General features: G+C 36.8%; 5 protein-coding genes across 5 annotated transcripts in view; 3 read left to right on the top strand and 2 right to left on the bottom strand.

Annotated features, from left to right (window-relative positions):
* Window positions 1-2,017, top strand: part of LOC149002234 (UPF0481 protein At3g47200-like) — a 3,643-nt gene extending 1,626 nt beyond the window's left edge. Inside the window, exon 2 of the mRNA XM_089138670.1 lies at window positions 552-2,017. Coding sequence (XP_088994796.1) covers window positions 552-2,017 — 1,466 coding nt within the window. The remainder of the gene's footprint in view (window positions 1-551) is intronic.
* Window positions 2,018-14,092: 12,075 nt separating this feature from the next.
* LOC149002233 (cytochrome P450 71B37-like) lies at window positions 14,093-16,378 on the bottom strand. Its single transcript, XM_089138012.1, has 2 exons — window positions 15,422-16,378; window positions 14,093-14,847 (listed from the first exon to the last, which is right to left on the bottom strand). The coding sequence occupies exons 1-2, from the start codon at window positions 16,304-16,306 to the stop codon at window positions 14,227-14,229; spliced, it is 1,506 nt and encodes a 501-aa protein (XP_088994138.1). The 5' UTR covers window positions 16,307-16,378; the 3' UTR covers window positions 14,093-14,226.
* Window positions 16,379-31,332: 14,954 nt separating this feature from the next.
* On the top strand, window positions 31,333-33,092 carry LOC149002232 (UPF0481 protein At3g47200-like). Its single transcript, XM_089138315.1, has one exon. It carries the CDS (start codon window positions 31,505-31,507, stop codon window positions 32,795-32,797), a length of 1,293 nt encoding a protein of 430 aa, XP_088994441.1. The 5' UTR covers window positions 31,333-31,504; the 3' UTR covers window positions 32,798-33,092.
* Window positions 33,093-46,656: 13,564 nt separating this feature from the next.
* Window positions 46,657-47,943, top strand: LOC149002231 (putative UPF0481 protein At3g02645). Its single transcript, XM_089138669.1, has one exon. It carries the CDS (start codon window positions 46,657-46,659, stop codon window positions 47,941-47,943), a length of 1,287 nt encoding a protein of 428 aa, XP_088994795.1.
* Window positions 47,594-52,009, bottom strand: OTP85 (Pentatricopeptide repeat (PPR) superfamily protein). The gene is made up of 2 exons (XM_089138496.1): window positions 49,737-52,009; window positions 47,594-47,664 (listed from the first exon to the last, which is right to left on the bottom strand). Exon 1 carries the CDS (start codon window positions 51,763-51,765, stop codon window positions 49,972-49,974), a length of 1,794 nt encoding a protein of 597 aa, XP_088994622.1. The 5' UTR covers window positions 51,766-52,009; the 3' UTR covers window positions 47,594-47,664; window positions 49,737-49,971.
* Between the last annotated feature and the right edge of the window lie 20,080 nt (window positions 52,010-72,089).

The following is a 72,089-nucleotide window of genomic DNA, read 5'->3' as shown; positions in this document are numbered from 1 at the left end:
CAAATATTGAAGTCCAAGCATCGGAAACATACCTTGGCTGAGGGAATCACTGTTTTACTGGTTGGAAGGGACTGAAGAACAGTGTAAGATCGACCCAACAATCTGTATAATTGACAGGATTCTTTATGGAGTCATCATGAAAAAAGCAGAACCAATAGAAGAAGCTTCAGAACAATGGAGAAGCAGAGAAAAGGATTCCACCATTGTAGCTCAAGTCCCAAAGGAAGAGTAATTCTGATTCTTCGTGAACCAGGCCAGGTGCATTTAGTTTGTGGAGCCATGAACACTATAGACCCTGATGCTAGAGCGACTCTTTATACTTTCCTTCAAGCTATATTCCTCTAAAATCCAGCATGGATAGGATCATGTTAATGAATACAACAAAGAGAATCACCAGTGTCACCCAACCAGAGGAATTCCTTTACAATACCAAGCTTGATGAGTGAGCAAAGCCAAAAAGCTTTCCACATTCAATCATATAAATGCAAATGCAAATGCAAATGTACGATTGCAGTTAAAATAATAACAGCATTTCCAGTTTTCTGTTTCAGTGATGGCATCCGCCGATGAAAGGAATGTTTCTGTTTCAATTGAAAGATCAGAGGAAAGGAATCTGGTCATAGAACGACAAAATCAACAGAGCAGAGGCAGCACTGAGCCTGAAATTGTTGGCGATCAGTCTACAGTGACCACAAAAACATCAGTGTCCTATCCAAAGTGGTTCCTGCCCATATTATGCGACACAGTTCCAACTTCTGAAACAAAATCAATAGATAAGGTTCCAATCACAATTCTGAAGAGCACTGAAGAACGCAAGGATTGCTTTCATCCCATGGTGGTCTCCATTGGTCCTTATCACAATCAAGACGAAGATGAAGACAAGAACCCAAAGTTTGCACAAGTGGAGAAGCTCAAGGCTTCCATAGCAAAGGAGTTCATTGGTGGAGAAACAGAAAAGCTACAGAAATTCAAGAAGGTGTCTCGCAATGCAAGGGCATGTTATGAAAAGGCTTCTACAGTATACTTATCTGATGATCAATTCACACGTATGATGTTCCTGGACGGCTGCTTTGTTCTCCATTTCATTGATTGTGTAGTCAATAAAAAGTACGGGGAAACAAAGCTGAAGACCGATCAAATAATGTTTGTGCTGAGGGACTTGTTCTTGCTGGAAAACCAACTGCCTTTTCTGGTTCTTGAGGCATTGATGAACTTCAGACACGACGAGAAGCTTTGGCTAGATCACATCCACAACTTTCTCTCGATAAGGCATAAGTTCCAAAACACATCGCCAGAAGAGTATGGTTGTAAACCTGCTCACCTCCTTGACCTACTCCACAAGAAGTTCATTGGTCATGCTGAGAAACAGGGAAAGCCATCTGAAACTTCAGCAAATACCCACAATGATTGCCAATCATTTCGTTCAGTAATCGAGCTTAAACAATTAGGGGTCAAGTTTAAGAAGAGCCAAGGTAGAACTTTAAGAGACATTGAGTTCAAAGATCACCTTACTAGTGCAGATCTGTTCCTTCCTCAACTTGTGGTTGATGATTTTACAAAGTCAATGTTCTTGAACTTAGTAGCTTATGAAGCAAGCCCCGATGGTCCCAATGACTATGTGGTTGCCTCATACATTGTTTTTCTAGATGCACTTATTGATCACCCTGAAGACGTAAGGGAGCTGAGATCTAAGAACATACTCCACAATTTACTTGGGAGCGACCAACAAGTTGTTGATCTTTTCAATGAATTGGCAACCAACTTGGTGCAAAGCCCTTTCGAGTATCATGACGCTAAGAAAAAGATTGAGGATCACTGTCGCAAAAGGATTCCTAGATGGGTGGCTGACTTGAAAAGAACACATTTCAGAAACCCCTGGACTATTCTTTCCTTGTTTGTTGCCGGTGCTATTTTCCTTGTCACCTTTGCCCAGGCAGTCCATGCCATTATACACAAAGGAAGTGAAGAAGAACGGAAAGCTCCAACTCCCTCGAGGAAAGTTCACTACTTTGGGTAGTATTTTTGTTATCACCCAACAAAAAAAAATCTCGAGCTCTCACCATGAGATGTGCTCTTGGCTTAGGTCAGTTTGAAACATCCTCAAACAATTTGGAACTGGTTCTCTAATATCTTTCTTGTGTGGATTGTGTGTATTTCAAAGTTTCTGTGTTTGAACCTAGAAATTTATATGTCAAATAAAGGAGACTTTGAGTTGAAAAGGTCTGAGTTGCTATATTCAGTTTTACTAGACATGGGCCATATGCATTGTTCATCCACAAGATTACTTGTTCCAGACAAGTTGTTCTTATACTGTTACCTGGGGGAGTCCCCTCTTCCATACTTCATGGGTAATTAATAATTTTCAGTATATGCTTTGCTTTTATGAATTTGCAGTTTCAGCTTCATAATAACCATGATATAATGTGTTATTTCCAGATTGACACTGAGAGGGGTGAATCCAGTGTCTTCAAAAATTCACTTCAATGTGAAGCTTCTTTAATCTCGAAACAAGATTAATTAGAATTTTCGCGTAGCTATCACGCCCCCCCCCCCATAGATTTTGGGTCTGAAACGTGACCACCACTCTGCAATCAAGGCACTCCAATATGTGCAACAAAGAAAAATAAACCAAAAACGCAATGCACCAAAGTTTACGTGGTTCGGCCAAATTGCCTACATCCACGAAGTAATACCCTACCTAGGGTTTCGTATATTACTCAATACACTCATTGATATTTTGCTTGCTGCACCGGAACACCAATCCCTACGTAGTTTAAAATGCAATTCGGACAAGAACACCAACCCCAACCCCCTAGCAAGCTCCAACTTGCTAGCAGTCATTATTTGAACAAAGCCGGGAACACCAAGCCGCTATTTTAATCTAAAATGCAATTCGGACAGGGGCACCAACCCCAACCCCCTAGACAAGCTCCAACTTGCTAGGTCACAATGTAAACCAATAATTCAAGTTCCTCAAATTACATATGATTTAGGTTCTTCATCATTAATCATAACCTAGAAAATAATAACTTGTGAATACGGGTTACCTCAACTTGGTGAGATGCATGGTAACAATACTTGCTCTGAGTTATCCCAACCCCCACTCAGACAGCTAACAACAACCCTTTATCATTCTTGAAAGCAAATAATTACAATCATGTTCCCCCCCTCTCCTCTCTCACTTCTTCTTTCACAAAACAAAAGACTCCTTCAACAGCAACTTTCTTCCCAACCAGATCCAAAGCCATCCAACATCTCGGTTCACCTCCACCCTCCCAAGCTCCAAAACGTCCTACTTCTCGCTGGAGTTTGCTCTCTTTATAGATTAATTTAACTCGAGTTTGAATCAAACTCGAGTTCTATTTGACTTAAACAAGGAGTGTATTAACGTACAAATCGGACTAACTTCGAGATCTCCAATGAACAATCCCACCGTTGGATTTGAAGATCAAGAAGTCGTGAAGCTCTCCTCCAAAAATCGGCTCAATCGGACACTGGATGACCATCCGATGAAGAGGTTGATCAAAACTGGACTCAAAGTTTGAATCAAACTCAGAGTTCCTATCTGACTTAAACAAGGAGTGTTTTGACGTACAAATTGGGCTAACTTAGAGATCTCCAATGAACAATCCCACCGTTGGATTTGAAGATCAAGAAGTCATGAAGCTCTCCTCCAAAAATTGGCTCAATCGGACACTGGATGACCATCCGATGAAGAGGTTGATCAAAACTGGACAGAGAACCTCAAAAACGAGATTCTTGAGTTTTCTTTATTTGAATTGAATTCTTTCTCTTGGAACCTTTTTGTGTGTTGCTGTACCATATCAAAACCCACTTAAGTTGCCAACAATGACAACACCTTCATTTTAGGCCAATGGAACAACATAATGGTTGCATTAAATCTAGAATAACTGCATCAAGGTAAAGAGTTTCATTCATATCGTGTAATCAGCATTAGACTAGAAGATCATTTTCACAATAGGGAACCCCATTCGATGCAACACATATAAAGTAACTCGTTTACAATTTCGACTTAGGACCTCCAGGTTCAGCTCCTTTGATCTTTTCATGTTTTATCTTTGTTTAGGAGACAGTCCCATCTCCTTGATCCTTTATGGGGTTAATTGCTTTGTATATTTCCTTCTTTCTTCTAATAATATTTCATCTGCACATATTTAATAGGATCGGATAGGTTAAGTTAGAGAAATTGATAAATTGTATTCCATTTCCTGCAGAAATTTCATGAGCCAACTAAAAGGTTGATTTGGTCTACCCCTTCCAAGATTAGTAATTTCAATGGCTATATATTTCTGCTGAATGTACTAACAGAGATGTTTGTATTTGTTTCTATCATGCTACACAGTTTGACCGACTTAAGGGAAGCCTGAATCAATCTGAAAAGTGAAATGAAATTCCTTGAGCACAGCAGTTCTACCTTGGAAACAAGAATCCTAACAGCAATCAGTTTCTTAATGTCAAAAAGAAAATGTGATATCGTTACAAAGTCAAATGTTTAACACCAAATTTCTTTCCTGATTTTTTTTTAACCATGAACAGATATCCCCAAATTATGAAAGATTAAGGATGTCAAGGGTTTTAATGTGCAAATTTGAAAAATATATTATCTCTGATCAGTCATAATGCGAATGAAAACCTCAACCTTAATGCAGTCATACTAAAACTGCAAAAGAAAAGTGAAGCATATTTGGATTTATATTTAGGCCCATGAAAACAGTCTAGGGGACTCCATCACCAAGTAATTATTTTTTCCATGAACAACTTTTATGCAGCACCATATATACATAGTGAAACAGCATCAGAAAGAGCTTTTAGAAGAAATTTAATGGAAACATCATCAAATAACTACATGCAGAAGAGAAAGAAGAGGTGAAACGAAATTCCAAGGATTACTTAAAGATGAATCCAGGAAGATGCTCCTCCATTTAGAGATTTACTTGCTGCAGTGAATGCGAATTCTATTCTTAATGTCAAGATACTCTAAAGGGCTTTGTATCAAATTGACTGCTAGTTGATCGAAAAGATCAACCACTTGTTGATCCCTTACGAGGAAATTTTCTAAAATGCCCTTACATTTTAGCATTCTCACATCTCTAGGAAGATCAATGAGTGCATTCATAGCAGGAAATAATAAAAACAGAAAGAAACTATTTAGACTTGGATTTATCCAAGAGTGAGCCAAAGCTATGACACCAGCTCAGGAGTGATGCATCACTCCAGTTTTCAGTTCGTAGCCCCAATGGTCCTGCTGCATGAATTCTTTTTGCCCATGCACATGTTACGAACACATGCCAAATTGTTTCACTTTTCGCCCTACATAGAACACATTTTGGTTGACTATTTGACTATTGAGCTACTTGTGCTTGTACTGGTAGTCCTGCATTCCATACACGCCAAAAGAAAATCTTAAATTTTTGATGTATTTGTAGTTTCCACATTTGTTTCCACCAATCCGTAAATTGATATTCAAGGGGTACAAAATGTCTTTTGATTATTTCACGGAAGGCCTTTTTGACCTTGAATTCTTCATTTGGAGAGAGTAACAAGGACCATGAGTCACATTGGTCCGAAAGAAAAGTCGGGATTACTAATTACATCCATTTTTCTAGAGGAGAAGGCTAAGGCTAAGGCTAAGGCTAAGGCTAAAGATTTACACCCAAAGCTACTTGCTAGAATGTTTTTCTCATTGCTCTTGGAACAAGTGGCAGTCATTACTTTCTTGTAGTCATGTAAATTAATAGTAGTGGAGGTATATCAATCCCAAACTAGAGGTTATATACTATCCTCATTTGTCTTCTCTCCCTCTCTCTCTCTCTCTCTCTCTCTCTCTCTCTCTCTCTCTCTCTCTCTCTCTCTCTCTCTCTCTCTCTCTCTCTCTCTCTCTCTCTCTCTCTCTCTCTCTCTTTCCTGATATTTCTTTTTGAAATCCACATGCTATTACAAGTGCAATTGGGCTTACTTTGTTGCCCAATACAAACCATTTTGCCCACATTATTCAAGGTAATTGCATCGACAAGTTTAAAACTACATATTTGCTGAAAAAGTGTTGTTCCATTGGCTGAGATTGCATATGTTGTCATTGTTGGCAACTAAAATACAGTGTGTCCTAAGAGTACATGACTTGTACTGAAGTGAAGCTCCCATAGAAGGCTTTGTGCATTTGTTATATTTTTTTTTGAGGGTGATTAACACTATTACAATTGTTTTGAGTGTTTTTGAGAATATTTAAGTGTTTTGGGTGAAAGAAAGATTACTTAGAATGGTGGATTTCACAGGTCACTGCACAAGGGTCACATTGGATGAATTTTTTAGTAGTTATCCATTCGTTTCTATGGGTTCGACTTAAACTGAATAAACGTAGTTCATGAAGTCTTCTTTCCAACACACTTTTCAGATTGTGATTTCGATATCAAACAAGGAAGTTAGGAGGTTTCTCGTGAGAGTGTGCGATATGGAAGCAAATCTGAGCATTGTAGAAAAAATATCAAATTTGGCTACTGTGAATCTGTGATGTAATCTACTTTCAGGTGTTCGAAAATAATTTTTAAGAGTTCGGGGGTCTTTGTGAAATAAGTTTTACATCTCAAGGAGGAAAGTGTAATTTTGAAAGATTGAATGATACAATCTAATGGTCATTAGAAGGACATGGATGAAGATCCAATTTTGAGGGTTGAGATTGATGTGCTTGGTTTTCAAGTGTCTAAAATGGAAAAGATTCCATCGCGTGCCTTTTGGTTGGTTAGGAGCATGATAATGTGGTGTATTGCACAGTAGAATGATCAACATGATCCTGTGTATCTCAACTTAAAGGTAAGATTAAAAAAATTCCATTTGAAATAATTTGTGAAGGGTACTCTAATCTTACATCACTTAAAGGATCTGACGGCCCAGATCTCACCTGACTTTTTGAAGTGGATATCCAACGGTTGTGTGATTAGATTTTCTTTGGGACTCATCTAAAAGATGAAATCTAACGGTTCCTATGCATCAACGTTCATTCTCTTTAAAAGCTCGAATTTGAGCAAAACAGAAGAGCGTTTTTGAGATTTTTGGGTTGTGAAGACTAAGAAAAACAAAGAGAAGAAGCCAAGAAGCAAGATGGGCATGGAGAACAAGCTTGGATGTGTATTTTGGTGAAAACGTTGAAGAAGAAGGTGAGTAATCTATTGTAATCTTCCTCAATTTGAAAAGTTTCACCTTTCAAGTAGTTGCTTGTTAGGGTTGAGTTGTTTGAGGTTGTGGCCTTATACTTTTGTGGGTGCAAGAGTTAATATTGGACTGGATGCTCCATGTTTTGAATTAATTGAGAGTGTGCTCTCTGATCATTGTAGTGATCAAAATTTTAGTTGGAAAGTATTGAGTAAATACGAATCTCTATTTATGGCATTACTCCGTGGATGTAGGCAATTTGACTGAACCACATAAATTTGGTGTCCTGCATTTCTAATTTATTTTTCATTGCATATATTGGAGTACTTTGATTGCAGAGTGGTGGTGCACTGTCTGGTAGACCCAGTCATATTGTGGTGTGTGGTGGACGTGCCCTTGTGTAATTGATAACTACAGGATTATCTTGACCAATCTTGTCTTGATCTTAAAGAAGCGTCACATCAAAGAAAATTTTAAAATACACTAATTCACCCCCCCCCTCTCAGTGTCAACCTGGGAGTAACAAAAAAGAACATATTATTGATTTGCTTCATGAACATATTTGAGGGAATGGGTCAATAATTTCAAGCACTCTTATAACTGGGCACAAGGCATGGTCAAGAGGTGTTATTTTCCCCTAATTAATGTCTATCTTATTCACTCAAAGTAAAGCCTCAGTTTAGGTAGTTCTATCCAAGCAATAATTTCTCACCCTACTAGTATTGGACTGTGAATCTACTGGATATGGTGGTTCAGATTGTTGTTACTTTCCTTTATTGATTTTTAAAACTAAGCTTATGTCTGACTATGCTAGAATTGGTTGATGAGTTGACCAAGACATAAGAGCTCTTCCCCAAGAGATCATACGGGTTAAACTAGTTACGTTTTGTGTTCATTTTTTCATTTCCTCTGTTTCATATATATGTTTGTGTTTGGCTTGGTTTGATCCTTTGTAATGGTCTTCTATTTAAACTTTTATAAAGACCATGCGCTATTAAAATATTTTGAGGAATGGATGAAGTAGTTAAGCCCAAGTATTAAGAATTTAAGGCCTATATGGGATTAAGTAGTTAACTTTTATCTTGTTAAGTCAAGATTGAGAAGAACGGGTTTTTTTTTTTTTTATTTTTTTTATTATTATTTTTGTTTGAGATCAAGATTGATGGTGAGGAAATATGGAGGAGAGCGAAGCTCTGGGGAATTCGGGGGTGCCTAGGGAATCTGTCTTCTTGTGGTTGAAGCCTCCTAAAGTGCCTATCAATGGTGTTGGTTCCACTGTAGGTGGGAAAATTTCTTATGCAGAAGTTGTGGGGACCTCGGTGCTACCTGAGATTGATTCCCTCCCTTCTCCTATACAGACGGGAAAGTTTCATAGGATTATAATCCCACAACAGGAATATGAAGTACAACGAAATCAATTCCGGTTTTCTTTGATTGGACGAGCAAATTTTCGCATCACATCCATGGATGAATTGCGAGAGATTGCTAGGGGCACTTGGAAATTGTCTAAGGAGGTGATCTTGCATTCCTTGGGGAAAGGGTTTATCATCTTTCAGTTTCATAGTGAGGCAGATATGACTGAGGTGTGGCGCAGAGGATTCTGGAATGTGGGCAAGCAATACATTCGTTTTCAGCAATGGCAGCCAGATTTAATATCCATTCTCCTCAACCTGCGGGTAAGTTGGTCTGGGTTCGTTTCCCTGATTTACCTCTTAAGTATTGGCATGAGAAAGTGCTTCTTTCGATTGCAAAGTCTGTGGGTTGCCCTGTTTCTCTTGATAAACGTACTCGTCAAGGATTTGTTGGTCACTATGCTAGAGTTTTGATCAAATTGGAGGTTGATGTTGTTCGTGTGAATGAGGTTCAGATTGAGCGCCTTGAACCAGGGATTGTTCGAGTTTTTAGTTTTATTCAGAAGGTGATTTTTGAGGATGGTATTCAGCGGTGTTCTTTGTGTAATTGGGAAGGCCATTTGGGTCTTCATTGTAAGTTCTTTTCTAAGGTGGATGAGTTGCAGGTGTGCCTTCAAGCGTTCCAACAGAAATTCCTACAATAGATGGAATTCCTAATGTAAGTGTGCGAATTTAGACTCCTAGTTCACTTCAACAACCCATCGTGTGGCTTTAGAAGAGGCAGGCTTGGAGGATTCAGCAGATTCATCCAATGAAGATTTGGTTGATTCAATTTCTAATTTGAATTCAAAACTCAAATCCAATAGAGTGGTTCCTTTTGAGGTGGTAGTTGAGTAGGGTAAGAGTTCCTCCCCTGATCTTTCTCTCTCTCTTGGAACGGATCCTTTTCAAATTCAAAAGATTTTGAACAAGGAATTGAATTCGAAGTTGGTTAAAAGTCCTTCAAGTAGCGTGGACTGCTTTGTTGGAACAAGTGGGGCCCAACAAAATTCAGTTGGAGATAATGATCAGTTGGCCAAACAATTTTTGGAATTGAATTCGAATTTGGATTCAACTCTTTCAAGTAGCGTGGACTTGCTCTGCTAGAACAAGTGGGGCCCATCAAAATTTGAATGGAGATCTTGATCAGTTGGTTGAGCATCAAGTGGGACCATGTGGGGCCCAACAAATTTCGGTTGGAGATAATGATTTGTTGGCCAAGAAAAATTCGGAATTGAATTCGAAGTTGGTTACAACTCCTTCAAATAGCGTGGATTGCTATGTTGGAACAAGTGGGACCCAACGAAATTTAAATGGAGATAATGATCAGTTGGTTGAGCATCATGTGGGACCATGTGGGGCCCAGCAAAATTCGGATGGAATTAATGATATATTGGTCTAGCAAAATTCGAATAAGCTCTCCTCTCTTGGTCTTTCTCTCTCACTTGGAACGGGTTCTTTTCAAATTCAAAATTTTTTGAATAAAGAATTGAATTCGAAGTTGGTTACAACCCCTTTAAGTAGGGTGGACTCCCAACAAAAATTGATTGTAGATAATGATCCATTAGTTGAGCATCAAGTGGGATTGTGTGGGGCCCAACGAAATTCCGATGGTTTGGAAGGCTCTTCTTTGGTCGTTCACTCCAGTATTGATGAGCAACAGATTTTGGAAGTAGTTCTTCCTTCAAGCTCACTTCCTGATCAAGTGGAGGGTGGTTCTCTTCATTGTAAGCCGGGTCGCCCAAGGAAAAATAAGAAGTTAGAGGAAACTGATGTTAATATACCCTAGATAGCATTGATAAGAAGAGAACTTGATTTAGAGGCTGTTGGTCGCTCTCTCATTTCAGATTTTGATTTATTATCTATGATTATGTGAGTTGGATCCAATGAGGTTGGGTGTATTTGGAGGCAACTGATGTTGCGGGTTTGAGGGATGGCATTTTGATAGTATGTTTGTTATTTTTCTTTTCGCTTTTTAATACAAATGACACTTTTAGCGAAAAAAGGATTGACAAGAACGAAGCCAAATTTGATAATTTTGTTGAAGAGGTTGATAAGATAAGAATTTCATTGAAATTCTTGGGATCATGAAAACAATTGAAGTACCAGCAACACTAGGAGCTTCATACTTATTCCTTTATTAGTAGAATCTATTTCCTTAACATACTATGCCTTTTACTTGACACGGTCTTTTTAAAGATCTTTTGATTCAAAATTGCTTGAGTTACCACTACAAAAAATCCCATTTTTGGCGACGGTTTATAAACATAGCCAGAAACCCCAAAACTGTCGCCAAAAATAAATGCCTACGATTGCATACCATCGCCGCTGCCTCGCGGAAAATAGGCAATGGTTTTTTAGCCCCAACTGAAAAAATATTTTTGCGATGGTTTCTCATAAACCGTTGTTGAAAAGCACATTTATGGGTGACAATTTGATCACACGCGCTCCCACACCGAACCACAAGGATTGGCCAGGGCATTAAGTAATCCAATGGTTTTCCAACAAACTAGAGTTGAAATAAAATTCAAATTTATGGGTGAGTTTAAATAAAATACAAATTTAGTTTAAATTGGATAAGCATTGGATTACTTAAATGCCACATGGCACAATCGTATGAGAGAATTATAGGGAATTGTAGGGAAAGGAATTACAGCCGATATGAATCCGACAATTTCTTGTAAACTGTCGCCAGAATTCACATTTTTGGCGACGGTTTCTCGTAGATCATCACTGCAAATCGCATTTTTGGTTTTTGGGCAACTGTTTCTCATAAACCGTCGACGAAAATGACATTTTTATTAGGCAGTTAACACATTTTTAGCGACGGTAAAAACCTATAACCATCGCCAAAAATGCCTTTTAAAAAAAATAAAAAATTTCATCATCCTAATCAAAAAAAAAGATGCACCTAAAGTCACAAGTAACATTTAAAATTATCAAAATCCTAATATGTATGCACTATTTTTCATGTACCAAAATAAAAAAATAAAAAAATAAAAAGAAATATTGTAAAACAATCAATCATTATATAGTACAATGAAAAGTCGTTAAAGTTGACCTATGAAGTACATGAACCACCAGCAATTCCAAATGAACAAAGATAAATAAAATGTTACTACAACAAAGGGAAGAAAGAAAAATATTGGTATTTTTACAAAACTTGCTTTGAAAATGACTGATGTTTCTTGTTATATCAACATATTCTTGTAGAGGCTAATGCCAGTGCTAAGTGCCTCTACGAAGTAGACCATTCTCACTGAGTCTCCTCTGAAGCTACATAAGACATCTTTACTTCCGCTATGGAATTTCCAGTATCATTTCCTTCTTCCCAAATTTTGTTCATCTCTTACTCACCAGTGCTGTGAAGGTTTATGAATTTAGATGCTCTATCAATAGTTACACTAGGCTGAGCTTTGATTTGCTGAAATCTGGTCCAAAAAACTGCAAAAAACAACTATGGAAAACATCATTGATACACCTTGGCATGGTTTTGCTGTACAAATACAGAAAGAATAATGTCATTACAAATTTTTTATTTAATAATCAAAAATACATTTAAAAATATAATAAATTTAGTCCTACTACAACAATCATCTTTGAATCACAACCTTTGAGGAGATGAATCCATGTTCATCAAATCCAATTAGCATTATTAGTCAGCACTTCTACAATATATATCATTATCAAACAGTATAAAGTGACCAAAAAGTCTAACATATTACTAATTGATCATTATATGTTTTAAGAATTCTGCATCAACTACTGGCCACTACACTTAAAAGACTCATGAAGTTGGACTGAAACTACAATAATAATTTCTTCATGAATAAAGTAAGGCACAGCCTAACCTATTTCTCCCAGAATGCGAACCTGGTGCGAATGAAGAATTATTATTAGTTAGTTGATGGAGGATTGAGTCCAGCCTTGTTTAGGATGTTTCTTATTTTTGAGAGCTTTATCACAGTAGATTACCCGTTACCTTCATAGCGAGCTAATGGATGGAGTTTTAGGCTTAGTTATAATCTTGCTTAGAGTCTCTCGATTTAACATATATAAGGCCCTTGTTTAGGATGTGAAGACGTCACTTTGTTTTGGTCTGTGTTGTCAGACTTGCATCAATGGGATTCAGGACATAAGGTGTGTTTATTCCAGCAGGATTCAAGAGTGTTTCAACTCCTGGATTCAGGAGCGACCCAGTTAGGCTCCAGCTTTTGGTATTGATATGAATTTAGCATGCAAATCAATTTTGTCGTTCCTGATTATGTCTTTCTTTTCTTCTATACTTTTTAACCATCATTTAAAAGTTTGTTTTGGACCAATAGTTCTAGTTCTTAAGCAATGAAGTTATCTTCTGTTATGCTGAAACATCATTCTTATATCTAGGTTATTGTTCAATATTACTACAATGTCCGTCCTGAAGGGTTTCAGTAGTTCTGGTTGCAGTTTTGCATCAATTTTGAGATTTCCAATTGAAACTTGAAATCCTGATAAAAGTGTCTAAATTCCAAAAACCTCTGCTTTAACTTACTAAATTATATATCAGTTTCTGTTTGACATTGGTGAATCTATACAACTGGTTAGTCCTTAATCAAATTCTAACCATAATCAATTTCTGGAATCTCTATTTCAACAGACCAGTGATTAATAAAAGATTTGAGATGATATCTAAGCAAACCAGAGGTTGAAATCTAAAATGACAGTAGCTCCAGTTGATGGGACATCAAACCTGCAGTATCTTGATTGTTATAAAAAAGGGTATAATAAGAGAAGAAGAGATATTTATAGGGATTCTTGTGAGACCGTGGACATCTCATTCGTGAAGTCTGGAGTTAAATTCAAGGTTTTGCAATATTGTTTAGGTAAGGAGATTGGTTACTAGACGTAGAGTTTAATGTTCCTATACTTTCCACTTGCTTTCAAATTCATGATTATTATATTTTGGTATGTTCTAGAATGTTGTTTAGGACATACAGCATGCAGTGGGGTCATGTTAGGTAGATGTTTATTTCACTGCTTATTTATCCTTTCACTTTATAATTGTATGAATGCATGTTGGGCTAGATCTTGACATATTGCATCCACATTTATATATATCAACGGTTGTGGTTAGATGCGGAACTACTAAGGGGCCGAGGGGGCCATGGCCCCCATCATTTTATTTATGAATTTTTGTACGCCTTTTATTTTGCCCTTGATTTTCTCTTTGCGTGTTAGAAATACACTATTTGCACCCCTCTATAAGAATCTCCAAAATTTCTCCTAAAATTTTTGTTTCTGATTGCTACACAGAAGTGAATCCAATGGTGGACTACCTTGAATATCCGATGGATATTCTAGAGCCTTCTTCAACCTTAATCAATTGATATGCTCCGGCAAATGAAGAATACCGATGAATGCACAAGGCAACCCTAGATTTTTCTCTTTTTTAAGCTTTTTTAGTTTTATTTGTTTAATTAATCCTTAGTCTTGAGTTCTCTCTTTGTGTTGACCAAATATCATGTGGTAAATGTCAAGTAGGCGAAGTTGTTCGAAGCTCCATATATTTTATTTATTCCTTATACTAGGTATTCGATTCTCTCTTCTTAATACAAATCATACACAACAATAACAACATAGTACTACAACCTTTAACTGCCTATAATATCGAAGCTCTTTTAGGTACTACTCAAGCTTTTTGGAATTCATATGGAGTAGCCACTAAAACTAGAGGTGTTTTCTTGTTGCTAGAGAGATTAAACGACTCCTCCATGTTAATGTCCTCAACCGTCATGTCATCAGCCAATTTCCAGTCAAAGCTATACAAAAGATTTGCTACTATGGGTTCAACAATTGCGAGTCCCATAGTAATACCAGGACAAATCCTTCGACCAGATGAAAATGGTAGATATTGATAGCTTTGCCCGCTAAAATCAATGGGATTGTCAATGAATCTCTCAGGAATGTAGTCATCTGGGTTCTTCCAATATCTCGGATCTCTCTGCACTGCAAAAACATCTACATGGATTCTAGTTTTGCTGGGGATGTCATAACCATCTAACTTGCAATCAGAAATGGTTTCTCGAGCAAACAACAGAGGGGAAGGTGGGTGCAACCTCAAGCTCTCCTTCATTGTTGCTTTGAAGAAATGAAGGCTTTTGATATCACTTTCATCGACTCTCCCTTTACTTTGAACATGACTTCTAATTTCATTCTGCACTTTCTTCATCACTCTTGGATGCCTTGCGAGTTCTGCCATTGCCCACACCATGCTAAGACCACCTGTGTCCACGGCAGCAAGGAATACATCCTGAAAAGCACACAGATACAATTATGTAAGACCAATCACAATTAACATTTGGCTTATGAAGCAAAACTCAGAAGAAGGGAGCATGTGAATGAAACCTATATAGGAGTATTTAGAATTTCAATTCTTTTACATGTCCCTCACCATGCTTTCAACAGTTTTAGGAGAACGAAGCATTATAACATCATTATTTTTTTTAAGTGCATAACATCCATTAAAAACAATAATTATCCCTGTTCGACTTCAGCTCTGCGCAGCTCCGTGCTGCCTATGGTCGAGATCTTGACTGTTCGTCTTCGCTTTTCACCATTTTCATACTTTTCACCCACTTGTGAAATAAATCTCGACCATAAGTAGCAGGTGTTGTGCATTTAATGCGCAAAATTCAAGTTCATTTCATAATTATCCTCTCAGATATTTCAAGTAGACACGTGATATTAATCCTAATTTATCTAAACAGGTAAACATTGTTTGTGAAAGTAAAGCTGCCACAGAAGGAGTGTCAGTATCAAAATCCCGAGTAGAAAATGAAAATTAAATAACCGGTGAAAAGCTATTAAGTTTTTGGGGAACTTGCCTTGAGTACTCCCTTGATATGGTCTTTGGTGATAGGAATGCTAGTGGACTGATCTCTTTGTAGTCGGAGCAAGACATCGATGATGTCTTCGCGTTCAGGCTTTGGTCTACTAGAATCAAGGTGATCCTGAATAGCTTTCTCAAAGAAACTATCCAGATTTTTGAGAGCCCTATTAACCAGTGCAGTGTGTCCCGTGAGCATGTTGATGATCCACCCAAAAGAGGGAAAGAAATCTTCTCCAGAAAAATTGTTCAAGCAGAGCAAGACGTCCCGAACTGCATCCGTGATTTTACCATTATCAAAGTCTCGTCCTTCATATATCTTCCCAAAAGCAGTCCTGCATATTATTTTATCTGTGATGGAGGCAATCTTTTCAGAGAGATCTACTGGAGCCGGAGAAGCATTGGCAATGGAAGCAACCATGCTAGCAATCTCTTCTTCTCTCACAGACTGATAAGAATGAACAGCCTTGGAACAAAAGAGCTCAAGGGAACTAATCTTGCGAATCTCTCTCCACCAGTCTCCATAGGGTGTGAAAGCAATATCTTTGAAATTGTAGGAAATTTTTCTTGGACCTGGAAGAGGAGGCCTACTACACATGTTGGAATCTTGGTTCTTTAATACTTCTTTTGCCATTTCAGGGGTTGTGACAAACACTACAGGAGTAACACCAAAGTAGAACAACATGACCTGACCATATTTCTTGGAGAGCTGTGCTACAGTGTGGTGAGGAAGTGAACCAATTTGGTGCAAGTTGCCTATGATAGGAAGCCCAGGTGGGGAAGGTGGAAGCTTGAATGCCTTCCCAGTTCTCTTCTTTCCTTTGAGAAATACAAGAGATAGGACAGGAAGGAAGAATAGAAAAAGAACTGAAAGCAATGCCATGAATGGATGTGTCAGCTAGGTTTGCAAGAAATGGATAGCAGTTCAAGACAACCTTGGATCTTCCAAATCCTTTTGCTCATACGGCATGCCTTCGTGTTGACCCTTACCTCCTCCTTTTATATGCTATCCAACACAGTAACCTAGTTTCTGAAATGGATTGATGTTGATGCAAGTTTGCAGCTGCATGAAGATTTCATAATGCGTAGGCTGCACATCCAAAAGGCTTTGAGGATTGGTTTTGATCCAGTACAACACATGGACACGGTTTAGTGGATGGTGACTAACCTTTCCAAAAGCCAACTCATGCCCTTCTTTTCTAATTATTTCTTACTTTTATGGATTTAGCACATTTTGGATTCTTCTATATGAAATTGTGAATGGTGATCTTAAGATTGCATGGTATATTATGGGTGTCGTGTTGTTGAGGATATTTGGGACTTGTAGGGTTCATTGGTTCAATTTCGCGCACATCACTAAGTCCGTGAGGCGAATCGGTGCGCTGACCTTTTGGGGAGCTTGATTTCAGTGCCTATGGAGATTCAATTGGATACGAACGGATTGTCTTACAAGCTTCACAGATTGGTTTGTGAAGAGATGCAAGGTAGACGGTTCTTCTGTTATTAATATTGTAATCCCTTAGTTATTATATATATATATAGGGTATTCTCTATATGGAAAGTTGTTTTATCTTAATTTTATATGTAAGCTCTTGTGACCACTTACAAAACATATAGTACAAGAATCATATTGTTCATTACTGAGTTAATTTGGCCCTTTTACTGATCTCTGTTTATTTATCCTTGATTTCAATCTTAATGATCCGAGAATTGCATCAAATGTTTACAAAAAAACAACGGTTACAGATAATAGAAACGTTTCAATCAAGAAAGTAAAATATTATTATTGAAAAAAGAAGACAAATTCTTTTTGTGGAACACATTTGTTTTGATTATAGTGTGACATTTTATATAATCTGAGTGGACTAATGTTTTGATTATAGTGTGACATTTTATATAATCTGAGAGGTTGGACTTAGTCCACTACATTATCAACTTGTTGAACACCTATGCAAAAAAAACACCTATGTATTATACATTTTCTATTTCTTTTTAATGTGGAACCCATTCATTTTGATTATGATGGGACACTATATATAATAATGATTATGATGGGACACTATATATAATCTGGAAGTGGTTGGACCTTAGTCCACTACATTATCCACTTGTGGCGCATTTGTTTTACATCTTTATTTTAATACATACAGAGCTGAAGCATTTTTCTTAAGGAATGTATTAGAATAAAAAATGACTAGATAAATTTATTAATTTATAGTAGTAGGAAATATTTTCTTTCCATTAGATGATAATGGTGACAATGCGATAAGTTATAAAGTTAAAAAAATACTTATTTCTTGTATGATTGTAGATAATATATATATTTTTTATTTCTTTTCTTAAATGTAAATAACAAATCAGCGAGAAAATAAAAAATACAAACGGGTCAGGATGCACTAGGACTCAATGACCACCATACCTCCTTCAGGACCTTCCCCAACATACTTGTGGGTATTTATACATTAAAAATTGTGTAACAAAATAAACAAAATAAAGAATTTGCCATGTATTGGAATTGAACCAAAACCTCTTGGATGATAAACTAATGATTTTACCAACCAATTGGACAGCATATTGATGTATTTTTTTTCTTTTGGTAAATAATAATTTAATTAATACTACCGTGTATAACTCTTGGAGCGAAAAATACCCAATAGCTAGGGAGTAGAATGTGGCCAAACATTCATACATGGAATAGACCAGGCCCTCCAAACTAGGGTGTTTGTACACAGCTAGACACCATTGGAACAAGATTAAAAACACAAATCCAATGGTAGAATAATATGTTTTACAGAAACTAAATGTTGCACATCCGTTGGAAGATAACCCTGAGTAACCTCTTCTAGCTAATCCTTCATTCAAAACTTCGCTAAAAGTTGGGAAGTTATAACCACCTCAGTTAATCCCAAATGTTGAAGAAAGTTATAACCACTTTTGAAAGGGCTTGTCTACTAAGAAAGGGAGAGTTCCCTCTCTATTTTGATTTCATGTTAGGAGGCATGAGATTACCCTCCCATCCTTTTATTAAGCTAGTTCTTTTCCATTACAACCTCAACCCGGGAATGTTAGCTCCAAACGGATGGAGAAGTTTAGTTGGGTTTGTTGTCTATTGTCACAACATGGGGGGTACCACTGAGTCTGAACGTGTTTTGTTGTCTTCATTTTGAAGACTATAGAACATTAAGAATGTTACAATTTCAGCAGGAGGGGAACTGCTCAAATTAAGTTCATGATATTCATGGAAGGTACTCTGCCATCCAACAACAAGGGCTGAAGAGATAGATATGTAGCATGTCTCCCTCCACAAGATTGTGCTGTGTTGGATTAGCCTAAATGGTCTCCTTATTTTTTATTCCACTTTGTGTTTTGGGTCGGTAAACTTTAGGAATCTCCAATTATAGTATGATAATAATTTTTTGTAGTCTGGAAATTTTTTTGTTCCTTAATATTTTGATAGCTTGATGTACATATATGTAAAAAGAATGACTACATCACAGAGCTCAGTGTCTATTAGTTCCTAGCTTATCCTTCCAACCTATTAGATTGTAATTGTTGCTCCTAGAATATGTTATGCTCTTGAGTTGGTTTGAAGGCACCTAGATCAGCTTCAAACCAATTGTTTGCACATTAAAAGAATCATAAGAGTGGGCTGCCTCTGTGGATAGGAAGCCACCTCAGAAGATTTAGTCAGATTCTAGATACACAATACCTTGTCATGGGGAGTTAGAGCTCAAGGAACATTTAATTCCTAGAGTAGTTGTAGGAGATTAAATGTGTTTTTAATTTCTCACATTCTTTGCCTTGTCTCTCTCATTCTTTACCTTTTATACTAAGGTTCCATGATGTCATCATGGAGAATACTTCTCCCCTTCCTTAGATTAGCTTATGCCAAATAAAGAGCTAAGATTGATTATGATGCCTAGCTTGCTTGGGAAGCCAAAGTCCAAATCTTCTTAGAAAAGCTAAGGGTTTAACACACCTGGCATCAAATATTATCAAGAACATCATCCCATGTAATCCCTTGTTTTTATGTGTACCTTCATAATCTCCAAACAGATTGCCAAGAAGCAACCACAAGGAGATTAGTAAAGATTAATATCTTAGTGATGGATGTTAGGTACTCGGGGTAGCGGAGTAGAACATTAAAGTTTAATGCTCTGACGCATTTTTATCCAAATTCCAACTGTCTTTCATCTTCCTTTTGAGAAGTAACATCATAGAAGGCACCTTTTGGGCATCTATTCCGTCATGTGCTAATGTCCATGTGGCTTTTGTCATAAAGCTAACCTCTTTAAAATGTCACTTTCTAGAATGTACCCAATGGTTCTCCATTGTCCCTCAAACTGGACCAAAACCTAAACCATTCACACCAAATTGAACTGCCCACCCTGGTTCGTTGGCCTTAGAAATTATGGCATAACAGAAATCATTAGATCCATTATGCTTACAACCTCTAGGTTCCTTACCGCTGCTGGGGCAATCTCTATTAAGCAGGTACACATAGACCAGTAATAGTAAATATTATCCATATCAATAACTTCTATTTCCTAAAACAGGCTAACTTACTTGTACTCTAGCTCTTTCTTTTCTCAAGTTTATTAACACTCTTTTATTTGATTAGTTACCCATGGAAACTATGGATAGGCCAAGAGTTGGATTCAAAGATCAAAGGATCCATCCTTTCGGTTGTCTGCACTATACAAGCAAGAAGTTGAGAAATTTTTGGTCAACACATTTTCTAATGCAACCTGTGGGGATCAAATCGTATGTGCAAGTATAAAGTGCATAAATCACCTTTGGGAAAATAGACTGAAGTGACTAAACATCTGATCTATGATGGATTCTTAAGGAATAATACAATTTGGAATCACCATGGAGAAGCATCATCTTCACACACCCCTCTACTTGAAACTCCAAAAGAATTTGAGGCATCCAAATTCTCTAATATGCATAACATGGTAAATGAAATGCTGGGAACAAATGAAGACGAAGAGATTGAGGATGATAGTAGAAGATTGAATGCAGATAGGTCAAGTATAGAAATAGAGAAATATGAACGGCTGATGGAAGATGCAATTTTACCATTGTATCCAGGAAATTAAAAGTTCACAAAATTATCTTTCATTCTTCAGCTTTATCATATTAAATGCCTAAGAAAGTTGACCGACAAAGCATTATCGATGTTGCTTGACTTATTGAAAGAGAATTTCCTAAGCCGAACTCATCACCAAAGTCTTTCTATGAAATTAAGAAGATCATCAAAGATTTGGGACTCAATTATAACAACATTGATGCATGCACCAATGATTATATGTTGTAACAAATGAGGCAACCAATGCCACATTTTGTTACAAATGTGGTGCATCAAGGAATGAATCGGTTAAGAAAAAGATCTCGGTTAAGAAAAAGATCTCAATCAAGGTATTAAGTCATTTCCCTTTGATCCCAAGATTCCAAAGGTTATATATGTTGATTAAGATCTCAAGTGATATGAGACGGCATGCATCATGAACAACGTGTGGATGCCAACAACCTATGACACCCAGCTAACTCTAAAGCATGGAAGGGCTTTGATAGGTTATATCTTGATTTTGGTAAGGAAACCCTGTAATATTAGGCTTGGGCTTGCAAGTAATGAATTTAATCCATTTAAAAGGAATATCTCAAAGCATTGTACATGGCTAATCGTCCAGATCCCTTACAACTTTGCCACCATAGATGTATGAAGGCTTCTAATTTTTCCCAGATGAAGACAGCTCGAGAATGATATAAACATATATTTACAACCGTTGATTGATGAGTTGAAATATTGTGGGATGGTGGTGTTGAGATTTATGATGCATATAAGAAAGAAATGTTTAGGATGCGTGCATGTTTGTTATAGACCATTAATGATTTTTCAACGTATGTGAATCTCTGAGGTTGGAGTATGAAAGGTTCTTTGGCTTGTCCATACTACAACAAGTATGCATCCTCACGTTGGCTAAATTTTGGAAGGAAGCATTGTTACTTGGGCCATCGTCATTTCCTTCCTGAAGATCACAAATTTCATCATAATAGAAGAAGTTTTGATGGTCATGAAAAGCATAGAGAGAAACCAAACCTTCTGGGTTTGATGTGTTGGAATGGGAGGAAAAGAAGAAAAGATAAGAATTAATTTGAACTCCCTCTTAATTGGAAGGAAAAGAGTACATTCTTTGATTTGCCATATAGGAAAGATAATGTTATTTATCACAATTTTGATGTTATGTATATTGAGAAGAATGTTTGTGATAGCTTAAAATACACATTGTTGGGTACAAAAGATAAGACAAAAGATCATCTGAATGCACATCTATATTTAAAGACATGAAAATTCGTGTTGATCTTTATCCAAAGAATATTGTAGGTAGGGATAAAGTCATTTTACCTCTAGCATGTTACTCATTGTCAATGAGGACAACAAGATGTTTTGCACAATAATAAGTGATATCAAGTTCCAAACGACTACGTTAGTAATATCTCATGTAACGTGCAAGTCAAGGAAAAGATAATGTCGGATTTGAAGAGCCTTGATTGTCCTATTATGATGCAACAACTTCTTGCAGTTGCCTTGCATCGTGTGTTGCCTAATAATATTGGTAAAATACCAATCAATTGATGTGAGTTCTTCCGGGATTTATGTAGTAAAGTTAGTTTTGAGGAGGATTTCAAAATGCTTGATCAAAGAGCTATAGATCTGTAACTTTGAAAGGTCCTTACCACTATGATTTTTGATATAATGGTGCATTTGGTTATTCATTTAGCTTAAGAGGCAAGCATGGCTAGTCCAACACATTATCGTTGAATCAACCAAATAAAAATTATGTTATATTGGATGTAGAAGACCCAAATTCATTATTTTCAAGCATAGGTCGGCTGCTTGAAAAATGTGAACTATTGCATCTTGAAATGAAAGAAAGGAATCAAGCACATTGATGTGTGTTAGTCAATAACAAAGGAATAAATGAATACGAATTGTAAGTATGGACGACATGATATATCTTCATTACTCAAATTTGATAATTATATATTAAAGTGTAATTGATTGATATTTTATAGTGTAACTCTTTTTTAGACTCTACCCATAAAGGAGATTAAGAAGAACTTAGGTTGTGGTGCCCATCCCAAGAAGGTTATGGATTGGCATGATAGGGACTTCCCAAAATGGTTCAATGATATGTAAGTGTAACTATTCCCATAATTTACTTATGCAAATTCGCTTAGAAACTTTCCAATCTTACTTATGCCAATGTTGTATTAACAGATACTAAAACTCCGCCAAAATGGGATCCCGGTAACTGAAGAAATCATATGTCTAGCTGGATGTCCAAATTCTGAGACAAGAAGTTACATGAGATACATTGTTAATGGTATCAATAGTAAGGTGTATGAGGTCACCAAGAAAACTCAAAATAATGGTGTCATGATAATTGCATTGACTAGTAGCTTTTCAAGTCAAAAGGACAAGCATTCTACTGAGGGATTGGTCATTTAATACAACATTTTGAATCAAGTAGTAGAATTAGAATATTCTTCAGATCTCAAACTAACATTATTTAAGTGTGAATGGGTTCATCCAGAGAGCGGAGTGCAAAAAGACAAACTTAGGTTTACTTGCAAATTTTAGTCATATGAGATATAATGGACAAGATATAAATGACAAGCCATCTGTCCTTGCTTCAAAAGTAGAGTTGGCATTTTATGTGTCGGATCCTCAAAAATCTTGCTAGCATGTTTTTGTAACTACCAAGAATAGGGATACAAATGACTTGTTAGGAGAGGAAAATGATGCTCCTAATCAAGCATGCATACTGACTTCAATACAACAAACGCATAGTAGGCAACTGTCAAAGCAAGAAGTGAAACTGATTTTGGGTGGACTAAGACTAATATAGAAGGGATGATTATTGAAAACCTCCCATCAAACCAAATAATGAAACTACAAGTTCTGATTATGATAATATGAGCTGACTTTGCATTTGAGGATCCAATCAAGAGTGGATAAATGCTTATGTTCTAGAAATTGTAGTCTCCTCTTTTGTCTTTTGATTCTTTTTTTTAGTAGTTATATGACTGACTTTGAGTTTCATCGTCCTGAAATGCATAAAGTTTGTAGTTTCCTCTTTTGTTTTTATGGTGTTATTATTTTAGCGGGTAGTGAAGTGTTTGGTTGAAATTTATCAATTCAATTGGTAGAGATGTCATTGTCTAATCATACTTCCTATTAACATGAAGGCCAGCCAATGCTGAAATGATTGAGAGTATGTAGTCTTTTCTTTGTGTTAAGTTTACTTATTTGATTTTGACATTGATTAACCTTATACTAGACTAAATTGTTTCATCTTAATAGTTTTCTCTCATTTTGTTAATCAGATGACGCTTTTTATCTTGCTTGTGCTTTATGTTTTATCTTTGTTATAGCAATGGGTTATAGATTGAGATTGAAGTTGTGGGTTATAGAAATGCTTCTTTATGCTTTATGTTCCATCTGTCTTAGTCTTTTATATTTTTTCTTTTTCATTTTATTTTTTTCTTCTAATTTCAAACTTTGCTACATCAAGAAGATTGTTGCCAAATACGAGTGATGGAGAATTCTCTGCTCTATCTTCAAGTTCAGGGTCTACAAGAGATTAAATATCTTTAGCAAATTTATATTAGTTGAACAAATAGTCAGTATGTGTATCTTACTAGAATATTTTTAAGTGGCAAGAAATATGGGAGAGGGCCGGCTCGAGGCAAGGCAATTGAGGAACTCATAGGGGTGAAAATTGACATTAAATTGATGATAATGACCAACCTTCTAGCAAAATGACTTCAAAGTTAATGACTTGGATTGGAGTTAAAGCAAGGGATGCATGCCTACTTCCTATATCTTATTCTGATTAGAGGAAAACCCCCCACAACCTTTGAAAGATGACGCAATGAACAAGATATATACAAGATATATTTTCCTATATCATGTTTATTACCTATATTTAGATGTTTGTATTCCTATATTGCCTAGTGTTAGACTAATTGTTATCATATTATGTATATAGGAAAAAAATCAATCTGTCCCAATATTGTAGGAGATAGGAGGAAATTAAGTGGAATGAGAGATAGAAGGATTTTAAGCATGAGCTAAAGGCAAATGTGTTCAACAAGTACGGAACAATTTAGGAGAGGCTACCTTATCTAAATAAGCGTGTTCCAATAGAACAATGGAATATACTACTCGAGATGTGGAGCCAAGTGCCTAGTCAGGTATGATGCATAATTTGGTTTATCTTGTGACAAAACAATAAATTATGTTAGCAATAGTATTTCTAATCTAATTCGGTATATTTGAAAATCTTTTTAGGCTATGTCACACGCAACATCGATAATAGGAAAAACTTAAAATCATTTCATAACATAAGAAAGGAATCTTTTGTTGTCATCCAAGAGAAGAAGGTATATATGATGTCATTTGAAAATATAAATGTAGTTTATGGAAGTTCACCAATTATAATATTTTATTATTTTTTAATTGTTAACCATCAAAAGCCCCCAAGTAAAGAACCTCCTACTCATGAAAATGTTCAAGATTACACGTGACCCTACAGATGAGATTGCTAACAAGAGCATTGTAAGTTATAAAATCATTTTTATAGCTTCAATTACTATAGCTTTAACTGATTTTTGTATTGCAAATGTAGGCCAAGATGGAAAATGAATTCAACATACTGCTCGAAGAAATGCAGGGGGACCTTGCGGAGCAAGAGAGAGTTTTTAAAGATTATGTAGGTGGCGATGCCCATGGTTGAGTATGAATGTATGGAGTAGAATTAACTTCAACACAAGTACATGGGACAATAAGAGAGCTCAACAAGTCATATGCTAAAGAGAATGCACAATTGTGAGCTAAAATACACACATTGGAGGCGACAACATCGGTGTAGGCTGAAGACATAGACAGGCTGAAAAGATACTTGTGCATGATTAAGATATCTATGCAAAAGGAAAAGATATGTGGGCTAGCCACTCTTCACTTGAGGCTAGCTACTCTTCGCTCAGGACTGACATAGAGCTCCTATTGCAAGGACGACATACTTGAGGTGAATATGGCCCTTGCTTTTCTGCTTTTTCTTAATCTATGGTCAGGGAACATGAAAATTGATGAATACTGAGTAAAAATTGATGGTTTTCGGTTGGATTCAGGAGCTTATGACTTGGAAGGGTAATGAGGAGGAAACTACAGGATGATTGAACAAAGGGTGATTGAATTGTTTTGGGTTCCTATTACAATCCTGGAGATTGGAAGATCACTTGCATTTATTTATAAGTTTGTAGTGATGGTTTCCTCATTCAAGCATGCTATAATCAAAATTCCATTTTAGGATACTGTCTTGAAAACTCTTGATTGTGAAATTCCTTCTTGCAATGGTCATTTATTTGTAGTCCTCATCATTTTGATTGTCAAATCTTTGCTGATTTCTTTCATTTTCTTTTGAGGTTGCGGATTTAGCTTGTTACTGTTATCTTGCGTTGTGAAATCCCTTTGATCAGCTGATGATGGTTATGTGGCTAAGTGTTCAATAATTTTGACATTTCTTAATTCACATGGTGCTATTAGGCTTTTCCTGATTCAATCATTGTTTTTCTCTGTATTAGGTAGTCTCGGTGGCTTCTTCTTCTTTTTGCCTTTCTGTTATTCTTTTAATCAATGCCTTTAGATTTAGCTAGAATAGGCAAGGTGAGTTCCAAACCCTTAGTTATTTACTAACTTTGTTTTTCTTTCCCACGCGAACTTCTAAGAATGCAAATTTTACTTCCCCTGATTATATGTAGCGGATAAATTATTGAAGCACCCTAGCCTGGGATTTCCTTGAACTGTTTAATAGTTTGCAAATAGATGGGGATGTTTTGCTGCTGCTACCCTGTTCAATTCTGCTGTAAAGTTGGGTGAGTCATGACTGATGTCGTTAACAATCTCCATCAAAGTTTGATTGTATGTGTGTGTTTAGTTACATCAGGAAATTAACAATAATAACCCAAACAGATTCACCACAATCCATTTAGTTTGTTGCATGACAGAGCTAGAAACTAGAAGTTGTGTCTAAGATCCTAAATTTGAGCTTACTTGAGACCTGATTTATTTTCACAAGAAGCAACTATCTTTAGAACTTGAAACAATGCAGAGAAAAAACTCTAATTTTGATAAGTAGGTTGCTTACCTTGATGGGTAAGTCTTATGTATTTATAAATAAACTTGGTTGTTGTACAATAGTCGTTTACAATATTCAAATTTGAATTCGAAATTAAAAACTTGAATTCAAATTTAAGAACTTGAATTCAAATTTAAGAACTTGAATTCAAAAATCAAATTCAAACCATAACAGATCTGTTATGGTCTTTCATCCCCCCCCCCTCAAACTCAGCATTGGTAGGTGCAAGAGTTTTTCTCTATGCTAGAAGAAAGCTTGTGATGTTAAGCCCTTAGTAAACACATCTGCAATTTGATCATCTGATCGAACAAAGTGCACTTTATGGTGTTGTTCTTAACCAAGTCTTGGACAAAATGATAGTCCACTTCTATATGTTTTGTGCGAGCATGTAGCACTAGATTTGTAGCCATTTGTGTTGCAGACACATTATCACAATAAATTTGCATTCCTCTTGGAAGTTGTACTTGCAAATCACGTAGAACATAAGAAAGCCATAATAACTCAAATGTTGTGACAGCAAGGGATTTATACTCAACTTCCGTACTTGATATAGACACTGTAGGTTGTTTCTTAGTAGACCATGATAATAAATTATCCCCAAGAAAAGTGCAAAACCCACTAGTTGATCGGTGTGTGTCTGGGCATCCTAATCAATCTGCATCAGTGTAAGTAGCTATGAAAGAAAGTTGGGTTGGTTTCAAGAGAACACCAACACCAATAGTATGCTTAACATAACGTAAAATACGTTTTGCTGCTTGTAGATGATCTTTTGCGGGAGATTGCATGAACTGACACACGATTGACTGCATAGGAGATATTTGGTCTAGTGATCGTCAGATACTGTAAGGCTCCTACTAATTGTCTGTAGGTTGTTGTATCAGGTAGGGGATAACCTATTGTTGATGATAACTTTGTTCCAACTGCAATTGGGGTTGTGCATGGCTTTGAAATATCCATTCTTGTAGACTTTAATAAATCGATGGAGTATTAACTTTGAGTGAGTAAAAGACCATCTGAACTTCGATTACCTCAATTCCCAAGAAGTAATGCAAGTGTCCCAAATTTATCATTGCAAATTCTTTGCTCAGGCTTTGAATAACCTCTTGAATTGCATCTTCATTGGCTCCTGTCAATATTATATCATCTACATATAACAACAATATTGTCATTGTACCTTGGGTTTTGCATGTAAAACATGGAAGAATCTACCACGCTTTGCTTGAAATCTTCTCCTTGTAGGTATGTTTTGAATCTATGAAACCAAGTTCGTGGAGCTTGCTTGAGACCATAAATTGCTTTTTGTAGATGACAAACATGTGTTGGTTTAGATGTGGAAACAAACCCCTGTGGTTGTTCTATGTAAACATCTTCTGCTAAGTTGCCATTCAAGAAGGCATTTTTCACATCATGTTGATGTACTGGCCATAACTTTGAGAGTGCAACAGTTAATATTGTCTAAATAGTGGTTGGCTTTACAACTAGACTAAATGTTTCATGAAAATCCACTCCGGCCTACTGGCTGAACCCCTTGGCAACTAATCGTGCCTTGTATCTCTCAATGGAACCATCAATTTTTGTCTTGATCCTGTACACCCACTTACAACCTACAATATTCATACCCTTGGTATAAGGCACCAAGTTCCAAGTCTGATTGTCTATCAAGGCTTGTATTCTTGTTGCATTGAATCAACCCACTTTGGGTCTTTTAAGGCTGATTAGTAGGTTTTAGGTTCAGTTGGGATGTTGGAGATGGTGGTAAGAAAGGTTTAATGTATTGAGTGTCTAATAGTGAGTGAAGAGAGAGGGGTTTTTGGTTTGGCGGAATTGGTTTTACTCCTAGTGATCATAGGATGAGATGGTTGGGGCTATGGTTGGTCTATTGTTGGAGGTAGTTGAGGTGGGGATTGATTAACATCTTGGATTGTATTAGCCATTGATATGGCTGGTGATGATGTTGTAGGGGTTGTTTGTGATGGTTGGTTGGTTGTTTGAAATAGGTGAAGAAGAATGTGAAGTGAGTGGAAGCACATTTGGTGGGGTGTGTGGGATGAAAACAGGTAGAGAAATAAATTCGACTGGTGGTTTGTTTGATGATTGGTGTGATGGGGATTTGGGAAGGGAAATTCATTTTCTTCAAAAATAACATGTCTAAATAAATATATCTTGCCAGTGTCCTTATCTAAGCATCTATAACCCTTGTGATAGAGACTGTAACCAAGAAAGACACAGGCCTTGGACTTTGGTGATAATTTGTCTTTTCTGTAGGGTGTCAAGTTGGGGTAACAAAGGCAGCCAAAAATTCTCAATAAACAATAATCTGGTTTTAAGTCAAACAAAACCAGATTGTAAGAGCAGAGTTTTTCTGCCAATGGTGGTGGATCTTGTTGTGCTAGAAGTTGCTTCATTGCAGCCGTAAGGTTCTTAAGGATTTATATGGCTATCGATCCTCCATCAGAAGGTGTTGTGGCTATTTCTTGTCCCTCCATGGTGTTCTATAGGTCTTAGGATTGGTGCTCTGATGCGGTGACAAAAAGAATAATAAAAAGGAGAGAAGAATACTCAGAGAACAATAGAAGGAATACTATGTTTCTTACTCAAAATCTGAAAACTAAATTGTGATACATATACAGGTTTGGCCTAAACTTTCTGCTACAATATAGTAACTGAATATACAGAAATTGTAGAATGATTTCACCTAATCATGGGGCTGAATCAATTCCTAAAATACAACACCAACTAATATGACAGCTCACGCCCACACATAAAACCCGAAATCTATTTCCACTTCGCATTCCAAGCTACTCCCTTCAATGCACTTCTTGGATCAAGAAAGTGGAACTGTTTCATGTTACATTAAAGTCTGATTCGCATCATGAAGCTTGATAAAAGGAATGAGAGAAGCCCTTACAAAAATAATGGAACTGAAAATTGCTTCGAAAATAAATACATCCCCAAGCAATTCTGGAATTCTTGAAATAAAATTCTTGGGTGAAAATAAAATGCGCCATGTAACAGGGATTTTTGCTTTGCATCAGGGTCTTATAAATAAATTTTACTATTTTTTACTTTCACGTGTTGTGGAAGTCTCAACTCTTGGGATTTTGAGTCCAAACAGTTGATCAGCATCCCTTTACAACGATATCCTATCTTGGAAAGGTTTACCAAACCTCCTAATTATATTCATTTCAAATTCTCATCAGCCTTAGAAGCTAACAACTGCACTCTGTTGATGGGGGACGGAGCGGGGTCAGGGTACGCCACAAGAATGACCGGGGGGGGGGGTGCAGCGGAGGGGTAGATGGCTTTTAATGGTGTTACCTTAGTTTGGAGTCAGCCACAAGGGTTGTTTTCCCCCTGGGGAAAGGGCCCCGGGGGGGGGGGGCGGTCAAACAGCGGCGGGGTGCCCTTCAAGGTGATTGCCATCGGCCGGCTCTTGGGAGCCCCGCACAGCAGGAGAAGGGGAAAAAAAGAACTTGAATTTCATTTTCAATTCAGATTAGAATCGAAGCTTTCATATATTTGAGCTTCTTCGATATGTTCATTCACATTTTGATCGTTTCCATGGTGAGTTGGTTGCTATGTCAGGATGACATCTGGTTGGGTAGGTACCTGGTTAGGGCACTGAGGCAAATCAAAAGTGATAAGTTATTCCTTTGGTGGTTATTTTGCTTTTAAAATGAAGGAATAAGAAAAAGGTTCTACTTGAATCTTGGCCTAGACGGGAAAAAATGAAAAAGCTGAAGCCTAAGAGTAGCACGCAGGGGATTAGCAGCAAAAGAATTTAAAGGTGTCTATGATTCCAAAAGCATAGAAGACAATCTTCTTTATACACTTAAAGCAGACATGGTTATACTTTCCCATACAAATGTGCAACAGAATTGTTTATTGCACACTCCTTTATGGCATCAATAATAAACAAATCTATTTTCTGAAAGATCTTATGATTAGCAGAGTTGTTTATTAAGCAATTTATCTCTCTGAATTATCCACAATATAATCCAGGATTTTCGAAATGAAGCAGTTAATTAAGAGGAATTCCTTCACTGTTGGCTGATTAAGATTTTTATGCTTTTCTATTCACCATTAAGCGGATGAAGCCTTCTCTCTTTCATCTATTTGTTGATCAAATAAACTAACTCCCTAAAGATTGAAGTTCAAGTATCTGAAACATGCCTTAGCTGAGGGTATCACTGTTTTACTGATTGGAAGGGACTGAAGAACAATGTATGATCGACTCAACAATGTGTATGAGTGACAGGATTCTCTATGGAGTCATCATGAAAAAAGCAGATCCAACAGAAGAAGCTTCAGAAAAATGGAGAAGCAGTGAAAAGGATTCCACCATTGCAGCTCAAGTCCCAAAGAAAAAGTAATATGATTCTTGGTGAAGCATCAAGCATGCCTGGTGCATTTAGTTTGTGCAGCCATGAACACTATAGACCCTGATGCTAGAGCAACTCTTTATACTTTCCTTCAAGCTATATTCCTCTAGAATCCAGCAAGGATAGGATCATGTTAATGAGTTCAACAAAGAGAATCACCATTTTCACACAACCAGAGGAATTCATGTACAATACCAAGCTTGACAAGAGAGCAAAGCCAAAGAGCTTTCTACTTTCAGTCATCATATAAATGCAAATGCAAATGCAAATGTACGATTGCAGTTAAAATAATAACAGCACTTCCTCTTTGTGTTTCAGTGATGGCAAGTGCCGATGAAAGAAATGTTTCTGTTTCAATTGAAAGATCAGAGAAAAAGAAGCTGGTCGTAGAAAGAGGAAAATCAATGGATCAGAGGCAGCACTGAGCCTGAAATTGTAGTCGATCAGTCTACCGTGACCACGAAAACATCAGTGTCCTACCCAAAGTGGTTCATGCCCATATTGTGTGATAGAGTTCCAACTTCTGAAACAACAGCAATAGACAAGGTTCCAATCACAATTTTGAAGGGCACTGAAGAACGCAAGGATTGCTTTCATCCCATGGTGGTCTCCATTGGTCCTTATCACAATCAAGACGGAGCTGAAGACAAGAACCCAAAGTTTGCACAAGTGGAGAATCTCAAGGCTTCAATAGCAAACGAGTTCATTGATGGAGAAATAGAAAAGCTAGAGAAGTTCGAGAAGGTGTCTCGCAATGCAAGGGCATGTTATGAGAAGGCTTTTACAGCATACTTATCTGATGATCAATTCACACGTATGATGTTCCTGGATGGCTGCTTTGTTCTCCATTTCATTGATTGTGTAGTCAATAAAAAGTACAGGGAAACAAAGATGAATACCAATCAAATAATGTTTGTGTTGAGAGACTTGTTCTTGTTGGAGAACCAACTGCCTTTTCTGGTTCTTGAGGCATTGATGAACTTCAGACACGACGAGAAGCTTTGGCTAGATCACATCCACAACTTTGTCGCAACGAGGCTTGATTCCCAAAGCACATCTCCAGAAGAGGATGGTTGTAAACCTGCTCACCTCCTTGACCTACTCCACAAGAAGCAGATTGGTCATGCAGAGGAACAGGGAAAGCCATCTGAAACTTCAGTAAATACACATAACGAGTGGCAATCATTTCGTACAGTCATTGAGCTTAAAAAATCAGGGGTCAAGTTTAAGAAGAGCAACGGTAGAACCTTAAGGGACATTAAGTTCGAAGACCACCTTACTAGTGCAGATCTGTTCCTTCCTCGACTTGTGGTTGATGATTTTACGAAGTCAATGTTCTTGAACTTAGTTGCTTATGAAGCAAGCCCCGATGGTCCCAATGATTCTGTGGTCGCCTCATACATTGTTTTTCTAGATGCACTTATTGATCGCCCTGAAGACGTAAAGGAGCTGAGATCTAAGAACATACTCCACAATTTACTTGGAAGCGACCAACAAGTGGCTGATCTTTTCAATGAATTGGCAACCAACTTGGTGCAAAGCCCTCTCGAGTATCAGGACACTAGGAAAAAGATTGACGCTCACTGTCGCAAAAGGGTTCCTAAATGGATGGCCGACGTTAAAAGTACACATTTCAGAACCCCCTGGACTATTCTTGCCTTGTTTGTTGGCGGTGCTATTTTCCTTGTCACCTTTGCCCAGGCATACTTTGCCATAATCCACAAAGAAGTTGAAGAAGAACGGAGAACTCCAACTCCCTCAAGGAAAGTTCACTACTTTGGATAGTATTTTGGTTATCACCCCAAAAAAAAATCTCGAGCTCTCTCCATGAGATGTGCTCTTGGCTTAGGTAAGTTTGAAACTTTCTCAAACCATTTGGAACTGTTTCTTCAATTTCTTTCTTGTGTGGATTGTGTGTATTTCAAGTTTATTTCTGTTTGAACCTAGAAATCTACATATCAAATAAAGAATACTTCTGAGTTGAAAAGGTCTAAGTTGCTGTATTTTGTTTTACTAGACATGGGACATTAGCATTGTTCATCCACAAGATTACTTCTTTTAGACAAGTTGTTCTTATACTGTTACTAAGGGAATTCCCGTTTGTATACTTCAAGGGTAACATCATTTTCAATATATGCTTCGCTTTTATTAATCTGCAGTTTCAGCTTCATCATATAATGGTTGCATTAAATCTAGAATAAGTGCATCACGGTGAGAGAGTTTCATTTGTATTGACCATGTAACCAACCAGCTTTAGACTAGCTAGAATATAATTTCCACAATAGGAAACTCCATGCAATGCAACACATATCAAGTAACTCGTTTATTATTTCTACTTAAGACTTCCAGGTTGAGCTCCTTTGATCTTTTCATGTTTTGTTTTGGTTTAGGAGATAGTTTGCATCTCCTTGACCCTTCCTGGGGTTGCTTTGTACAGTTCCTTCTTCCTTCTAATTATTATTTCAAGTTAACCCAAGTGATGACTTCCTCAGTTGGCACTATATTTTAGGATTCCTGGTGGCCCAAGTTTTCTTGGCACAAATTTAATAGGATCTGATAGGTTGAGCTAAGAAAAACTGATAAATTGTATTCCATTTCCTGCAGATATTCCATGATCCAAATAAAAAGTTGATTTGGTCCACCCCTCTCTAGGTTAATAATTTCAATGGCTACATATTTCTGCTGAATGTACTAACAGAAATGTTTGTATTTGTTTCTATCATGCCACACAGTTTGAGCTACTTAAATCTGGGGAAGCCTGAATCAATTTGAAAAGTAAAATGAAATTCCTTAGAGCACAAAAGTTCTACCTTGGAAATAAGAGTCTAACAGCAATCAGCTAATATCCAAAAGAAAAACTATGACTATTGTTACATTTTAAATCAAATGTTTAACACCAAATTTCTTTCCTGAAGTTTTTAAACATGAACAGATATCCCCAAATTATGAAAGACTTAGTATAACTGCAAACCAAAAGTGAAGCATATTGATATTTAGACCCATGAAATACAGTTTAGGGACTCCATCACCAAGTAATTATCATAAAAAATATTCTGATCACTGAATTTAGTTAGTGTTTCGGAATCTTCCATTACTTACTGCCATAAGCTCCAAACTTCCATTACTTTCCTCATGGATTTACTCTGTTTTGCTCTGTTAAATAATGGAAAATTATAAAATAATGCTAATTTCTGCATTATTATTATCAATCACCATCTGATGTTAGGATCTCTAAGTAAGCCCAAGGTTGCAATCAGAATAAAAACTTCTGGTTCAATCCTAGTTCTACTAGATCATGTCCAAGCAAGCCTAAAACCAGAAGTACAGCTGCAACAACTATGGGCTGGTCCAGCCTTTTCCAAACCCAATCACCACCCTGAATGCTCTTAACAAAATCCATTCCTGCCCTAACCCTGATTCAGGGCATAAGATTTTTGTTCCATCCTTGAACCTAGATGGACCAAGCCAAGGCCAATCCCACTCTGATTGTCCCTGATTAGACCAGGTTTGAAACAGGCTAGCCCAATTCCTGTCCCTGTTAGTCTGTTACTATCACTGTCTGTGATTGGCCATGTCCCTGATTGGCAAGAGATTGCTGCTTGCTTGATTAACCCCAGAAGCAAACAGGGCTAATGAAAGTGCTCATATAGTATTTCAGGAGCTGAAGGTGATGTTGCATGCAACTATATGTAAGAGCAAGAGAATGTAAAAAAAATAGCTCTGCCCAAAGAGAATAACGTGATTTCTAGCTGTAACAATCTAAGAACAGGATGGAAAGGTGAGTACAAACAAGAAAAGCAAAAGGAAGGTCCTGCTACTGCTATTGCAATGAATGGATGGGCCAGCTCCTTATTGCCTATATGGACATTCATTGTAGCTTCAACTGCCTGGAAGTATAAAAATAAAAATAGAGATGCAAGAAATTCGAACAATAAAACGATAAGGCTGCGTTTGTTTGCAAATGTGGGGTGGGAAAAAAAAACATGTGGGTCCCATGTGTAGTGGGGTGTGGGAGAAGGAAAGGAAAGGAAAGGGTTTTGTGGAAAAGTGATAGGGGTGGGTCCCACTTTTTACTTTTCTCAATTTTCCCACAAAGTCCCACCAAATATGTGGGGTTTTAAAATAGCATGGGGTGGGAAAGTTGGGCTGCCACGTCAGCAGACAAGTTTTCCTTGATTCAAGGAAACTTGTCTCCCACTTTCCCACCCCAAACAACCAAACAATCTACAATTTTGGGATTTAAAGGAAAATTAAGAAATCTACATTTTTTTCAAGAATTTTCCCACCCCTTTTTTCCCACCCCACCTTTATTCTAGCAAACAAACGCAGCCTAAGGGATAAAAATGCTGAGACAAGTTTAATGCCACTAACTAGGAGTTCACGAATGATGTCAATAGGTTGCATTCAAATCACTGATGATCTTATCAAAAAAAAAAAAAAAAACGCTGATGATAAAAACTAGAGAAACTTACATGATAAGCTAATATTAGGTTCATGTTTACAAAACTAACCATTCATTGTTCTAGTTAACAAAAATAACCGACTTCAGTTTCAGTTTATCAAAACTAACCAATACAGTGTCCTTTCCAATCAAGTTTTTTTTCTTTGGCAATTTTACCCTTCAAACCCCTTTTGCTGATTATTGCCAGAAATCATATGTAATCCATAATAAGGGCTTTGAAAAATTTGCAGATATTAATGGTTTCTAAAACTCACAAAATCGACATTAAAGTTTCATTAGTGGTTTCCATGTTTAATGGTTGAAAGATCTAAGTAGTGTTGTTCCATGGGCTAAGATTGCATATGTTGCCATTGTTGGCAACTAAAATACAATGTATTCTAAGAGTACATGATTTGTACTGAAGTAAAGGTCTCATAGAAGGCTTTGGGCATTTGATATATTTTTAGAGAGTGATTAACACTATGACAATAGTTTTAAGAGCTTATGAGAAGATTTAAGTGTTCTGGGTGAAGTGAAGATTTCGTAGAATGGTGGATTTCACAGGTCACTGCACATGGGTCATGTTGGATAAATTTTTGAGTAGTCATCCAGTTGTTTTCTAGGTTTGGCTTCCAATGGGAAAACGTAGTTCATGAAGTCTCTTTCCAACCCATTTTTCGGATTGTAATTCCGATATCAAAAAAGGAAGTTATAAGGTTTCTCATGAGAGTGCGATATGGAAGCAAAATTGGGCAATGTAGAAATAATATGAAATTTGGCTACTATGATGAAATTCGGTCTCTGTGATGTAATCTACTTTAAGGGGTTTGAAAATAACTTTTAAGAGTTTGGGGGTCTTTGTGAAATAAGTTTTACATCTCAAGGAGGAAAGTGTAATTTTGAAAGACTGAATGATACAATCTAATGGTTATTAGAAGGACATGGATGAAGATCCAATTTTGAGGGTCGAGATTGATGAGCTTGGTTTTGCAAGTATCCAAGACAAAAAGATTCCATCGCATGCCTTTTGGTTAGTCGGGAGCTTGGAAATGTAATGCACTGCAAAGTATAATGATCAACATGATCCTGTGTATTGTAGATTAAAGGAAAGATTAGAAAATATTCCATTTGAAATAATCTAGTGAAAGGTACTCTAATCTTACATCACTTAAAGGATCTGACGGCCCAAATCTCACCAGTCTTTTTAAAGTGGATACCCAATGGTTGTGCGATTAGATTCTCTTTGGGACTCATCTAGAAGATGAAATCCAACGGTTCTTGCGCATCAACGTTCATTCTCTTTAAAAACCCGAATTTGAGCGAAACAAAGGTAGGTTTTTGAGGTTTTTCACTTGTGGAGACTAAGAAAAACAAGGAGGAGAAGCCAAGAAGCAAGATGGGTATGGAGAACAAGCTCGGATGTGTATTTTGGTGAAAATGTTGAAGAAGAAGGTGAGTAATCAACTGTAATTTGAAAAGTTTTACCTTTCAAGTAGTTGCTTGTTAGGGTTGAGTTGTTTGAGATTGTGGCATTATACTTTAGTGGGTGCAAGAGTTAATACTGGAATGAGTGCTCCATGTTTTGAATTAATTGAAAGTGTGTGCTCTCTGATCATTGTAGTGATCAAAATTTTATTTGGAAAGTATTAAGTAAATACGAAGCTCTATTTAAGGCATTACTCCGTGGATGTAAGCAATTTGACTGAACCACATAATTTTGGTGTCTTGCATTTCTATTTTATTTTTCATTGCATATATTGGAGTGCTTTGATTGCAGAGTGGTAGTGCACTATTTGATAGACCCAGCCACATTGTAGTGTATGGTGGACGTGCCTTTGTGTAATTGATAACTACAGGATTATCTTGACCAATTTTGTCTTGAGCTTAAAGAAGCATTACATCAAAGAGAATTTTAGAAAACACTGATTCACCCCCTCTCAGTGTCAACCTGGGAATGACATATAGTAATAAGAAGGAAAAGTTGCAGTACCATTCCAAAAGAGAGAGAAGGGAAAAAAAAAAAGTTGGAAAAGTTGCAGAATCCTTCAATCGTACCTTCTCCCCCAAATTTCTTCTTTGTTTCACCTCCTTAATCCATCTCCTGCAACCTCCGTATATTATAGAAAGGATAATAGAAAAAACAAGGAAACCCTTAAATAGATTGTTGTTCACAAAATTAAAGGGGAATCTCAACCCTATGGTTCCTCCTCTTGACCTAAGATCAAGAAGTAGCCAATGTTAGAGCTCGGTGAGTATTTTCTCTTTTTTGCATTGAAACCCACTTGCCCTTTCTTCTTCTTCTTCTTCTTCTTCATGCAACGCTACCTCTGTTTTCATGTCGAATGATTACACCCAAATTCATTAAGTGTTTCTTCATCAATACTTCACAGTTACCCCCAATACCCACCCTATCTCCTCACAATGGAACCATGAAACAGAACAAAAAGAACTTTTCATTTGGTTTTTTGTTTTCACATCTGCTCACAAGTTTTGATTTGCTTTTCCTGTATTGTCGATTCTGCTCATATGCTTTTGTCATTTGAGAAGTTAAAACATTTTCATTACTGATGGTTGAAGGCGTAGAGGAAGATGATCCACTCAATGGTAAAATTGTCAAAGAATATAAAATACTGTAGTGGTTAGTTTCCTAAAGGCAAAGATATGTTTGTTATAATTTTGTGTGGCTAGTTTTGTAAAAGAAAACCCAAAAGTAGTTAATCACGTGATTTTCCCTAAAAACTACAATTGGGTTTTCGACACTCAAAATATGTTTCGGTTCATCTGTACAACCTCAAAAATAAGGATTTAGACCACTTAAATTCATCCAATGTTGGATTATTAGTATAATTGCCCAATCCCAACTAAACATCAATTTGTAACTCATCTAAGGAGAATCATCCTTGTACGAATCCATAAGAAAATTTGCAATGATTCAACCAGTATAATTCTTTATTGTTATGTTGGAAAGCCCTAGAAAAGTCTATGTCCACATTCATAATCAGTTTGGACAATTTAATGTTAGGTCTAAAGGCCACCTGTCCTAATAAGCAAAACTAAACTCTAAAAACTTACCCTTTATAATTTGAAGACGTTAACAAGGGACTAATGACATGAACAAGAATTTATTCTTACATGCTCATACAAAAGCTCTATCTGTTTAGACTATTGAAGAACATGTGTCGCCATCAGGTGATTCAGTGCAAACATTTCTACCATCTTAGTCTCAATCCCTTGAACGGAATCTAGAAGACTTGCCAACTCTACTTGTCCAAGTACCATTAACGAGCAATTTTCAATCTTAATCAACAAAGACTCCATAATCAAAAGCAAAAAGAAAAATGTTTACAAGAAAGCCTTCAACCGTGAACCACATACAATTACCTGAGTTTGAGGGTCGGGGGGGGGGGGGGGGGAGGAGGGGGAAGTTACATAAGAAATGGAATGTATCCCTACCTTTGGCCCCTCCCCTTTTTTCCATCGCTCTATCCACTTCACTCCCACCCACTGTTTCTCCCTTACCTCCAATCACCTCCCATCTGCCTTCTTTTGCCCTATGATCACCACTCCCTTGTACCTCTGCACCATGGATCTCCCTTTGGTCCCCATCTTGCCATCCCTCTCAAGGTGGCCTTGCACTCTGCCTAATTCCTTCAACCCTAGTGGATGGACAAAATGTGGCATTCTACCCTGTAGTTACTCAAAATGGAACTGACAGTCCCTGGATTTCTTCCTCCTCGCCCACGGCTTCTTTCTTTTCAAATTTCCAAATGTGAATGAAAAATGTAGGGTTCTTGAAAGTGGTTCATGTTTGGTAGGCAAGAAGCCATTGTTTCTTCAACAATGGCATAGACATCTCGAGCTCTACAAGGAAAGTCACTCCACCCTTCCCCTCTATAGGTCTCTCTTCCAAGCTTATACTCCACTTCTGGTGCTCTAAAGGTGTGAAATCTCCTAGATTTCTACCCCTTTAACCCATGGATTCAAGACTGAGAACCCAGGCCTCGAATCGGGGACAATTGTGAGCCATTCAAGTCGAGCCCAAAGGATTGAAAATGGAACCAATGTTGGTGAATGACTCTTGTGATGACTCTACAACTCTCTGAGAGTTTAAGTGAAGAGAGATGATTAAATTACGATGGTGTAAAAAGGGTGATTTTAGAATGTCCGTAGATCGACGATGGAGAATCCAATTGATGCGAATAAGGTATCAAATTGAAGATCGTCGAAAGACCTTTCCAACAAGTCAAAAATCACCAAATTAGGAGTCCGTTTTGGGGTCCAAACATGGACGGTAAGTTGTGCCAGTTGGGTGAACCAACCCCCACCCCATTTTCTGTTTAGGGGCAAAAATGGAAATCCAGGTTTTTAAGCCCTATTTTATGTTTTAATTCACCCATAACCGCATTTATGCTAGAACGAGGTTGAGGCTGCGGGAAGAGGAGAAACCATGGAGAAGAGTATTTCCCTTCCAATCAAAGGTGCTCTGCGACTCAGATCATTGTGGGAATGTTGAAGGAAGTGAGAATTCTTAAACCCTTCTCTCTAATCATAGTTGGTGGAAGTTTCTTTTCTCTTCTTTTGTGAGATCTTGAAAAGGAAGAGTATTAGGTATCTTGGATGCTCATCTTTTCTTGTATTAATGTTCCCCTGTGTATGGGAGTAATGGTTTGTCCACTTAAGAAAGATTTCGGAATTTGACTCTCCAAGTTACCCACGGGTGATTTAGGAGAGCCAATTTGGGGTTTTTTGATCTAGATTGAATTCGATCAATACATAGGATTCTTGTACTGCCAATTAGACATTCCCAAAGTTTCATTTTGATTAGACATCGAATCGGTGGCGAATTAGAGACCATTCACTAGTGAGATTGAGAACTATCCTTTTTAACCTAGTTTTCAGATTTGAGTTTTCATGGGAATATTTGGGATATCCTTTAAAACCCAAATTGACTCTTATTTGTGATAATTATTTCTTTTGCATAAATATGTTTATGTATCTTGTATCTTTAGTCACCAAGTTGTGGGAAGGAATTACTGATCTTTAGAAAAAGGAATCTAGTTAGAAGGTGAGGAATATACTTAAGCTTATCTTGCATGTTTAATTATGTTAATTAATTTTTATTATTGATATCTTGACTTGCTTTAGTATTATCTTGTGATTATGTCTTCTATTTTTCAATATCTTTGAATGGTGATATGAGAATGTATGAGATGGATGAGATTGAATGGATTGAGTTTTTCTTGTTGAATCTTAAATTATTGATATGAAAATATATGGATGATGTTGAATTAAATTACCCATTCTATTTTATGTTGCTTACTAGGGTTGTGGGTTCACCCATTGCCCTAGTGACATTATGTGATTGCTTAGATTGTGATTGGGAATGGGGAATGTTTTTTTGGTATTTCCATCATAGGACACCGGAGGAGGAGGTATGTGACACATTCCTATGGTGCCATTGGCGCTTTCCCTGATAAATGGTTGACATATTTAGGGCATGTCTAGAAGTGTTTGGTTAGGTGACCTCATGGGTACTACTACCCTTTCGACAGGGGTATTGAAGCCGGTTAACCCGTGATGTTAGTGGCTAGGTCCTGTGTGTTAAGCAAGCCCACTATTATCATAGAGAGGTAAGGTTGCATATAATTGATAAGGGCTCATGGGCGCTCAAGATCGGTAACCAACTTATGAGAGGACATGGAGAACATCCTGTCTATTATATGTGGATGACCACTGGGTTAAGGAATGGGGTCCAACAGATGTCTCCCATTGAGGATTCCATTCATAGGTGGGAAAGTATTGAACCAACAGGGCACCAGGCATGAGGGGAGATATTGGATATTGAACCGAGTTGGTTGGTGCCATAGGGAAAGTATCTATACCACATGTAGTACAAGACCGTATGACTTTGCATTAGGCCTAGGATTATCCTTGACACATGTTAGATCTTATATCAATGGTGATGTGAGAGAGTGATGACCTAATCTCCAACCATGACTTGACAAGACTTTACCCAACAACCGCGGAGAACCCAACAGACGTGCTTGAGTGCCATGAGGGAAGAGTGATTGAGACCGCCCAAAGAAGATTGGTGTATGACTTAATGTGTGTTTACCATAGAGACTTCATGATAGAGTTAGGAGCATAATAGCATAATCATTCATATATCATATCATTATCATTAATTATATTATCGATATTTATGTTATATGTGTAGTGTGAAATCTTGTGAATGAATGCATGATATGATGTTGAGTTTACCTCACTGAGCTCTGTTGAACTCATTCCTTTTATATGTCTGTTTCTATTAGATTATACTGCAGGTTATGAGGACTTCTTCCAAATGGAGGATTCGTTGCCGACATATCTTGAACGAGTGACTGAAGAAGAAGTGGATGCACATGGAGCTTTATGCCAGTGTTAAGATTGTTCTTGTGAGTTGAATTCCATTAGAGAACTAGTCTAGTTTAGTTTTCCGCTACGATGAAAATTACTCTATTTTCTTTTCAAAACTCTGATGTTATACCCTTTTGATTGTAGGTATGGATGATTGTAATCATTATTTTAGATTTGATAGCTTTATATTTAAAACTTGATTTATTCTTGTCCGTCTGATTTTACTATATCATATGTTGTGTGGAATTGTCATTGAACGTAGGTCTTGCGGTGTATCACCCCCACGGGTATTCGGGTATGACCGGATCGGCTAGGTGGGGTGTGACAAAAGGATTGAGCATTGTGGGTTTAGCCTTAGGGACTCCATATTATCCGATGCCATCACCATGTGCAAGGACCATTTTTTCCGATGCTACTAGACACCTTGGCCTAAAAGAACTGAGTTTCTAGTTCATCAGTCTCTCCTACACATATGCCTTTTCTTTCTCTCTAAGATGGGCATGGATGGACATCTCTACAATGGATTTTTCTGTCATAATTACCACATGTTTTATATTTAGAAAATGCAAAATAAGGTTGTGTCTAGTAAATGTTCCCCCAACTTGCATTGGATAATTAAGCTAGTGAAGATGAAAATCTTGCATTGGGACCAATTAGATACAATAACTCTTGTATTATTGACAATATTATTAGCTGTAAAACCCATGTCGATGCTAATATCTTATGGAAAAAGGCAGAGTGGACTTTTGGGAATTTTTGGGTGGCCACTTCCACCATTAGCTTTGGATGGATTGGTTCTATTTGGAGGTTGATATATGATGCATCCTGAAGAGGCTTATATCAAGTACAACTTATCAAGCGTCATGTTGATGAAATATAGTATACTAAGCAAGGTGTTTTGATCTCCTTGGCACCAGAAAAAGCACTATGGCCTATAGAACTAGCTCAATTATGTATAGATCTTCTAAAAACACTAAGGAATGTGCCCCTATCTCCTTTTGTTAAGCTAGAATTTGGAAATGGTTAATCAGGAGGAAAATAGTGCATTTGAGAAAAGGATAAGTGACACTTGGAACATGTACCACCTTAGCCCTATATGGACTGCTTCTACATTGCAATATATTGTTTTCTTTCATTAAAAAAAAGATAATTATTGTTGCCTCCTTGTACTATAGCTTAATTATTAAAAGAACCCTATTCTTTATGAAATTATTGTTGTCCCCCCCCCCCCCCCCCACTCTTCTAGAATTTAGAAGCTAGAAGACGATACTATCCTTATTTAGAGAAACCACATGAAATACCAATTTTACACTTACATTTTTCTTATCATTTTAGATTCTTGAAAAAAATAAAAGAATCTTCCTAGTAGTAGGAACTTCCTAAAATTGATAACATCAAATTAGAAAATTAATAATAAAAAACTAAAAAATAACATTAATTTGGAAAGTAACATACAAAAGTTGTTGTACCAAGGAAAAAAAATACAAAACAACAAAAATGAGGAGTTACCTCTTTTTTTATTACCTTACATTTTGAATCTCGATTTTGGGTTTTGTCTAGGGAGAGGAAGGAATAGGGTTGGGGATCGTTGAGAGGAAGAGGAAGGAAACAATTTCTTTTCCCTTTTTTTTGGGTGGAGGGGGTGGGGTGAGAGAAGAAAATGAGGCTTTTTTTCCCCTCTCTTTAGATCATTTAATTAAGGTTTTTTTTTTTTTTTTCTCTAATTGCTAAGGGTAGTAATGTAATTTAATATAAAGTGAAATAAGTAATATAAAACCTTAGGTTATTTGGAGATTTTAAATAAATAAATATGCCATGTCATCACTTAATGAAGAAAATTTAATGACAAGGGGGATCAGTAATTGTAGGTAAAGTCTAATGTTGAATTTTCAAAAAGTATAGGGGATAAAACAGTAATTAAGTTATAGTACATGGGGACAATAATGACCAAAAAAAGGATTATAAGACATTTCTACTATTTTAAATAAAAATAGGTTTCATAATTGATACCCATACACACAAAAATAAAAGTTTGTCAAAGAATAATAATTGATACCAATAAGGCTCTAAGAATCAAAGAGCCAAGATTGAATCACGCCTCTACTCCATGGAGAGAATTTTCCATCCCATATGTTAGAAGTTTTTTTTTTTGGAGGGGGGGGGGTTTAAAACGACTTTATTGATGAGCATAGCTCAAGGAAGAAATGATACAAAGATCTTTCAATCATATAGTGGATATATATAAATATATATATATATATATATATGATAGAATGATCTTATGACTTGATTCTAATTTAAATACACAATGATCTTTTGTAGGTAATTACAATCCAACATTGTTAGCTACCGTTTTCTCTTTTATTTCAAATGAATTTTCTTAGGGATAATTACTGTTGCCCCAACTGTACTTTGGTTTTATTACTACTTTATTCCCTATGCTTTTTAAAATCACTAATTCAACATTTAACTTTGTCTATACTAACTAATGCCTCCCTACTTTTAAGCCCTCTTAGTTTACTGATGATGTGATATCTTTATATTTTTTTGGAAACCCCAAAATTGTTTTTTCTTTACTTATTCGGTTATGTTATAATACTACCCTTAATTAACTCTGGAAAGAAATTAACCATAAACCATTTTCTTCTCTTAAAGGAAAGAATTGAATAAAAGAAATAGGATAAAACTCAAAATAGAAACTTAAGATGAGGGAAATAAATTCATTTTTTTCTCGAAAAAGAAATGTTCACATAAAGGAAAAAGGTGATAGAGTAAAACTCAAAATAGAAACTGAAGATGAGGGAAGTAAATCTATTTCTTCTTTAAAAATAAACGGTCGAATAAAGGAAAAAAGTGATTGAAGAAACTCAGAATAGAAACTAAAGATGAGGAAAATAAATCCACTTTCTTATATTGCTTATACAAAGAATTGCACAATTTGATTTAAATTTCAAAATCATAGACAATAGAATTACTGAAATTGATATTGAAGAAGTGAAAAGACTACTTTGAAAGCAGAGTAGGTAAAGAGGAAGAAAGAACCCGATCCAATTCTTTCAATGATAATGAATACTTCAAAAAAATTTGGGTGAAAATACTTAACTTGTTTTGATGAAAATACTTAATTCTATTAACTGATTCCTTTCTTTTACGAGAAAGTTCTACAGAGAAATTTGTAAAAGAAGATGGCAAGGAAGAAGAGTATTTTAAACATTGAAATTAGCTAACAGAACTAAATAATAGAAGTGTTATCAGGAAAAAAATTGAAAGAAGGTAGAAATATGAAAGAAATAAACCCCTTGCTTCAAGGATTTAAAGTCTCTATCACTGTAACAGTGTTTGTTATTGCAATTCATCATAGCCAAATTTACAGGTGTTGGAGTCACTAAATAGGAGCTGACATAACCATGAAGAAGAAGGCACATTGAAGGATAAGAACTTTTTGGGAGAAATTTGAGGTTTAACAAGAAGCAATAGCCCTGATAAGAGAGAGAACGAGAATGAATGTGAATGGGTTTTCCTTTTTGTTTTTTAGGTCAAAATGCATGGATTTTGAAAATAAGGATAAAACTAGTATTATTCTGCTTTTTATAAATAAGAAAAATATTATTTTTTGATTTATTAATTTTAATAAAAGGTAAAATAGAGATTACATATTCAAACTTAACAACTACTTGCAAACTACTTAACATTATAAATAATGAGGTTTGATTAGTAATAAAACCAAATTATCCCATTTTCTTATCTTCAATTTTTGTTCCATTAATGTAGCTATGTGAAGTAATTATCACCCACTCACTTACCCTCTCTATCTACACTTCCATTCCCTCTTAATAACGGGGGAGAGGGAAAGAGAGAGAAAGAATTGAGAGAAAGAATTGAAATGCTATCTTTTTAAATATTTTTTGCAATGAACTAGAATGAATTTAATGAAAAATCTTAGGAGGAGAAGAAACTCATCTGTGAAAGAGAAGGAATAGAAGGGGAGGCAGAGTGACCAATTTCGTATTCGTACATTAGTGGGATAGATAACATGCAAAAATTAAAACATAAGAAATTAATTCAGAATGAAAGAGAAAATGGTTGTTTGAAGGGTCGGGTTCTATTAATGATTGCTTTTTAAAACCTCGTTTCTTGTAGTTTCAGGACAATTCTTGAATGAGCAAACTCATTCCTGATCCGTTCGCTTGTTCTTCTTAAATTATTCTATTTGAAATCAAACACTGAATTAGAAAGAATCTCACCCTTCAGGAGTAAATTCTAAATAAGTACTGGAAATAAAACAAGCATTAATGCTCAGGCAGAAAATATTCAAATCGATTCCTTCACAGATTGAAGAAGTCTTGTTATACTTGAAGAACACAAACCAAAACTGAAGAAAGAGAGAGCCCACCAAATCAAAAGTGTAGACGAGAGAGAAACAAATCTGGTTGAATATTTCTTGGGAAGCTAGTTCATCTGATCTGGAGTAATCTGGTAAACAGAATCAAAATCCTACTTTCTTATTGAATCTTGTCTTGAGTAGTTCAGGAGGTAAGAAATGAACACAAGTCACAACAACTTAATGCCACTAATTGTTTTTGTGTGGTCACCTTCACGACTATACCCGTGAAGAAGTGAAGCCTCATGGTATGCAGCTTTATCCTTGCCTTGCAAATTATGCAAAAGTATCTCCTGAAAGCAAGCATCCTCACTCAAGTAACAACCAAAGAAGAAGGAAGGTACCTCTCTCCTTTGCATCCATTCAACACTACAAAAAGGCCAATGAAGGAGCACCAAACTGATCAGAATCCACCATTCTTGAATGATGGAAAGCCATCCTTATCATGAGATTACAGAAGAAAGAAAGGATGAGCCTATTCCACCGGAGTGGTGGATCTCAATGACTAGGGATGTGGAAGAGCCTGGAACCAGTCAATCTTCTATGCATAAGCTACAAAGGGTTCCCTTGACTTTGCGCGATGTTGAGAAAAACAAAGGATGCTATGACCCAGCTGTGATTTCCATTGGTCCATTTCACCATAGGCATCCCAAGCTTCAATCAGTGGAGAACCTCAAGCCCAGAATTGCACAGAAGTTCATCTCCAGCCGAGACACCAGAAAATTCTACGTCAAATTTGTTGAGGTAAGCCATAAAGCAAGGGAATGTTATGCTAAAGGTTCAACTGCTACTTTCGAAGATGAAGAATTCCTGCGTATGATGTTCTTGGATGGTTGCTTTATTCTATATTTCATTGATTGTGCGGTGAAAGGCAAGTTCCAGGATATGAGGATGAAGGATGATCAGATAGCTTTTGTTTTAAGGGACATGTTCTTGCTAGAGAATCAAATTCCATTTGTGGTACTCCAAGAATTGATGAGCTTTCGCTTTACTGAAGGGCAACAAATGATCCGAAAATTCATCGGGAGGCTGTCTGGGGCCAAATCCTCTTCGCAGGAATATGATCATCCTCCTCATCTCCTTCACCTACTATGGAATGAGTTTACTGGTACAAAACCTCCACCAAAGCTATGGCTATTCACAAAAAAAGATCATCAATTCTTTCACCCATTCAGATCAATCCAAGAGCTTCGAGCTGCCGGTATAATGTGCAAGAGAAGCAGTAGTCCAAGCTTAAGAAGCGTGAGTTTCATATCTCACCTTGTCCATGGTCAGTTTTTACTTCCTGCAATTGTGGTTGATCAATCAACCAAGACCATGTTTTTAAATCTGGTAGCCTATGAAGCCTGCCCTGATGCTCCCAGTGACTTTGCCATCACTTCATACATCTGTCTTCTGGAGTCGCTTATTGTGAATGCTGATGATGTGAAAGAGCTGAAATCAAATAACATAATCTTTAACTTCCTTCGTGATGATCAAGAAGTGGTCAATCTCTTCCATGATTTGACGGCCAACTTGGTACCAAATCTCAGTGAATACCGGGAAGTAAAACTCCGTATTGAAAATCATTACAGAAGGAAAATTAACTTTTTTCCAGTGATATTATATAAATTTCATAGGAGCTTCAGCGGTCAATGGACCCTTTTTGTTTACATCACAACGATCATTTTCATGGTTATGTTCCTCGTTCAGATCTTCTTCACTGTCTTCTAATAGAAGGATAAATTCTTGAGAACTACTAGAGCTTTATACAGTTGACATGTATCTGTTTTCCTTCAGAATTTGGATTTCAATCCCTAATTGTTGGTTCCATGAGTTTCATAGGTCTATTCTATGTTCACTAGATTGTTTTATTATGGTTTACCAGAACAGTAATTTGTAAAGCCTTCTTTCTCTTGAAATCAGATGATGTTTAATGCAACTTTTTCCACTCAATTGTTCAAGGATTATTAATCCTTTTACATATGCTTTGTGCCACCAAACAAGTACAAAGATACTCTTTATAGGTAATCTTGGATATGAATGACAATAAGGAGCTTCCCTGGTACCTGATGGTAGGTTATTTCAGGTGCAAGATATTTACATTTTGTAGGTTCCATCTATTCCTTTGGATTTCACAATTAGTCCAGTAAGTTAACTTGATCCTCAACTAATGGAAATTTAGTTCAAATAGCTCCGCTATTTACAAACCAACCCTCAAGAACAGGGATTCTTTCATTCTGAGGTCCAGAAATAAATAAATATTCTTCTTTTGAAGAAGAAAGAAGAGAATTAGGGAAGGACCCTACAAGTTATCATGGTGAAGACCTTAGGAAAGATCATGGCTCTATGCTACTTCTGTAGAAGCCAAAGTCCCAGACCCTATCTAAGGTTGTATTAGAGGTCATGATGAAATCCCATCTGCAGCCAAACCTCACTCAGGTGAACAATGTTAGGCTCCCCTGTCTTGAGAATCATGGAAAATTGAAAATGAATCATGTTTGCTTGTTGTTGCAAATATTTTTTGTTTTTATAAAGTGAAAGGAAAATACAACAACTTATTTTCTTAAATGAACAATAAGATATGGGCAGTATGAATTAATATCCTACAATACTTCAAACCAGCATCAGAGAAAACAGGTTGAGGCTGCATACATTATGACCCTCTCCAGACTCAGACTCCCTCAGTACTGGAAACCATGTTTTTAACTCAGTATCCAATAAGTGGTCCAAAAGGGCACACTTGGAAGTAGTTCATTTCTGTGTCATTAGTTGCATTTCAAGGAAGGAAGCATCTCTGGATTTGGTCTACTTCCCAAGTTAATATAGCTTCAACATAATCTGAATTTTTCTTTAGCATATCCATTGACCATCATTCATTTTGTTTTTAATTGGACTAACATCTAATCTTATCCCATATTCACAAGATATAATATCCACTACTTTAACAATCCTCAGTTTCATTTTGTAATTCTTTTTTCTTTCTTAAATTTTCTAGACAGTGGGGCTGAAAGAGGTTGAGAGATGCAAACAGAGGTGATGAGGAATAAAACAAGGTTCTTTTATTTAAGAAAAATTAATTCTTTTTCTACTGTTCTATTCCACTCCCCCTCCCCCCTGGCAGCAAAAAGTCAAAAAAATAAAAAATATTTCCAAGATGGAAGCTATTCAAATTGTTACACTTCACAGCAAATATGAAGAGGGAAGATTTTGGTGCTGCTGGTGAGCTTGTTCTAACTATAAAGTTCATCGTTCAATCAGTGGTTTAAAGCCTATAAAAGTTGAAATTGAGGCTGGCTTGGACACTATAAGTAGGGTAACAAGATTTCTCCCCTAAGGTGGTGTTTGTCGCTAAGCCTCAGTTATAGATTCTGGTGGTTCAATCATTCTAACATCATAAGCAATTTCTTCACAAGAAAACTCCAAATTAGTGTATTACTATCCAACTGCACAAGGTCACTTTGAAGGATAGAAGTATTGAACTACCCCATTTACTTATATTTCTTTTCTAAAACCAAATTTTCTACCTGGAAGGGATGCTCAGACTTGACCCAAGACTTCTTCTGACTGACTCAGCTGCATTGAATGGAAACAATCCAATGTGATTTTCAATTGTCAAGCATGTCATGCAATTCTGAAATCAATGCCACCTTTTAATGCAAATCTACAGTAATACCATACTCTATGCAAATAAACAAACGAAAAATTCACAAAAAAGAAAAGAAGTGTATATACCAGGGAAGATTACAACAGAACTTCTATCTACCAGTAATCTCCACAAGAACAGTTGCCATCCTTGAAATGATGGAAGCGTTGGATGTCTCTGAGGATAATCTGCCTACCAAAGAGCATTGAAATTAGTTTTGCAGCTGAATGACAATCTCCACAGACACGGAGGTTCTTGACTACACGTATACTCGTCCCTGGAGGAGTATTTATAAGTGCAAAAGCAATTGCCAACTTTTCACTATGATATCTAAGAGAAGCTTCTTTCTCCTCCTCTCCGATGTCTGCATGAACAACTAGAGAAGTATCAGGCACATATCCAACCAACTTTAGTTCCTCAACTAAGTCATCCAGTACCCTATGCAACTTCTTAGACTCAGAGTGTGTTCCATCCCCTGAGAAGAACTCGTGCACCACATTGTCCACCTCAACTGAACTACAACCTGGGACCTTTACCACTCCACTATCTTTCATCATCTTCCTCAAGTTATTCACATCCTCCCATCTCCCAGCTCTTGCAAACATATTTGATAATATCACATAGTCTCCTCCGTGTGAGTCATCTAATTCAAGAATCCGCTCAAAGACATGCTTTGCCAACTCCACATTGCCATTACTACTACATGCAGATAATAATGTTCGCCACAATATTGGCGTGGGATTGATTGGCAGGTCCTCAATAAACTGAAAAGCCTCATCCAGTCGCCCTGCTCGACTAAGCAAATCCACCATACAACCATAATGCTTGATACTAGGAATAATCCCATAATGGTTAACCATGCTGTGAAAATATTTGCAACCTTCATCTACCAACCCTGTATGACTGCACGCATATAAAATTCCTAGAAATGTTATTTCATCTGGTTGCACACCTGCTCTTTTCATCTCTTGAAACATAGATATGGCTTTGCTACCATGTCCATGAATTGCATAAGCCACAACCATTGCTGACCAAGCCTGGGTGTCTCTGAACTGTGTACTCTCGAACACAGACACAGCATCATTCAAGCTCCCACACTTAGCATACATGTCAATCAGGGCAGTGTTCACCTTTACAAATTCGTCAAACCCATTCTTCTGAATGTACTCATGTATCCACTTCCCCAACTCCAAGGCACCCAACATAGCACAAGAAGAAAGTACACTAAGCATGGTAACGTAGGTGGGTTTGAGATTGCTTGCTTGCAATTGCCTAAACAAAGCCAATGCCTCATTAGGCCTACTGTTTCTAGTATAACCGGTGATCAGTGCATTATAAGTAACAACACAGGGTTCCAAAATCTTTTCAAAGACTTGGCTTGCGGCATCCACATCACCACACTCGGCATACATGTTGATAAGGGTTGGGTGGACATAAACATTAAAATGAAAGCCATGTTTGATAGCAAAGCAATGCAGTTGTTTTCCTTCTTCAATGGCTTTAGCGTTGGCACACGCCTTGAGAAGGGACGGGAATGAGTAGTCGTCAGGGCAGAGGCCCAAATTAAGTACACGGGCAAAGAGAGCCACAGCGCGAACTGGGTAATGGCTGCGGGCGTACCCACGAGCCATGCTGTTGAATAGGACGATATCAGGCTGAGGAATTCTATCGAACAGGTGTTGCGCATGATCCATGGAGGAAGATGGGTTGGTAGTACACGAATTTATGAGCTTGGTGAGGACAGGGAAATCATTTTGGAGCTGGGACTTGACGATTGCAGCTTGGATTTGTTTGATTTCCCTGAGAGAGCTGCATTTGGGTAAGAGAGAGAGTGGAGGAAAGGATGCCTCATGTGAAGTTGGTGAGTTGGGGGAAGACAAATGTGTAAACTGAAGAATAGACGTCGCCATTGGTGTTCTTGAGGCCCCAACCAGTCATCAGTTCCCTGGGTCATAAGCAGAAAATACTGGGTACAACATAGAACCCACAATCATCAATTCGAAACAACTATAAGACGAGTCTCTTCACGGGCTATCTATTCAAACATCTTCTTTGCCGCATGCAGATTGCAGACAACACCAACACACAGTGGTTAGTAGATAACAATCGGTTGACCAAAAAAAAGTAGATAACAATCGCAATAGCTTGCTTCAGTCCTGCGCATTCTGTTCAGCGAGCCGTAGAATGCGCTCAAATTAATCGTAGCCGTTGATGCAACTATGGAGAGTTAAGTGAGCGATTCGACCGATTTGGTGTCTATGAACCAACCATCTCAATGGACCAGACGAACCGAAGTTGTACGTTCTCAAAATCGTTTGATAAAACACCAAAATATTGAGCGCCAAGTTCGTCTTATACCCTCATTTCAGAAGAAGAGGTTTTTAACAAGCAAAATCGCACAGGGAAAGTTCGTCTGTTTGGCTTTAATTTTGATCTCTGCAACAACTTTTTTTTTTTTTCAAACGATAGTGGGTTTCGAACGAAAGGGGAAATATCTCGGGGTTTGAAGATCAGGTAGATCGTTGTTCTTCATATTCTTCTGCATCTTGTTTTGCTTCTTGCTTCTTCTTTCTTCTTCAGTTTGTTGGTGGATCTCAGTAATGATATTAAAAAAAAAAAAAAAAAAAAATTTAATTCATGTTTTGCAGGGCCTAGAATACATTTGCTGTCGTGCAAAATTAAAATCACCACTTCTTTTGCAATGTAAAATTTATTTTTTCTTTCTTCCTACTGCGTTTGCATGCTGGTCGTAGTTTTCCTCGCTGTTGACTGTTGTTTATTGGTTGCATTGGAAAGAGATATAGAAAGAGAGAGCTTTCCATTTGTGGATTCTGTCTCTAGGCACTTTCACTGATCAAAGCACCAGAAGCTCGATCAAAGTCTCTTTTGCCAATTCTGGGATTCATGCTAATTTCTAAACGAACGTGCTCTTCTGAGATGGAGGCCGGTGAAACTTCTTTGAAAGTAGAAACAGGCGTCCGAGTTCAAGCTCCATTGGTAAGCTCACTCCAGAATCACTTTCATTTGTTGCTTTCTTGCTTACCCTATTGAATCTCCAAAAGGTACCCAGATGGAATTGTCGTTGAATTTGCACCCTTGGAGAAAAGCTTTGAGATTTGATGTACTAAATGTTTGAAGGATCTGCTGAATTTTCTTTTTCTTCTTTTTGCTTGATTATTGCTAAATTTTTCAGTTTTGGTTTCAAAACTAGGGATTTGGAACTGCTGAGTGCTGCATTTTCGTGTGGATGCCCTACAACCTAGGAAGTATGTGTCTGAACGTGGATTGTGAAATTCTGTTTAAATCAAATGATAGGCTGATTACATATTGGATCTGTTGGTCTTATCAGATAGAAGGTCCACTACCTCTGATTTTGCCCTTGCTCAACAGGATTCTTTGCTTGAGGTTTGAGGTTTCAAACATGGAGAGTCTTCTTCCAAATCTACTGATAAATTCAGATTTATGGTGTAAATGATTATCCATAAGAATCAAAGCACTTTTTTATTTCTTTATTTTTTAATTTTTTACATATCTAGCTTTTTTTTGACATGTCTCCCATAGATCTCTTGAAACCATGGTCCGACATGTCGGACCAAGTTGCCTTGTCGGTGGCTGGCGACACCACCGACACGGCAACATATCACTGACATGTGGTGGCTGGCGACACCACCGACACGGCGACATATCGCTGACATGTCGGCGATTTTTTGAGTGAAGTCGCATCTACATAGTACTGTCAATGTCCTAAAAACGAGTTAAAAACTTAGAATATCTGAAATATCAGTCTTAGAATTTGATGGGACATCTTTACTCAACATTTTCTACCCATTAAATATTTAAAGTTAATAACTCACAGTCACACGTGAAGTTTAAACACAACAAACAAAATGCCCTTTATCTTGTTTACTTTATATGTCTCTCGTTCTTGGTTTGCCGGTGGTAATGGAAGTTCTCGGGTTTTCTTTATCTCTCTCTCGTTCTTGGTTTGCCGGTGGTGATGAAGGTTTTCGGTTTTCTTTATCTCTCTTTCTCGTTCTTGGTTTGTCGATGGTGATGGAAGATTTTCGGTCGACTTCGTAGAACATCGAAGCTAGGTTTCTTTGCAATCGCTGAGGCCTCCAATGGTAAGATGAATGAGATTATTGAGTCCCATTCTCCCAGAGATTCTGATGGTCACGGCACCCACATAGCCTCCATCGCTGCCGGCAAGTACATCCCCCTACCTCCACTCTGTTTTGTGTCTCGCTTCCGCCGGAGTCAATGAACTTCCCACCGGAGTTGATGAAACTTCGCCGAAATCTCGACCGTTGGCGATATATCGCCGGAAAATGTAATATCGGTGTCGCTGGGGGTATCGTGTTGCCCCCAGCAACACCTTGAAATATCGCCCCGGGTCGGCGATTTGTCGGCGATTTATCGCCGACACTAGGTACCATGCTTGAAACTAGGTTTCTTGTTTGCTGCCCTACACTGATGCTTGAAACCTAAGACAGGTGGATAAAATCCACACAAATTTTCCAGTTTCTGACTTATTGTATCTATAATGCATGATAACAAAGTATTCTAATTTATGGTTGGTTTATCTATTCTTTGGGTATTGCCTTAGAATGAGAGTTAACCTATGGTTAAGCTAGTGGTTTATGAAGATCTTCCATGGAACCTATGGAGGTAATATACCTTCCATTGAGAAACTTTAGTTCATGTTTCAGAGAAATTTTTGAGGAGCAAGTTTAACAAAGTCACATTTTTTCCCCTTGGAAGGAGGTTTCCTTTTTATGTGCATCAATGTCAGGTATCATCTGGTCCTACTTTAATGCCACCATCTGAAAACAATATATCAACAACAGGTATCAGCTAGTCCTTCAATCATAAGCTGTTTGTTGTTACAAGATATGGACTAGGTCTCTTTCCCGCATCTTGTACACTTCTTGGATTAGTAATTACATATACCATGGACCTTCATACACCTGCATTAAAACCTATTATGGAGCCCCTGCTAACTTGACAAGAGGTGATTATGCCCCCACAGACTTAATCTTCTGCTTCTCAGAAAGCGGCAGTAAGATGGAGTTGGAGCAATTGCAAGGGTGGTTCATGTTACACGATTAAAAAATAGAAGAAAAAAAAAAAAAAGACTTAATCAAGTAGAGAGAAAGCTCTGTGATTCCTCAGTCCTCACAAACTCAAATTTGGAAAGCTTTTCTCTCCATCTTTATCTAGTTCGGAATTGTTACGGCTATGTACAGCTTCGCCTTTGTAATATTCATTTTTTTAGATGATTATTTTCTTTTCTCACTATTCAAAGTGACAAACATCTTCAACACATAATCTTAATCCTGGATCAACTAGATATCATTCTCTCCATCTTTTGCATTCAATTGCAGAGTGATAATTTTTCTACTGATTTATTGTATTGAGACGGTATTTCCTTAGATTGTTTATTAATTCTTATTATGATTGAATAAGTTTTCATGTTAAGCACCTGTGTGGCTAGGTGAAGGGGGGGGGGGGGAGGTGTTCTTGCCCCTTCACATTCATATAAAAAGGGTACACTACGGCCTTTTATACCAGTAGTTCTCAGGAAAATTCAAGGCCTAAATTTTAATTGGACTAGCCAGTATCAGCAGTTGAAGTGTCTTTCACTTATAGTTGCACATCATACACAGCTTTAGGCGCCTAACTAGACCCTGTTTGCTGATCCTATATTTTTGTGGAAGTACATAAATTATTGGGGCCAAGATCATTCCACGACTAGGAATATTGCTTTGGAAAGTAAAACTCTGTTGGCCTTACTGTAGACAATACTTTTTCTCTAAACAATTTCTGTTATAGATTTCTTATGGCTATTCCACTGGTTCCTCTTATATAATAGCAAATTGGAGTTAATGCCCTGCTAGAGTGTTAAGTTTCCTTCATGGTTGTTTTCAACAGGTTGACAGTAGAGATGCCACACATCAACTTCAGAGTTCCAAGTCCAGCTGATTTGTTCTACTATGTATAGACTTTGTTCTTTAATACCGGCAATTCAAGGTTGGGAATGAATCCTGGTACAACAGCAAATCTTGCCATATTGAGACCAAGTGGTCATGGGTTTAGGTCTGAAAATAGCTTCTCTATGAAAGCTGGAGTATTAACTTCACAATTAAACCCTCCCTGGACCTGAGAGTGGTAAAGCATTGACCAATGGATATCGCTCCACCTCTGCCTCTTTAGGTTCAATTTTAAGGATAAAAGGTAAGGGGAAAATCTCCAGAATTCATTTAAACTTGTCTAACTAAAGCACATTTATCAGAGGACCTAGGATTTTAATGACTCTTGCTGGTTCTGTGATCATTGATTACAATCGTGGAATAATAACATCATGTCTTTTGTCAGAATAACTTGATAGGTAACAATCAATAGACCATCTAATTAGAATCATGGAATTGCTTCCTAGAAGGATCTTACCAAATGTCGTCCAAGCTGCAATTCTGATTTGGACTTCCACCTGGGCCTCAAATGGTATGGTGTAGATGAAATCAATCGCTATTTTCAACTTGAAAATTGAAAGATGCCCAAATGTAACTCTAGGTACATGATTTCTTTGCTGACTGATCTATTTATTTCATTGGATATATTCAAAAAGCACTCTAAAGAGTTCATAATGCCAAGGTATAACCACCAAAAAAATAAATACACACAAAGCCACAAGGCAAGGTGAACGCCCGCATGCCCCCCCCCCCCCCCTCCCCTCCCCCAACCAAACAGAAAATAAATCTCACAGCTTCTACCCATCTCTTAACCAGACCTTCCAGTCTGAAAGGATTGATATGCACTGTTACAAAGGTTGAACATACTATTTTGAATGCAAAATTCTCATTGTGACAAAGTAATGGGATTGAGCAAACTTTCTCAGAAGTAGGTTACCAATTCCCGAAAAGTGTTCCACTAGTTTTCTTGTCCAAAGCACCTGACAATGCATAATATGACTCTTCAAACCACTTTGCCTAGAAATGCTAGACCATAAGTTTGAGAAAATAGTCCTTAAGTGACTGCTGCCAACAATGGTCTCCCAAAGATGAGGGTTACTCTCTACAGGTTTATCAGGGGCTAGAAACTTCAACCAGGCTGATGCTCATGTTATTCAGAATAATGCAAAGCTTCCCATTCAAGGGGACAAGTGTGGCAGCCTTCACGGCATGTGAGCTTCCAAGGTGGAGCTTGCTGCCTTGAACTTGTTCCATGAATCTGTGGACCCCTTGTAGACTAGTAGCTTACAACCATCCCTGCAGTCCAAAGCATAGAGCATAAATAGAAGAACAATAAGCAAAAGTTAATCGAGAAGGACAAGAATTTGGGTTGTAGCCTGAAGGGTGTCGCAAGAAGAGCAAACACCATGAGCATCAAGCAGCAAACAAGAACTAGGCTTGAAACAGCAGTATCAAAACTACGTACACTGATCAGCTTCTCATGCCTACAAGTGAGAAATCTATGGTGAAATATACACAGGGTCTTCAGCAAATAATCATGCCTAAGACAAGTGAGAAATCTAAACCCATAAATACAACAGAATAGGACAATAAACTCATCCAAAAGTGAAACGCTATCGCCAACTCAAATCGGTGAATGAAGAGAGCTAAAGTAAGAATGGGATCCTAGCCTCAAATAGACGTTAATCTTCACCTGAACAAATTCCTATCCTCAAGCAAGGTAATCAAACTTGGAAACACCAATAGTCCTAGACTTCACACATAAACTACCGAGCTTACTGGACTCATCATTTCCCTCCGAAAAAACAACAGAACAGAAGCGTTCTGTCTTATAAGACCAATAGATCCAATATGTAATAAGCCCATCATTTGATTTAACCTGAATTCCTCAAAATCCACGTTCAGATACATTTTTCTTAGGTTTGAAAGGCATCCACACAAAATGCAGCATTTGTGCAGCTCCAAATCCCTAGATTTGAAACCTTAAACCAGAAAATCTAGCAATAATCAAGGAAAAAAAAAACCCAGCAGATCCTTCAAACATTTACCTACATCAAATTTCAAAGTTTTCCTCCAAGGTTGCAAATTCAACAACAATTCCATTTGGGTACCTTTTGGAGATTGAATAGGGTAAGCAAGAAAGCAACAAATGAAAGTGATTCTAGAGTGGGCTTACCAATGGAGCTTGAACTTGGACGCTCACAGGCCTCCATCTCTGAAGGGCAGGTTCATCTAGAAATTTTCGCATAAATCCCAGAATTAGCAAAACCAGCTTATAGGAGTAGAGGAGGCTTTGATCAAGCTTTTGGTGCTTTGATCGGTGAAAGTGCCTAGAGACAGAAGCCACAAATGGAAAGCTCCTCTCTCTCTATATCTTCCAATGCAACCAATAGACAACAGTCAACAGTAAGGGAAACTACGACCAGCATCAAAACGTTGTACGAAGAAAGAAAAAAAATATATATAAATTTTGAATTGCAAAAGAAGTGGAGATTTGAACTTTGAGCGACACCAAATGTATTTTAGGCCGTGCAAAACATGATTTTTTTTTATCGTTTATGAAATCCACAAACAGACTAGAGAAGAAATAAGAAGAAGCAAGAACTAGAACAAGACGCAAAAGAAGATGAAGAAGATGAAGAAGATGAAGAAGAAGAACGATCTAGCTGATCTTCGAAGCCCTTTCGTTCGAGAAAAAAGTTCAGTTTCATTGCAGAGCTAGAATTAAAGCCTACTAGACAAACCTTCTCTCTGCGATTTTACTTGTTCAGAGCTTCCTTCTTTTGAAATGAGGGTAGAAAACAAACTTGGAGCCCATATTTTGGTGTTTTTCAAATGATTTTGAAAAATGTATAATATCGGTTCGTCTGGTCCAATGAAATGGCTCGGTTTGTAGACAACAACCCGATTTGGTTGTTCACTTAACTCTCCAAATTGCATCAATAGTTAGGATTGATTTGAAGGCATCAGACGGCTTGTTGAACAGTCCTGCGAATTAACTGAAGCAAAATCGGACAGAAGCGGATTGGATCTAAGGATTTTTCTTTCTTCTTTCCCCCTTTAATACACGTTTGGACCTACCCTGTGTAGTTTTGTGGTTTAATTGGATTCTGATTCTCTATCAGCATAGTGGAGATCTTCTCCACCTAGCATGTCCGTATACCTATATAGTGACATTCACATGAGTGTAGGACCCACATGCAGTCATACATATATGAGTGTGGGGCCCACATTGCTCCGCCTAACACAGACAAACCCTGTGAGTATAGGTCTCATACTCATGTGAGTGTGGTTGTAAGGGTGGAAGGACAAGTTGGGTGGAGAGAATTTGGACTCCTACTTGCATGGCCACATGAGTAGATGACCATACTCTCCTCACATCCCTCCATCACACATTTAGGCGGAGAACTTACTTTTGAGTATTGTGTAATAGAGAAATGTGAAGGGAGCACAATCGTCTATCTTGGCAAGTATATAGATCCCAACTTGAATTAAGGGCAAACTGCAATTACACAAACTCTATTGCTAAGCACATGTAACTATAACTATGAGAGTCGCAAGGTCAAAGTGACAACCTCATGACAATCAAACCCCAAGATTTACAAGCCAACCTACATCTCCAAGGAAAAGGATTTTGTGAAATTCCCTAGGATTCTAACCCGAAACACTAATTGCAAACCCGAAGACCCGTAGATCCAGTACTACGAAGTTGTGGACCATCTAGCTAGAGACCATTTGGATTTGGATGGTGGAGTTCAATGTTTTGCCTTTATGTTGGAGTTTCATGGAAGGAAGGACTCACACCCGGATGGAATGGAAAGGTGGATTTCTGGCTTTTGGAAGTTGATATTTGGATGATACCCAAGTATAGGTATTAGTATTGACAATTTTCAATAGTCCTCTATATTTAGAACCACCCTAGACCAATCAGCCCTTCTGTTCACTCACAACAAGGCGGAAGTTCTAAGAAAAGTAGAGTTTAATGATCCCAAGTCCATACTTAATGGTTTAAACACTAATTTTCATCGTTATCCTCTCATTAGACTGCCAAGGTTTTTGTTGGAAAATGCCATGTCATCAGCATTGCCACACCATCCTCCGTTAGTTTTGATGATAACAAACATGAATTATTTATGGCTATACTGAGTTGTGTTTGTCTAGTTCAATATGAGAGCAAGGGGACCAAATCCAACTTAATGCTTAATGCCTAAGCCCAAGTCAAGGCCAAGGCCAAGGCCAAGCCAAGATGGAAATGAAGTCTAAGTCAAGATGAGCATGAAGATGGAGTACAAGAAGACTCAAAGAACATCAATGATCATCAACTCAAGCTCAAGCAAGAAGATTTAACAAATTAGGACTTAAATTACTTTATGTACACTCATATGTAATTGCACTCAATTATACACATATTATATCATTAGATTGACCTAGGACATGTTAGGAGAGTATCTGAGGCTTAGGATTGGCTAGAAAATCCTAAAAACCCAATAAAGTCCATGAATGCACATTATTGTGCACTCTGTGCTGCAGATGAATGTCTGTCTGAGCCAGATGGTTGTCCCTCTGGTCATAGAGATTTCTGTCTGGCTACAGCAAGCTAGACGGACATCCGTCTAGTCTTGACTTAAGCCCAACGGCTATTTTTTAAATAGCTATTTTGAGACGGATCTCCATCTGAATTAGACGGACGTCTGGTCAGATTAAAATTTCAAAAACTAATTCTATTCATTGGGAGGTTGGGCCAAGCAATTGCATGCTATTTATATAAGCCCAACCAACTCCATTTGAAAGCCTTGAACCTTGCCAATTGATCAACTATTCCCTAAGTACTCTCAAGCTCTCAAATTACAAGATATCAATTGGGTTTTGCCTCTCATCCTCACTCAACTTTGAAGAACATACCAAGGTGTTAAGTAAGCTTGTGGAAACCAAGCTTAAGGAGATTGAAGGCGCTGATGGTGCATTCATTTCCATTTGAGCATACACTCTCATTGCATCACACTCACACAAGAGGTAAAGTGTCACACCTCTTGTTAGATAAACATCCTTCTCTTGGATATTGCTTGTCTTCAATTCTAAGTCTAGGTAGACTAGAATTACTTTTGGGTGCTCTTGCCCGTGAACAAAGGTTGAAAAGTATGCTCTTGCCCTAGGATAAATAAAGATTGTAAATGGTGCTCTTGTTCTATTGAACATAGATTATAAGGGTTTGATCTCTACCCATTGTATTGAAAGAGAATCACTAGTGGAAATTTCTCTTGAGGCCTATAGAGGAGTGGACATAGACTTGTAAAGTCGAACTACTATAAATTCTTGTGTTGTGGTTGATTGCACTATCATATTACATTGAAATTTACAATTTATCTTAAATTTGCAATCAAACCAAAAAATTGGGCAATTCTACTAGTTGCAACCTATTCATCCCCCTCTAGGTTGCCTTAATTTGGAAATGGCTCGTGAGTATAATGGAAACCCAAGCTTAATTTAGAAATGGGTAGACCCCTCACTTCTCGAAGGAAGAATCTGAAAATTTTCTTCCCTTTCTACTGAGATTGGATCTTATCAAATTTGACGAAGGATTTAAGAATTTAAATTTGAGATTTATCCACAATGTGCAAACACTATCTTGATCTACCTTATCACTAAACTCTCATTCTATTGTTTGGACGTATAAGAAGTCAAGAGTTCACAAAGTTCTAACATCTGAGACTACAAAGCTTCGACTCTCTAGAACTTGTTGGTTATCACTATCGGGTTTCATTTTTATTCATTCTCTTGTACTCTCTGCTAGGATTTTCATTCTCAGAACTTTTGATTAACAATTGAATTCTTTTGACCAAAAAAGTTAACAAAGATTGATTCCTACTCCCAAATTTGTATTCTCATACCTCTTAGCCAGTTAGCCCTTCATATGTTATATAACTAATACCATCAAAGGGTTGTTCATTTGGTAATGATCAATGCCTCTTAGTGAAAAGGTTATGAGTTTGGCACTCCCTAATGGTAATTATGGTATAATTAATATTTCCCACCCCCTAATATAAAGGTACCCATTCTAAAAAATATTTGTAAGTAACTTAATCCATAGAAAAATAAACTCTGAGATTAACAATAAAAAGGCATTCATATTCTATTATATTTATTAGTGCATTTTTTTGTTGGAAGTTCTCAACTTTCATAGACGATTTCCAAGAAACGTTAATTCCTATAGCCATATCAGATTAAAATGGAAAAGCTCTGGGTATTCATTTTAGTTAGCCAGGCCAAAAAAAAAAAAAAAAAAAAAAAAAAAAAAAGGATGAGGCTCCCCATTTCATCATGTCCTAAAAATTTTAGTTTGTTTCCTTTTCAAGGTTAGATTAGGGGAGGGAAACAATAGTGTCATCTGAAAACACTATTCAGTCCTTATGAAATAAAAAAATGCTATCCAAACTAATGCTTCTATGCGTATTTTTGTGGCTTAACGGTCGGTATCCAGGGGTTGAAGATGTGGAGGGGCAAAATTTGAACCCAAGATCTCCTTGGTCTTATGTTTTACCATCTCTACATAAAAAACTACTACCACTATACCACAAGCACATCCACTAATATTGATCAACTACAAAACCATTTATTAATTCTCTTGCTATTCACCCAAAAAAATAGATAGTCATTCTGTTACTATTTTTATACCTTTTTTAGAAGCAGCTGTGGGAGGACCGGAGGAGGCTTTACAATGTGGAAGGATCATCATGAGCATGCCAATACATTCAAAGGATGGCACTAAACAGAAGCGTGCCTGCTAAAGTAAATAAAAGGAGATGAAAACATATAGAAGACATCAATTTTTTAATGTGGTTTGGTATTCAACCTACGTCCATGATAACTACCTGTGTTCAGTGCTTTATGCTTTGATTACAATTCCTTATGTAAAAAGTTTCTTCAACATGATTCATCTTTAAATAGGAATTGTAATCAAAGCATAAAGCACTGAACAAAACTGATTATCATGAACCTAGGTTGATTACGGAACCACGTTAAAATCTATTAGGGTTAGGGTTTAAGCACAAGGTTGCTTAAAGCATTACACCCTAAGTATCTAAATTGGAATACCTAGACCGTTGCTTCTAGCTAATATTTATAGACCAACACTAGGTTCTACGGTTAGTTGGACTCTCCCACGGAGGCCCATTACACTGTTAGATCGTAACTGATCCAATGGCTTATATTAGAACATACATTGGATACAACTCAAATACCTCAACCTTATTTGAGTATGACTCATATACCTCAACAATCTTGTCCTATGTTTTACATATGGCTCTAGAGTTAGTCCCATAAATGTAATGTTCAAAACTCAATGCAGAATCATTCATAACTCTCCAAAAGAGAATAGTATTCAATAAAATCCAAAAGAACACTTTGAATCAAAACATGAGTTTTAGAAAAAATGTAAACCCAATCTAATTAGAAGTTCTTCTTGGAAGTGAATTACTTATTCTTACAAAGAACAATACAACTTTGTCATGTCCGGGTTCAACTAGACAAAGAATTGGAGCAAGTGAGTGAGGCTCAAGTTGAAGGAGTAAACATGGATAAGGGAAGCTCTTTAGTTTTAGTCAAAGAGCAGTGTAGGAGGATGGGAAGAAAATGTTTTCTTCCTGTAGGAAACATTGTCACTCGGTAGTCCAATGTACCTTAAAAAAATGATGACCTTAAAAAAATCATGACCTTCTGTGGTGGTGGAGGAGCTGCTGGTGATGGGGAAGAAGACCCTCAATAGAGCTCCGATGGTGCAAGATGCGGTGGATGGTGTGAATAAGCAGGAGTCCATTTTGAGAAAAACTCTAGCAAATCTAGCAAGAAATTTTGGGGAAACATCCACTTTTTCTTAGTCCTACAATGCTCAGAAGCTGTAGATGTATCTAGGTTCTATGAGGAAGAGATGGTTGATTCGTAGAGGTTTAAATTTTGTAAAGTTTTAAAAGGGCAGAATAGTAACCACGTCACCAATAGAGGGGGCCATACAAAGCAACTTTCCCAAGAGTGGGGATTCTCATAGTCGGATTATGGGGAGAACTTGGAGCCTACCATGAATCAAATTGAGGGGGCTCCCGAGGAAGAGAAGGATGATGAACTGGATTCTAGAGTTTTTTAGATTTTGAAAATTCACAAAATTTCGAAAATGATAAAGTGGTAGACACATTTTTGAAAGAGGGGACCAACATAAAGCAATTAGGACAGGAGGCAGATTCTCAAAATTCAGTTTCTGAGGAGAACTTGGAATCTACCAAGAATTCAATTTAGAGGGGGCCCATGTGGAATCTCCTTTATATATGGAGGGTGAGTTGACCATTGGTAAAGTATCTCATGATTTAATGGTCAATCCAACGATTCGGTTGAATGCTGCAGTGAGGCCAAGACGTTGTGGTATTGGCTTAACCAGTGGGGAAAAAGGGGCAACTTAGTGGGCAAGGGGGAAGGAATCAACCTCGCTTAGAGTTTGCGGGTCTAGATGATTAAAGGGTGATCTCAAACAGTAGCCGAAGGGATATTGCTCTTGAAGAAATTGATCGATTCTTGGCGGAGAAAGAAAATAGTAGGATCAAATCAATCTTAGATTATTGGCTCTTTTGATGAGGAAGGTGTTTTTTCTTGATGTTATATATTTTTTCTTTCTATTCTTAATTAATACAAATAGCATTTTAGCTCAGAAAAATAAGGAGGTAATTTTACCTTCAAAAATGAAACTATCATCTAAATGGGGTTTATTATGGTACCATGTCAAATCAATTCATATTATCTACTATAAGTACATGCTGCTAGAATAATATGGTAGATTTTTAATACTGTCTGCATTTGGAGACCGTACATAATGCTGACTCAATACAGATATCTCTTGATGATACCATGACAAACATTTTATATATTCCGAAAAAACTCTATACCGAAAAAGTTCATCATCTTTGTTTGATGCATATTAATACCCTTAAAGTGGATTTTAGTAGATAGAGCTTGATTGGGCAAAAAGGATCTAGTAAGATCCCTTTCAGAATTCGTACTAGAAATCTTTTCTTAGGTGCTTTTCTACCAAGAAACAGTTTCCCCCGTCTTCCATTCAAAATTCCCTTATTTAGGTATTTCCCTTGATGGTCCAGAGTATTAATAGGATTTGGTACAAAACAATAACGATGTTCACAATGCCTATATATACAAAAGGTATGATATTTCTTGGTCATTAAAAGCATCAGTCTAAGTACTTCACCAACACGAGCTTTTTACAAAGAAATGGCTTCACTCAAGCTCCAGTTAGTCTTTCTGTTCGTCCTCTCTCTTATTCTCTTTGCTGGATCTATGGGTAAGTGTCTCCTCTCTCTTGCTAGATTTCGTATAAATATAGAAACAGAGATGCAAAAGCTTTATTGATTCTTCCACTTTTCGTTTTTATGCAGCAAGAGAAGTGAGGGAGTTAAGTGGAATTGCTAATGAAGTGGGAGATCCTGGTTTCACTTTCCAAGGACAGAAAATGATGTACAATGTGAAGGATATAAGTGAAACTGCAGAGCAAAAAGAAAAACCTTGTTTCTCCTGCAAAGGAAACCATAGGGCGTAGACTCTTATGTCTTGGAGAGGGATGTGCAATTGGTCTTCAACGTGAAATAAATTATGAAAATGGAAGTCCTGTAATATGAAGGACTAAATAAATAAGAGAAAATTTCTGTTCTTCTAGATACATACCTCCTATTTATTAATACTCTCTCACTAAAATTTTAAAATAAGAATTCTCAAGAAGCAAATTCTTGCCTCTCCTTTATCCAATCATGCCTACAATTTTAAAGGAACAAAAAACTCTATTTGATATTCTAGGTGAATACACATTGTGCATCATAGTGAGGGTCATCGGGTTGAAAACTCCCTATCCTAAATCCTAACCACGGATATAATGTTTACTATAAAATATATTTATATAGTTTAGGAAAATTTTAGTACTAAATTAGTATGTCGAGTGTTTAGATAATCAGTTATACCTTACAATTACGATATTTTTATTAGTTAATTATGGTTTGGACTCTAAAAAAGATTTATTTTCCATCTCTTCACCAGCTTCTCACAATTTCTTTATGGTTTTCTCAATATTATTAAAATGTTTCTTCTAATTTCATCTCTCCCTTCAATGATCAATCTACCAAAAGATTTTTCTAATAATAAGTACTTTTGTTCAAGGATTATTTCTTATTTGTTATAAATAATATTTATTTATGGATGTCCATTACCCCCCAAAGAGATTGTACTTCCAATTGAAGATCTCAAATACCTCAGGATGCAATATTGTTGAAGACCACAATCATCTCATTACACAATGTTGGCAGTCAATATTTCCATTCTATGCACCTTCTATCTTGGGTGGCAATCTATCCTTCCATATTAAGATTATCTTATTGTGTATGAGAATCATATATTGTATTTATTTGTAAAATCTGATTTTACCATATCAGAGAAGATGTAAGTTCCATTATAAATATGTAATAACTAACTCAATAAAAGTGCTGAAATGATCTTGTTTTTCTTCTTTCTATTCAATATCTTCTTTATTTTATAACACGTTATCAGCATGATTCCGCTCGAAGTAATTGTGAACGACTCTGCTCGAAGTATTGCATTTTGAGAAGAAAGACAGCAGACTATGTATCATTATGTTTTCTATTCCAAAGTGAAAAGAATGATCAACCTCCTCGCACGTTTTTGTAAACAATGGAGTTTACCTTGTCCATCTTGAAATGTAAGCGCATCATGATAAAAAGGTATGTGTTTTATTGAATCTATGAATCAAACAAATAATAAGATATTAGATTGCCTTAACAATTGGTTTTATTTATTGTATATAGTGGTTGCTAGATTTGCATCACAAATATTGTTAAATGCACCTGAAGTTGCAAGATTTGAAACTGTAAATGAATATAGTTCCGCAGATGCACTTGAAATTGCAAGATTTAAGACTATAAATGAGTACAATTCATGCACTTGGAGTTGCAAGATTTGAAACTGTAAATGAGTACAGTTTCGCAAATGCACTTGAAGTTGTAAGATTTAAAACTGTAAATGAATACAATTCTGCAAATGCTCATGAAGTTACAAGATTTGGAACTGTAAATAAATAAAGTTCTGCAGTTTTTTAAATTAATTCTACTATAAAATTATGTGGAGAAATATTATTTATGAAAATATGCCAGCAAATTTTTAAACTTCAGATTTGTTGTTACAATAGCAATATTGTAAAAGGAGTTTTAAGAAATACTCTGAATGATATCATGTTTATTTGTGGTTGAGTAAAATAATGGACTATTAATGAAAAGTCATGAAGCTCGTCTTATTAGTAATACTCCATTCCCTGAAGTGAATGTAGTAATTCATGATATGCTTGAAAGAAGGCAAAATTGTAATTATGGTCATAACTGTGGAAGATAACGAGGCAAAAGACGGAATAATTACCCTCATTATGATTGAAATAAATAAGATAATAATAAAGATTCTCAATATAACTCTTCAAGGAGTGAAGATAATATTTGTTATTAATGTGGTATAAAAGCCACTAGACATGTATTTGTCGTACTCCACAATATTTAATTAAGTTTTGTCAATCCTTAATTAAAGAAATAAAAATAATGTGGAGATAAATTGGATTTTCCAAAATCATGATACTTGAGCAATTTTTGCCTATAAAACGGATGCTTTTGATGGCCTCACAGATACTACACATCTAGATGCTGAAAATTCCCTTGAAGATATGATTGAAGATTTGGTTATGTTACTAGAGTTCAAATAAAAATAAAATTGATATTATGTTACTCTTGTAATTATTTTCCACTCAAATCCCATCTCATATGTTATTTTATCTTAAATTTAATCTTTTTCCTTTCTAATTTTTTTTTGGTATTAATTTTAATATATTTTGTTTCACTTTGATGAAGAATGTGAATATTCTCTTATATGCTACGACGCATATTATACTTAGAGAAAGAAAAAAAAAGAATTTATCTTATTTGATGATGCGGAAGCCAATGTTCATATAATAATCGATAGTACAACATTGATTGGAAGTTTCGGAAGAGCTAATCTATTATTATCTGGGAGATAAAAATTGGCTATAAATAATTCATTATTTTGTAGTAAGTCTCAAATAAACTTGTTAAGTTTCGGATGGAAGAAAAATAACTCCTACCATTTTTTCGGATGCAAGAAGACTGGGCCTTCACTTCTCTGTTTTTAGTGCTGCTCCTCCACAAGAAATTTTTTGGTGTCCTCCTGCTGTAGGTTGGGTTAAACTAAATATTGATGGGTCTTCTTTAGGCAATCCAGGAAGGTCTGGCGGTGGAGGAGTCTTTCGAAATGAAGTTGCTGCGGTGGTTTTCAATTTCAGTATTTTTTTAAATGTTAAAACCAATTTTGAGGCTGAATTGGAAACTTTCATTCATGGATTACGTTGGGCAAGGCATTTACAAATTAATAAGCTTTGGGTAGAAAGTGATTCAAAAGCTGTGGTGACTTTAATACAGCAGAAGAAAATACCTTGGTATATCTTTCATATGTGGAGAGATTTACAAGAATATTTGTTGACTATAGATTGGAAGATTTCGCATTGCTATCGTGAAACTAATACAGTGGCAGATTCTTTGGCAAATTCGGCAGCTAGAACAGGAATTTCTGATATTAACATTCCTTGGTCAGTTTCAATCCTTAATGAACTTGATATGGATGCCTCTAGACGTCCTAGATTTCGTTTTATAAGTTAGCGGTTTCTAATCTGAGCAGGAACCAGTGAGGAAGGGTGTATTGGGGGCAACAGTTGTTGTGGGTAAGGAGAGGTTGGTTCTTTATACGGTATTAATTGATGTATTTTTAATATTTCTTCTTCGCTTAATATAATGATCCTTTTAGCGAAAAAAAACTTGTTAAGTTTCGAAGCTATTTGCCAAAATGATTATCAGATTGAAACTACAAATAATGGTAAAAGTGAATAACTATGTATTACTACAAAAGTGTTAGACATGCATTTACTCCCAGTTCGTACTACACGAATATTCACATGGTTGAAACACATGCTTGGGTAAATCAAAAGAACATTGATTCTGATAGTTTTATTATTTGGCATGACCGGTTGGACCTTCCCGGATCAAGTATGATGCGAACAATTATTGAAAATTCAATTGTCATCTATTGAATAACTAGAAGATTATTCAATTGAGTGAATTTTCTTATTCTGTTTGTTCTCAAGGAAAATCTATTATTAGATATTCACTAGCTAAAGTTGAGATTGAACATTCTACGTTTTTGAAACGTATAGAGGGGAAAATATATGGGCCCATTCACCCATCATGTGGACCATTCAGATAATATATAATTTTAGTAGATGCATCTATAAAATGGTCACATGTATGTTCATTATGAACTCGCATTTGGTATTTGCAAAATTGTTTGCTCAAATAATTAAATTAAGAGCATAATTTATGGATTATAAGATAAAGATAGTTTGTCTTGATAATGCTGGTGAATTTACATCTCAGGCTTTATGATTATTGTATAACAACTGAGATCACAGTTAAATAGCCTGTTGCTCATGTTTATATCCAAAATGGTTTGGTAAAATTATTTATTAAATGTCTCCAATTAATAGCTAAAACATTGTTTATGAGAACAAAGCATTGTTTGTACGTATCAGGCTAAAAGCTTGTCATAAATTCTTCCTATCACAATTGGCTTATGGTCAAAAGCAAAATATTTATCATCTTAAAATTTTTTGGATGTGCAGCTTATGTTCCAATTGCTCCACCACAGCACACAAAGATGAGTTCCCAAATAAAGTTAGGAATATATGTTGGATATGAATCTCCTTATATAATTCAATATATTGCCAATGATGGGAGATTTATTTAATGAATTAATTTTTCCAACATGAGGGGGAGAGAATAAACAGTTGGAAAAAGAGATTGATTGTATGCATTATCATTATCTCATTAGGTCTTCGCACTGAGCACTGTGAACTTGAAGTTCAAAGGATAATGCAATAAATATTATGAATCAACGGCCAGATTTTCTAAACTGATCTTGTCTTTCTTCTTTGTATTCAATATCTTTTTTATTTTATAACATTATTTTTTTTTTACTTTTTTTTGGGGGGGGGGGGGGTTTGGGCTAGCCTTGATTTTATCCTCATCTTTTTGGCCTAAACCCTAGAATGTAATCTTTCACAATTGAGCAGGACTCTTTACATTTTCTCACCCGTAATGTGGATTTCTCTTTAGATGTTGAGAACCATCCATATTTTATGTGGATCTAAACTTTCTCTAGAACTCCAAAATAATTTAAGTAAATTTATGTACTTCAATTAAGAATAACATTAAATTACATTGTTTTAATTGGTTATGGACCATAAATTTAGATTTGAGGATATAATTCAACAAACCTCAATATGGGGTGTGTGATTATTTGGATTCACATCCTGTACAATTTCTTAGTTGGATTTTAGTTGTGACTGTTGGATAATTATCTACCACATGTCACAGTTTCCTCATTACGAACTACAGGGAATTGTAGGAGCTAGGAATTCTAGAGGATGTAGATCGCACTCCTCCCAACTAGGGAATAAAAAATCCCCGAAAAAAGATACTCCATCTGTTGTGCTTGCCAACAAGGGAAAAGAAATAAACTTCCTTTTTATCATTCCACATCAATTTCTCACTGCGCCCAAGATCTAATCTATCCAGATGTATGAGGCCCTTTTCAAATTCTCTCGACAAAAGGACATCCTTAATATGTTAGGTTTCTTGATGCTTTGAGTAAGTCTATTTGGATGTATTTTGTTACCCTTAAATGTGAAGCTTTACCTATGTTTCGAAAAAGTGTTGGCAGAGGATCATTTGAGCAGAAAATTAAGAGATTTCATGGTGATTGGGGTGGGGAGTACATAACAATTTCTTATTTTACTGAGAAAGCTTTCACTTCATTTTGTATTACATGCCCTCTTACACATGAATATAATGGATTTGCAGAATGCCAACATCGTCATATTGTAGAGACTAGGCTAGCCTTTCTTGCAGATGCCTCTATTGCTTGGAATTTTTTGCAATATGCATTTACCACAGCAGTTTTTCTAATCTATTGGCTTCCCGCCTTTATAATATAAAACGTCTGTCCAATATGGTGTGCATCCAACTTATGATCACTTATGGGTATTTGGATGCGCTTGCTACCCAGTTTTGCAATCCTATAGTCAACACAAGTTGGAATATAAGGCTGGTATACGCATTTTCTTTGGGGATAGTGCTCGTCATAGTGGCTATATTTGCTTTAACAATGGCACAACTAGGAAGAAACATGAAGATGAAGAGGATTGCTGTAGAAGAAAAAGGAAAATTTGGTTTTGCTGAATTTGCTAACATCTCTTTTGTTGATGCATCTAGGAATGTAAAAGAAGGAGAAATAAATTTTGAGGCCTGGGTGAACTCCTATACATTCTTAATGATTTAAAGGATGAAAGCAAGAGAACTAGGAAGCAAACTAAAACATTCAAAGAAACTAGCAAGCTAATGATTCAACGATTTAAAGGATGAAAGAAAGAGGACTAGGAAGCAAACTTTTTTTTTTGGTGTTGTATCAAACAAGGTAACTTTGCCTTGATTACCTTTTGGAACCAATAACAAATGAACATGATGGAGGAGAGAAAAGCCGAATTTGGATGAGAGAGAAAATTTTTGGAGAGCCAAAATTTGCAGCCACCAGGGAGAGGGGAGGACCTCCAATTTGCTTAGGTGATTGGTAGGTTTCTTATAGTGACTGTAATAGGGAGGGGTTCAGGAATTTCCCTGGAAAACCTTCTAGAGCCGATTCAAGGTGGAAAATATACGTGTGTGGTGAGTCCTTAGCCATTGTAAGAGATGCAATGTAACTAGTTCACGTTTGCTCCAATTGGCAGCCGGTAAACCACTATGGAGGAGGTGCAAAAGGAGGTGAAAGCGTGGAAAGTAGGGCTGCAATCAGCCTATGTTTTATAGGGTAGAGGTTTGTTATTTTTCAATTCAATTATGAGGGCAACTAACGATGCTTGGAGACCTGGTCCACATAGGATTGGTTCTCAATTAGTGAGGTCTCAATGATGGAGGCCATGCTTTAACATTAATGCTTCCCAACCTTCTATGAAATTTGTTTGGATGCATTTTCTTGTGTTGCCATTAGAAAATTGGCATGTACGTGGAATGTTTTGAATCCTGAAGGCAGTAGGTCATCCTATT

Source organism: Hakea prostrata, chromosome 10 (genome assembly GCF_041222555.1).
Source record: "Hakea prostrata isolate BN-2017 chromosome 10, UWA_Hpros_2, whole genome shotgun sequence".
Taxonomy (NCBI): domain Eukaryota; kingdom Viridiplantae; phylum Streptophyta; class Magnoliopsida; order Proteales; family Proteaceae; genus Hakea; species Hakea prostrata.
Note: the sequence above shows the minus strand (reverse complement) of the source record. Positions and strands in the feature narration are given on the sequence as shown.

Bases quoted from the DNA above. Each gene is read 5' to 3' on its own strand.
- LOC149002233 (XM_089138012.1), bottom strand. From the start codon at position 16,306: ATGGCATTGCTTTCAGTTCTTTTTCTATTCTTCCTTCCTGTCCTATCT. The intron at 14,848-15,421 runs GCAAGTTCCCCA...TGTGCTTTTCAG, and splicing joins ATATCAAGGGAGTACTCAAG to GATGTATTCCTTGCTGCCGT.
- LOC149002232 (XM_089138315.1), top strand. From the start codon at position 31,505: ATGCCCATATTGTGTGATAGAGTTCCAACTTCTGAAACAACAGCAATA.
- LOC149002231 (XM_089138669.1), top strand. From the start codon at position 46,657: ATGGAAAGCCATCCTTATCATGAGATTACAGAAGAAAGAAAGGATGAG.
- OTP85 (XM_089138496.1), bottom strand. From the start codon at position 51,765: ATGGCGACGTCTATTCTTCAGTTTACACATTTGTCTTCCCCCAACTCA.